The sequence below is a fragment of the Ammospiza caudacuta genome, chromosome 1, assembly GCF_027887145.1.
Source record: "Ammospiza caudacuta isolate bAmmCau1 chromosome 1, bAmmCau1.pri, whole genome shotgun sequence".
Lineage (NCBI taxonomy): Eukaryota > Metazoa > Chordata > Aves > Passeriformes > Passerellidae > Ammospiza > Ammospiza caudacuta.
Genome location: NC_080593.1, coordinates 57640174 through 57701121, shown reverse-complemented (window position 1 = coordinate 57701121; position 60948 = coordinate 57640174). Strand labels below are relative to the sequence as shown.

Here is a 60948-nt window from a genome sequence, read left to right as displayed (position 1 = left end):
CATAGCCTTGAGCTGTGCCAGGGGAGGATTAGATTGGACATAAGAAGAATTTCTTCATGGAAAGGGTTGTTAAGGATTGGAACAGGCTGCACAAGGAGACAGTAGTATTGCCAATCCCTGGAGGTGTTCAAGAAAATATTGGATGTGGTACTTAATGCCATGGCCTAGTTGAGAAGGTGGAGATTGGTAAAAACTTGGACTTGATGATCTTGGAGGTCTTTTCTGACTTAAATGATTCCGTGGAGTCTAAACAACTAGAAAATTTGGACATTTTTAATGTTAAACCAAAATTTTGGTAACATTTTCACTCCAAGCATGAATAGTTACAAGAAACATTGAATTCTTCTGAAAACATCTTATCTACTAATTTCTTTCAGATATAGCATTACTTCTTTCTGCAGAACCCTGTCCTTAAGAAACTCACTTAATATAGTGCCTTGTTACCTGACCTGACTACAGGCCCAAATTCTCAAATCTAAAACAAGTAGTATTCGGCTCCATTCCCTTGGAAGGGCACTTCACATGGGAAACTTAGCCCAGAGGGTAAATTCATTTCAGTGACACTGACACACAAACTCTATTGTAATTCTAAACGGTATTTTATTATACTGTTGTAAGGCTCTCAAAGTAGAAAGAGAAAGCCTGACACACAATGTTTCATCAGAGCACTTATGAAGTTACAAGAGTTACAAGTTTCAATGTCTTCATCAAGGTCCAAGTAACTGTGCAACTCTATACATTACTGTTCATCAGAAGGAAGATTTAACATGGTCTTCAGAACTAGAAATGAATATTGATTCCCCTAAGGAATATGTATAAACTACAAGGAAGACAACAGTGAAAAAGCAACTGGATAAATTGTAAGCCAGAGAAAGTTTCAGGTAGACTAGAAGTGTAAGCAGCAGCATGCAGTGAATAAAGTCCAACACCATCAGCTGAATAGAAAAAATTCACAAACTAATGTCATTATAGAGCACCACTTGGCACAAAGAAGGCTGTATAGATCTATTTATTAAAGCAACATGTTGCCTTTATAGTTTTACAAGATATTTACCTTTGCTTAACAAACACATACACTGCCCATTGGTTATAAAAAGGAAACAAAACTCTCAATAGGTGAAAAGGAGCCACGTCACTCTCTGAGCCAATCAAAGTCCATATCTTTATTTTCTCTCTTTCTTCAAGTTGTCATGGTGATAGCCTTGGTATCTTCCTTAAGAGAGATAGGAGGATTTCCTTATCTTCAGGAAGCCTTCGCTGGCTCACAAGAACAGAAATGTCCTTCTTACAAACTAATTTGGACTTTGTGCAACCATCTGTCCTGTCTGCTAAATACTGAGCGATTTCCATGTACCTTAAACAGTAACACAGGGTGGCACAATACAGTGTGAAAAATACATATTAAATGATTGGCTCTTCACAGATATTAAAAGGAATACTGTATGTGTTGCATTGTATTAATTAGTAGTAGTGTATTTTTTTAAGTAGTGTGGTAAATATAGTTTTAGGTTACAACACAATGTTAAAATAGAAACTATGCGATGTAAGATACTTTAACTACCTCAAGAAAGGGATGAGATAATCAAGAAATTCTTTGCACAGCGATAACAGCAACAAGACACCTAAATCTCCAAGAGAAATATTATTGCCTCCTTATTGGAAAAGACCAACTTTCTTCCACCTCCTTCCTGACTTTGAGAAGCCAATAGGATTAAGGGGGAGAACTTGATAATAACCAGAGAACACCCTTTATTTGAAAACAATTTATGCATCATGTATAAGATATATGAATATGCAACAGGCTATTGCTTTTAAGGATTAATCCTTTGTCAGCATGTGTGCTTTCGGGGCTTAACTGCCCAGGAGGCACCCGGACTGTCCATATGTCTTTGTTTTTATTGTACTTTATTGTCCTAACTCTGATTGTCCAAATTCTTATTACTCTAATTTTTATTACTATTTTTATAACCATTTTATTACTATTAAACTTTTAAAATTTTAAAACAAGTGATTAGTGTTTTTCACAACAGTAAGCAGTTACTACTTAAACTTCTGTGCCTCTAAGTGATTGAAAGCATGGCCTGAAACACATAAGTAATCTGGTCTAGCAGCATGTGTCCCTGCCCATGGCAGGGGCCTTGGAACTACATGATCTTTAAGGTCCCTTTTAAGCCAAACCATTCTGTAATTTATAAAGTCTTTCCCAAGCTTACTCGCTATAGAAAGATGTAGGGTAAGTGGGAAATGCAGGCAGTCATGACAAGCGATGCTAAATATTAGAAGTGTTTACAAATGCTTGGATGAAATAAAAAGCTTGATCTCTTCCCATGAGTATTATGTTCCCACAAGATGCTGAGTGAGCTGAAGTGATCCGCTCCCGTTTGAAAAACTAGGATGTGGATGCGTGTCAGGGAACGCCATCAGCTTAGCATGCCCTTGTCTAGGAGGCAGCTCTAGCTTGGTAGCACGGGAGCAGAGAGCATCACCCTGTAACAAGGGTTATTAGCTTCTGAGAGATAACACAGAGAATATAAATTTTCAGTTCTCCTGAAGTTCCTAGATAGAGTTTAAAAACTAACTAGCAAAAAACCCAACCCAAACCCAAAAGAATGTAAAAGTATGCACAAGATGATAAACGTGGCTGGAACCAGTGGATAAATAGATAGTGAGTAATATAGTGAGATTTTTGGCAAAGTTATGTAACAAGAAGCAACAATGCAGGCCCAAAAAAAAAAAAATGTTCAAGGGAAGGTCATCTGTAATAATGGGACACTCAGTAAGTACGAGCATCAGAGACCCCTTTAGATGACTGCCTAGGACTATAAAAGGACTTCCAACAGGAGGCAGACGCATGCAAATTAGTTCTACGGCAGTAATGTTTACCTATTAGCTAGGAAGTAAGTTGTATGGCTATGTATGATCATGATAGAATCAATGCCCTGATGTAGTTTCATTACACACATCCGATTAGAGGAGCTATCCTCTCAAAGTGTTCAAAGCTGTAATAAAGACTGCCGGCTTTCAAATATTTCAAATTGTATTCGTTTATTTTCCGGCCGATTTCGGTATCACCTCAGGCTGATTACCAATGTTCGGTGATTCCGGCCGCAGGGGAAATCAGCTTCGCCCGGCCTGGCCTCGTGTAATTTATTGCAGAGCGTGGCCGCACTGTCACGGAATAGCCGCCCCCGCGCGTGCAGCCCCACCTTTCCTCCCCACGCGACCCTCCAGCGGCGGCTCCGTCCCTCCTCTCGCGCCACGGGAAAGAAGCTGCCCTATTCCGCACCTGCGTCAGGCCCACAGTAGTTCCCTTACCAAAAGTGCCCGCACCGAGAAGAAGGTGAAATAATAGTAGGGGTAGAAGGGCGTGGCTGAGGCCGTGCCTTTCAGGGGACTAAGTCGCTCTCCACCAGTTGCTTTCAACGCTCAGTCTCTGCAGAGACCACTCTTTGCTGTCTTTTCTGCTGCTAATAGTCAGGCAGCAGTGGACAGCATTATTGAGGAGATGAAGGCGAGCTGGGTCCTTGCTAAAGCGGTGGCGCGGTCTGTGACGCCATTGAGCGGCGCACACGCAGGGCTCTCGGGGCCGCACGGAGGCGTGGGCACGATGATGCCCGGAGAGACGCCACCGCCGCCGGCCGAAACTGCGGCCGCCGGCAGGACCTGCGCCAGCTGCGGTGTTCTCCAGCAGGTAGGCATCGACCGCCGTCCCTGTGGCGCTGGAGTGGGGTTTTTGCTCACAGACGAGGTAGTGGATCAGCGCCGGGCCGCTAGTGGGAAGTGTCGGGTATCCCAGTCACCACTCCCTGTGCCGTCGGGAACGCGGATAGCGTGCGTGGTAAACGGGCTCTAAAAGTAGCAGCAGTGTCGAGTTTTAGCTAGGCGAAGTGTGGAAAAGTAGCTCGTGTCTCTGCGACGTGCTTAGTGGGATCTACCAGGGAATTTCTAGTTGTGTCCTGTTGGCTTTGATTCGATGCAGTATAAGGATTTAGAAATTACTTCCTTGAGGGCTCTTAAGCGAGTGTGTATTTTTATGGTATTACGCTTTGGGTAATTTTTGTTTTTCCTGTAAATGAAGAGAAGGTCCTGTTGAGACTTCATAGGACACACTTAGAATGAGTATGGATGAGAAACTGGAAAATCTCAAGTGAGCTAATGTTTATTGCTGATATTCTGCCGAAAGGTCAGTTGAATTTTGATGGAAAACGTTATAGGGATTTAGTATATTATCTACTGCAGAGGCAAAGTTTGAAGAGCTTTTGTAGCAAAGCCTCACTTAAAGATGCATACTTACTTGTGGAGCCTGCATTCTCTGCGTGAATGAAGACAGTTTATTGAATTTTCTATAAAATTAGCCATTGGATTAGGGGTTATTTACAGTACTGATTTTTGGGGTGTAAGTTCTTTACTGACCTGAGACTCTTCCTTCCAGAATATGAATGAATATGTAGCTGCATTAATTGCATTGAAGCAAAAAATAATTGATGGAGAGTAAGTACAATTGCATGGATTCTTGTTTGTTTGTTTGGGTTTTATTCTTAAGGACTTACACCAATGCAGGAGATATGATTTTTGGAATGTGAATATTCGCTTATGCACTACACTAAATGCTTCTCAAAATGAAAGTTCTTCGCAAGCATGTCCTAAATCTAGACTGTAAGACTAATTTATTCTGTAAAACATCTGTGTATTATGACAGTAAACAGAGCTATTTTGTGTACCTGTAATATTATTAGAAGTACAGGCAGAAGCAACTCTTTGAAGATATTTATTTATTTATTTAAGGCAGAAGCAGATTATATTTATTGATTTTTATTTATATTTATTTTGTTCATTTAATTGTGCTTGCTTATTTCATTTTTCTGTAGTGAAGAATGTGGGAACTAAAAGTTGAGTACAGATGTGAACTTTTTCAGCAGAATTTGGTCTGATTATTAAATTCTGAAATTCTGTTGGGATTAAATATCAGAATGTGAAAAGTGAAGCTGAACATTGTTTAGAATTATATGATTATAAAATCCTTCTTACAGTTTGCTTTCCTTTCTGTGCTTGCTTCCAATTCTTCTCAAAACCCATCAACATATTGTATGGAGTATGGAGTAATATATCAAGATATGTTTACCTCCATACTATGGCCCAATATCCATGCAATGGCTCCTAATTGTAGTGGTTTGTTTCTTGTGTATCCTTTTCTAGATACATGTCAATCTGGCTTTAGTGAATCTAAATGACAGTCCTACATTCTATTTCCAGAGTATTTCAGCTAGTCCACACTGGGTCTCTTAACTAGGATCCTTTTTTCAAAGCTCCTTTACTCTGTTGCAATTTCTTTTCTGACCTCTAAATTTTGTGTCCCTCTTCTTTCTGCCAGCGCATATATTTCTTGCGGAAATTGCCTCTTCTTTAGCTACTTGCAGCTCAGCCTTTCTTTTTTCCTTTACTGGATTGCTCTTAATTATTGCAGTAGAAAGTAATGCAGCCCTCTCTGTATAGGGTAACTCCCATGGTATTACTCTTTCTCCTTCTTTCCTTTCTCTGTTCTTAAAAAGCATAATATTTGAGAAAAGAAAGGAGTAGCTTTCCTTGGTGCTGTCCCATGGCCCTCTTGCATCAGGCTAAGTGTTACCCTTTATGGCTGCTAGGAGAATAATATAAAGATTAAAGCCTTTTAGGGTCTTTCATACTATTTCTCTGAGATGTGTGTTCTTTTTTAGGAAAACATCCTTTCAAGTATGGAAACATGTTTTTTATATATATATATATGTATATTATTTCCTTTGTCTAAGCAATACTTTTTTTTAAAGCTGCAATTAGTTAATGGCTACAACTTCATGTAATCGCCAGTTGGTTTTTTTTCCTACTTAAAGCAGTTTGATTTGAGGTTTGAATGGCTTAATGAAATCAAAGGTTTATATTGGCTACTATCAGAAAATTTAAACCAATCTTACACTTTCTCTATTTATCTATAAAGCAAAAGGAAAGATACCCTAACATATGATTGTCAAAATCAGGTGAGAAAATGAGTAATGTGTGGGTTTTTTCTTTTCTTACAGTCATTTGCTGACAGAGTATCAACAGAAATGCACTGATATCCTTTAGTTTTCTCTTTGTGTTCTTACAGGATTAGTATACCTAAAACATTTACAAAAGGGCTTGAGGCTTTCTGTTTAGGTTATGAGATTATGTCTCTAATAAAGAACAAACTGGGTGGATTTTGTAAAGAAAATAGGCCTTTGGAATTAAAACTATCCACTTAAGATCTGCCTATTTCTGGTATATGATTATGGTAGTCTATTTGAAATCTGAGTTGCTGAGAATTACTCAATCTTTTTCATGTAATAGAAGAAGCTCTAATTCACTTCAAATGTACTGAAATGCATGTATAAACACTTAGTTCTGCAAGTCTTGGGGAGTTTTTTTTCTGGGAGGAAGTCTTTACTGGATGTTTCTTTGCAAGTTGCAGTTGGATTGAAATATACTTAAGGACATTTGTTAAACTGTTTTTAATTTCTGCCTTAACAAGAGATAACAGCTTCAATTTGCTGAACGGTAAGTTGGATTTATATTGTTTACTAAAGATGTATTACTAAAGATGATATATTCTTTGTGTTGCGGTTACTTTTAGGAGTCTGACGGTGTCATAGCAACAGCCATAGGTCTAAGCTGCACTTTTAGTATGGTACTTTTACCATGCTTCCTAGGCCATAGTTAGCAAAGGTATGATGAGGAGAAAAATCTGTCCTTCCTCTACAATACATGTGTGGGATTCTTTCCTGGCCCTGAGCTAGTGAGAGTCCAGATGTAGATGTGAAGCTCATCTTTTGGTGGTAGTTAAATGTATGGCTATTTGGAGCGTCCATATTTGTGTGAAGTGTTTTGACTTAAGAGTTGTGTCTGTGTGCCCTTGCTTACTCTATGATTATAGAGGAAGAGGCAGCGTATAATTTTTATGGACTCCAACCTGCCTGTTGAAAAACACTGCATTTGGACTCTGCTCTTACTTTACAGCACTGTGTATGCAGAGACACTTATTACTGGCACTTTAATGTAGGCAGCATACTTCTGTGGCACATGCCATCTGCTTGCTTCTAGCTTTGGGTTCAGTGTAATGTTTTTAAATCAGATTTTCTTTAAATAGGTGGAAAAATGAGAATACTGAAACTATTAAAGTTTTTAGGTATCTCTCTCAGCATTTTTTCCATAGGATAAAAGCAAAATACTCATGCTTGATTGAAGAATCAGAATGCTGAGTTTCAAAGCATCTGTGGTTTTGGCAACTTTTTAAATTGCACATCTAATTTCAGAGAGATCTCTGCTCTTCGTTGCCAAGTGGAGAAGATGTTACAGAAAATTCTGCCTCTGGAAAAATGTCAGGAAGAGTTGGGTTCTGTGAAGGCAGAGTTGGAAGAAAAAAAGGTGTGCTTGTTTAAATAACTTGAGCTTTTTCTGTTGAAATAAATGCATATTCCTAATGCTCATCTTAATGAAGCTGACTTTTAATGAACTCTGTTCTTATTTCTAGCTCACTGAGACAGGTAGCTCTGGTGAAGTTAGGTGAAATTAATTAAATTACTTCAGGTTTCAGAGAGGCAATAAGTTTAGGTTGTTGTAGTTCTTAAAATTTTTGGTCAGATTATTTGGTTATTTTCTCACGAAGGAAGGAAGAAATGAGAAACATTCAGACTCCTTTGGTTTTCTGCTCTGGTCTTGTCAGATTATTGAATATAACTTGCGCTAGTGAAAAGGTGCCAAGAAAGAGGGTCTGTGCAGAATAGTGTTGTGCTTCTGTTACCTTTTTGAACATATGTTTAATTTTACATCATTATCTTCTGAAGTTTATTCCTAATTTCTCTCCCATCGCTTAGCTGAGGTTTAGTCTACAGGGAAGAAAGTTTAGATTGTTCAAGTTACCTACATGTATATATTTTCTAGACATTATAATAATTTCTGAAGAAAATACTCCAGTTTCTTTCTTGTAGCTTTTTTATAATGAAGATACTAACATTTGTCTTCTTGCTGTATGTAGTTAGTGTTCTGTGTTAGAATGATTTTATAACTGCTCTTCCCTCAGCAAGCATTAGTAGCTGATGTCCTGATGGCACTTTTTCAGAAAAATGCATAGTGTATAATAGTTAAGATCTTGATTTCATCTTCAAGTTCCTATCCAGCTAGGTGTTCAAGGCATGTACTCAAAGATAGACATAAAGAGATTAATGTTTGTTTGTTATAACTTTTGCCTTTAAAGAAAGAAGGTAACCTGACTCTCCAACTTGCTTCTTTTCTTATTGAATATACTTAAACTTTTTTGGCCAGGCACTGTTTTCATTAGAAGAGGTAAGGTGTCTGCCATTTTTTTTTTGCCCTCAGTATGGACATATTTTAACTGTGTTTTCCTTCTTCAGAATTCTCTCAAGATTTATCAGGAGAGCCAACTGGAATATGTTAAAATTAAAGAAGAAATATTAAACAGTGATGCTATGTGAGTGATGCTTCTTTTTTTTCTTAACCTTTCTTTGCCTCTTTTACCTCTTCCAAACTTGATAATGTACCTTATCTAGTTATGCTTTCCATCTCACTCAAATTTTTGTACTTATGGGTTCTTAGAACAAGGAGTTGATGGAAGAATGATCCTAAGTATTGTAGCAAACTCTTTTGAGTGCAGTGTTACTTACTTTATTGTCTTGTCATGAAGTGGCTTTATATGGTTGTTTAATTAAAGTCTTTAAGAACAGGATGAAATTGAAAAAAGCTGTAGTTTCTCCAGTTCTAAGTGGTTCTTAGTCTCAGCTTTTTGTTATTGCCATCCATTTCAGTTTTGCTGTTAAGTCTCTGAGGCCAGTATAAGAATAATATTGCCAAAGTGGTCTGAACTAAAATCAGTCCTTAAAATAATTATTTTAATGTAACAGCTCAGCAGTTCATAGTGAACTGTCTGCCATGTTTGGAAATGAGCAGGAAGGATTTGGCACCAAAAGTGCAAAAGTAATTTTTGCTGCCATAATAGAGAGTATTCTGAAGCTGTGCCTTGTTAATTTCCAAAGATTGTTTTTCCAGTAAGCAGTCAGTCAAAGGTTTCCTTGCCTGGAGCATATGTGTGTGTTAACTCTTACAGCTCTTGATGCATACTCTTAATGGGCTTGTCTAATTGCTTTTTAATCCTCTAATATTTTTAACCTTTAAATCACCTATATCAGGGAACTGTGACTTCTCAGTATTGTGTGGGAAGGTTCTCATGCTCTCAAAAGAGAACCAGCTATATATATAGCAAGATGTTGGTAGTTGTGGTTATTTTTCTTCATGTGCATCACTTTGCATTTACAAAAACCAGTTGCACTCTAGTGACTTGGAATTCTAAGACCCTTTTGATTTTGTAGTCAACTTTTATTTCTAATGTGTTCTAGCACACATCCCAATGGGACTCCCTCTGGTGACTCCTTTCTTCCATGTAAGCTGGCTATCATTTTTAACTTCGGTGTTTCTAAGCTATTTTGGTGCTACCAGCCGGTCAAGGAAAGTGATTGGTTCTCTCTGCTCAGTACTGGTGAGGCCATGCCTTGAAGCCCAATTCTGGGCTTTTTTGTACAGGTTTACAGGTATACTGGAGAGAGTCTAATGAAGGTCCACAGAGATGATCAAGTGACTGAAGCATTTCTCAAAAGAAGTACACTAGTCTCTTCATGTGACTTGTGAAACATACGGTGTTCACAAGCAGAGCAGCAAGCCATTATTACCCAAAAGACTGTATGAGGAGACTAGGATTGTTGTCATTTCTTCCGCCATTCTGCACTTACTTCACATATAGACGTACTCAATGTACTGTGAGCTTAATGAAATAGTCAGTACATTGTCTTATCTAAGAGCAGCAGAGAGCAGCTACCCCATTGCTAACTGCATCTTCAGAGGGAACTGACCACTCTGATGTGCTGGCAATTTATTGTGTCAGTATAGATATAATATTTGTCCCTGTCTGTCACTCCTATCTTCAAGAAGGAGGAGCCAGGGAACTACAGACCAGTCAGCCTCACTTTGATCCCTGGGAAGGTGATGGAGCAGGTCATCCTTGAACTCATTTTCAGGCACATGAAGGACAAGAAGCTCTAGAGTAGACAGCATGTCTTTATGAAGGGGAAGTTGTGCTTCACTGACCTTATAAATTGACATGTTTTCTAGATCAGGGGAGAGCAGTGGCTAGTGTCTGACAGGAAATAAGATCTCTGACACCGTTTCCCATAATAGCCTCGTCATAGCCCATTAGTCTGGTGCTGTAGGGGCTGGATGGGCAGACGGTGGATCAAAAACTGGCTGAATGGCTGGGTCTTGAGTGTGATGGTGAACACTGTGCCAAAGTCTGGTTGGAGACCAGTAGATAATACTACCCTAGGGGGAGACAGAGAGGCCTGCACAGTGGGTCTAGTCCAGTTTAACATCTTGTTAGTGATCTGCATGATGGGGCAGAGCCTACTGTCAGCAAACTTGACAATGGCACACGTGTGGCTGATGGGCCAGAGGGGCATGCTGCTATCCAGCACAAGCTTGACAGGCTGAAGAAATGAGGTAACTTTTCAGCAAAGAGAAGTGTGAAGCCCAGCACCTGATGAGGAAGAATCACCAGTATGTGCTGGTGGACAGCAGCTTGGGATGATTTCATGACGTGAGCCAGCGATACACACTCGTGGCAAAGAGGTACCAGTATCTTGGTTTTCAGTGAGTTTTGCCAGCAGGCTGAGGGAGATGCTATTCTCTTCTGCTCAGCACTTCTGATGCAACCCTTGAAATAATGTTAGTTCTGGACTTCTCAATACAAGAGAGACATGGATATATGGGAGTGTGTTCAGTGAAGGACCATGAAGATGATTAAGGAATAGGAACATTTCTCCCATAATAGAGGGCTGAGAGAACTGGAACCGTTAAGTCTAGAGAAGAACAAACTCAGGGGTGGTATTACCAATGTCTATAAATACCTGAAGGGAGCGTGTAAAGAAAAAAGAACCAGGCTCACTTCCTTGGACCTCAGTGATAGGACAAGAGGCAGTGGGAACAAACTAAGACAAAGAAGGTCATGTTTCCTGTGAACATCAGGAAACACTTTTTGCTGTGAGAAGGATTGAGTACTTCCATGAATTGCCCTGGGAGTTTGTGGCCTTATCATCCTTAGAAATTTGGAAATGGTCCTGGCCAGTGAGCTGTAGGTGGCCCTGCTTGAGCAGTGTGGGTTGAACACCATAACTTCCAGTGGGTTCTTGCCACCTCAGCCTCAATTCTGTGATGCCGTAGCTGTTTTGCATACCTCTGATACTGAGGCCATTTGAAGCAGTAGGTCATATGAGTTCAGTAATTTGAAAGCTGGATTTTTCCAGAAGCAGAATAATAGTGAATTGTGCATAAAATTACTGTTAATTTACAGGTACTATTAAAAAACCTAGGTGAGAAATTATCACTCATGTCCTTTGGTCCAGTCTGCTATTCAGAGCCAGTGTTAAAGTTAGTTTGCTCAGGACTGTCTAGTTGAGATCTGAATATTCTACAGGGATGGCAGTTCCCATGGAGTACAACTTCTCATAGCATTCTGTCAGCTGCAGTTGTGCATGTGTCTTAAGGATCAGATGTTGAGGAACTTGAGTTGGGTAACATAAAAGGAGTTCTGCCCAAATGCATCATCTGCAAACTGCTTTTTGTAAATTGCTAGATTTAACATCTACCTATTTTCTTCATGTAGTTGTGTGTTGATGAAATTAGTATAGTTCTGCATATGTAAATGTAATTACGTAATTTATAAATATTATTGCAATGATTATGTTGGCACTTTGTTTCTCTTTGTTCAGATTCTTGTTATTTGTATCCTAATTTTTTTTATCTCAAGTTGAAAAGTGCCTATGAGGATCATTGAGTCCAACTCCCTTCTCCTCGCAGGACTACTTAAAACTAAGCTGTAAGACTAAGACTATCATTCAGGTGCTTCTGGAGCTTTGACAGGCTTGATGTCAATGATTGCTTCCCTGGGGAGCCTGAAGAACCTTTTCCTAATGTCCCATCTAAACTTCCCTAGTGCAGCTTCATTGTATTTCCTTCTGTCCTATCACTGGTCACCAGAGAGACGAGATAAGCACCTTCCTCTCCACTGCCCCCTGCTGAGGAAGTTGTAAACTGTGATGAGGTCACCCCTCAGCCTTCTCTTTCCTGAGCTAAACAAGCCACTCATGGTCTTCCAACACAGGTTTCTGGTAGTCCCAGGGTCTGTCATTGGTGACAGATGTGAAGAAGGCATTAAATATCTCTGCTTTGCATCCCTATTTGTGATGTGACTAACTACATCAAGCAATGGACTGATGTTATTTCTGATCTTCCATTTGCTGTTAAGATATTTTGAAAAGCCCCTTTTGTTGAATTCTAATTCAGCTTGAATTCTAATTGAGCTTTGGCTGCATGAGTCTTCTCCCTGCAATGGTAAACAGCATCTCTGTGGTCTTCCTGTGTCGACTTATCTTGCTTCCAATGTCCATGCATTGCATATGTAGTACTTCTGTGCATTCACTTGAAGATAATCTACAGAGAAACAGAAGTTCATTACGTCCTGTTTTCTAAAGGACAACTCCCCCCTTCCCCTGCCTCCCTGTATTTTTTTCTATGAAGGTGTTTTATGAGGAATTTTGCTGAAATTCTCACCTATGGCTTGACTGTCAAAGCCATCATATAGAAAAGTAAGTATGAACCTCTTCAGGCTGAGAAGGCACAGAATCCTCGGTCTATTACTTTATACTATAAATACTTTGACTACTAAACATGCAAAAGGTGGTCAATCATACCATTTATGAGAGGATTTTTGAATATATTCTGGTTAAAGTCTGAAGTGGTAATTAAAGCCTGAACATCCAGAAAGACTTAGATGGTAAGTCTCAATCTATTACACAGATTTCAATATGGGGAATAAATTAACTGTGTTCTACTTCATGAAAGTGATCAGTTATCATTGGTAGAATTGTCTACTTACCACAACAGTTTAAAAACAATTTCTGTGATATTAGAATTTAGTAGAAGAAAATAATAGGAATGTGTATTTTTCTATTTTCTATTTATTTATTTTCCAGTTCTGTGTGTTTTACATTTAAGGTAGGATTGGAAATGTTGAAGTCAAAATTGTTCGGGATGCTTCATGTTTTTTCTTTTGGTTTGATTTTAGTCTAAAGTATCTGGATGTTCTGAACAAAAAGGTTTGGGACATAAGTCATTCTGAGGGCCATTCCTGATTATATTATTGCTTAGATATTATTCATTGTAAGCAAAGCTTGATAGTTTTTAAGGAGTAAAGCTAACCTGTCTGCATTACATCTTGGAAATGCAAAAAATAGAAGCCAGTTTTCTGCGGTTGTATTTCTAATACTGGGTTGTTGCTAAAGGTATATTTAGTGGATTGACTCTCTTAAAAGCAAACTTTGCGTCTGTAACAGATACAGCTGTTTGTGTGAGAATGCCAGCAACATGGCACCAATTTGATTTTTCAACTTCAAGGACTCATTGGTCTCACAAGATCCTGGGTATAGGAGGTGTTTTTTCTTTGAATGGCTAGATTTTTTTTCTGACTTTTCATGCAACATAGTTGTATTTTAAAAAATGATCTATTAATGTGTTCTATTTAACAGGAGAAAGAAACTGGAAACTAAAGTGAAGAAACTTGAAGGTAACTTTCTACATTGAGTAGGTCAACAGTACAGTAACATAATCCCTTTTTTTCCTTTTCTGTCCAGAGGAATTGTGACTTTAACTTTGATGCCCAAGGAACAAGGCAGGCCAGTACTATGTGGGGTGCTTAGTCTCTGATTTATATCAGCCGTCCTGCAGAATACTTTCTGCTGAGTGTCTTAGGCACATGACTCAGATATAGTTGGAAGGGAACTTCTAGTCATGAAAACTTCAAAGGATGGAGTGTTACCAGTGTCTGTAGGCAGCTTGGTTCAGTAACATGTTGGAAACTCCCGTGTTTCAGTTTACACCTAATTCTACCATACAGCAGTCTCATTCCATCTTCTTGATACCTCTTTGTACAGGAAAGCTGTTCTTGTATTCTTTCTATGATTTGTTATGTTTTCCCTTCTGGCTGGTTAAGTCTAGTTCAATTAGACTGTTTTCGTAGGGCATGTACTCCAGTGTTCTAATAATCCTGGCAGGATTGTTCATGTTTATGTTCATATTAAAGTATTTGTTCCTGATGCACGTTTTCTGACTTTTAAATGGTCTGGCACTTATATTTTAGTTGGTTAGTTAGTTAGTTTGCTTTTTTTTTTACATGGAGAAAAAGCATTGGCTTCATGGCCCTGTGTTTTTCTTGTTTGCGAGGATGGATGTACGTAAGACTTTTTGAGACTTCACTTGCTGTGTCATCAATTGGTAGGGCAGATATTTGCGTTCCTATCACGCATATTTTAGCTGTGCTTACCATAGTTCAAAATACTGTGAACTGAGTGACATATCTTAGTGATAGAAACCCCCTGAATCTTACTGTAAAGTGCAGGTACAAGGTGTTTATTTTGATGAGAATTTTGGAGTTCCATTGCAGGACAGCCAGGCTTTTTACACACTTGCCTCCAAAATCTCAAATTATGGCAGAACTAGAACAAAATACTGAGAAAGAGCATGTGTTAGGTCCAATTTCAGTGACTATTTTATCTGTTTTGGTTTTTTCTATGTTCATTAATTATCTCAAACATTGTATCTTTTGGCAGTATGAAATTTTGCCATTATTGTTTTTTTGTTAGCTTACCACTCAAGGTTCCTTTTTAAAACATTTTATTTTAATAGGCTCTCTTCTGATTTGATCAGCAGGAAGATTCCTTTTCTTTTCTTTCCTATCCATATATAAGTCATCAGGCTGAACTCTCAGGAGTTCTCTCAGCTGACTGTGTCACCTAAGAATTTTCCTAGGAACTTTGTGTTCAGTTCTCACCTACCCTATACCCTCTATTTCCACCCATCTGCACTCTAGCCAAGTGTCTGTTAGACATTAGGAGATAAGGTCCTCTTCTCTATTAGTTTTGAGTGCTTTATGTATCTTTCTAATGCAGCTGGCTGTGGTGTTTTCATCTCTGAACCAGAGCTCTTATTTAAATAAGAGAATAAAACTGTAAAAACCATTTTGCAGTCAATTTTATCTCCTTTTTCAACAATATACTTGATGTATTTTGTTCTACAGTACAATATCATTACAATATGACCCACTCTTCATTCTTGCATATAATTGAGAAAACTAATAAATGTATTGCTGTGGTTCAAAACAGTAATTATACAGTAGAAGGCAACATACTTGTATGCATGAGATTTTGTCCAAATGAACCAAAATATAACTTCAGTAGATTTGTGTTTCACACTATCTTTTTTTTTCTTGTGACTTTATTTGCAAACTAGGGAACTACTATACCAGCACCACTTAAATTAGTGGCCTCTTTACAGTTTCTAAATTGAATTTTGGTTCTCTTTTTTGAAGAGGCTGCAAGAAAGCATGCACAGGACTTCAGACAACTAAAAACTGAAAAGAAAAGGCTTGAAAAGGAGCTGAAAAAAGCACAAGTAAGGCTTTCCTTGTCTTTGTGTGCAACTCTTTTAGTATTTTTGGGGGAAATAAAGAAGCTATTAGTGTAATAGGTGCTGAAATAGTAAAATTACATTTTTGGGGGAATATTGAGTAACTAAACATTAGCAGTTCATTGTAAGAGAGAAATTTTCCAACTTCAGAAATGTTGATATAGATTTCATGCTCTTTAGGAACTGATGTTCTAAGAAATATATATGGCATAAAAATTCTGTACTTCTTAATTTTAACAGGGAAAGCTTGGTGGTGTAATTAAAGAGAAGTGCAGAAAACGTAAGTGCTTACCTTTGAATGCCTTTGAATTTGTATGTGGTGTTGTTCCATTTGAATATTTTCTTTCCACCTCTCCTCTTTTTAATAGTTAAACATGCAGAAACTCAGAGTTCAAGTGAAGATCTTGCAACGTATATAGACAAAGGTAAGACTTTTTGCAAGTCCATTCTCTGTGTGGAACCAATTGTTACAAATTTATTGCAGCTCTTCTGGAGCTGCAATTTTGGAAAGAGGGGATACTGCTAAAGTGCTATAAGAGCAGATGTGATTGATACAAGTAGGTTACACTGATGAAAGACCAATCTAATAGATTACTATTTTCAGTTTTTCAATAAGGAAAATTCTTGATTCATAAAAATGACTAGTCTACCCTGTGCATATGTGAAGTCAGCTGATGTGCAATTATAGAACAAAATGCAAACACTGAAAAAAATACTAACAATCCTTCTGAAGTTTCCTGAAATCATAAAGCACCAAATAGGAGAGTAATATGGTAAAATTTCTATGTGAGACTTGGAAAATCAAATGGAAATACAGGAGGTATAGTTGTATCTTATCTTATTGACATTTTTTTGGTTTAGTGATCTAAAATATATACTACAAATTACCTGAATCTTACTCTAATGGAGCAAACTCCTTGAAAACTTCCTCCAAAGTACCGAGGCCAAACTTTAGGCAAATTTATTATTTGTATTTTTTGCAGTCTTTTAAAGTGCTGGTACTGCTTTTGAACTGTTTAGATATGCTGAAGGCTGTTTTGAGGCAAAAGAACTTCACTTTTCTATTTCTTGCTTTGAAAATAGGTTTGTTGCAGAAATTAAATGTTTTTGAAAAAGCCACACCTTGTCAATTTGTGTGTGTCTTGGCATATTTTTTACTTTTGGATTGTACTGAATTGGTACCACATTTAATCCTTTGATTTTTAATTAGTGGCAAAATAGGAAAATTAATATCTGAACATTAATTTGAGCTTCAAATAGCAGCAAGGATTTATTAATAATGAGTAAATGGTAGTGTTGTTATTAGCTGTTTAGCAAAATTTGGTAGGTTTGCCTTGTATATGCTGACTGTTTTTTAATATGTCTCTTCATAAAATAACAGCAGTTTGCTATGGCCTTTGACTTACAGAATTTGCACAAAAACAGTCTCAGTTCCTGATTGTTGGATTTATGATACTGTTGGCATAAGTCTATAAGGTGCAGTTCTGAGTTTTTCTTCCCTCTCCACTTCTCTTCTCTGAAACTAGGTTGTTTGACATCACCTAGCAGTGGTGCTGTTACAGCTGTAGACAGTCTCCTAGTGTTGTGGCCTGATAATTAGTTCAGATACATGGTGCTATTACATGATAAAACTAAGATTAATTATTACTGAGTAAGCAGAAATGTGATACACATCTTTGTAGAAGATTTTCTCCCAGGTTCATGTAACTTGATTTGTTTTACAGAGCTGTTTGATTTCAGTAATGCTACATTTGTATCTGTTTTACCTTTTACTTTGGGGGCTGTTATAACTTTTTGCAGTACTCCCTATGAAAAGGAAAAGGTAGAGCATTCTCCAGCTGTTCCTTTAGTCTGCTATGGGGATGTGGCCAGTACAGGCTCTATTCCCTAAATGGCATTTAGCATTTCTCTTTCACTGAAGCTTGTGCCTTGTTTTAATTTTTGTAGGTATTTTGTAGGCATGTCTGTGTTCTAAGTAAAATAATCACAAATTCTTAGTTCAATTCTATCAATTTCTTTAAAATAAATAGATTTTTTTGTTTATTTATTTTAACAGGAAGAGCGATGTTCTTATTAGAACAACTCCGGATGTGCATTGACAGTGCAAAAGGAGAAAGAGAGAATGAGAAAAATTATCCTGTCTTAGGTACAATGGCGTGCAAAGTCTTGAAATTTTCTTGATACTCTCTCCTTTTCTGACCAAAAGGCAATGTTAGTATTTTCTTTCAGCTTCTATTTGGCATAAGGAATGATCGAACAAAAGAAAACTTAACTGTTACAGAGAGTAGGTTCCAGTTGGGTAGTAACTGCATAACACTCTTTTCAAAGACTTAAATACTTTCCTTGATCTTTGTCTGGTCAATTACATGTGTGATTAGAATCTGAATTATCTGAAAATAATACAAATATTAATTTGAATGGGTAAGTAAACTTGAACCATCTTCTGATAAAAAGCTGTTGTAATTTGCTGTTGCAATCAAGAAATCAAATTCTTTTACTGTTTGTAAGTAGTCAAAACTCATCTCATGGTTAAAACATTATTATTATATCATAATCAACTCTGTGGTATATAATGTGAATGATGGTGCATATGGGCTCTTTTTAGTCTGAAACAAATATGTGGTAACATAGTTGAATTATAAGGTTTAAGAAGCTGTTAAACTCCATTTTCTTCTTTGTAATGTGATATTCAGATAATGGTAAAAAATAATCTGAGTAGTTATCCACATGCATATTCACAGCAAACTTTTAACTTTACATAGCAGATATTTTCTTTCTGCACTGAAGACTAATAGATGCCTTGAAACTGCATTAATTTCTGTGTTGCATCTCTGGAATGTTTTTATTAAGCTTTATTAGTTTTTTCAGTTTCTCTACTACTTTGATTTTTCTGTAACTAAAGGTGTAGAGATACTGCCTGGGATTGGTACCCAGCAGCATTAAGAGCTTTGAAGATAAACTTTTCAAAGACCCTGTTAAGTCTGAAAATGTGCTACTAGTGTAGATCATAGTGAATCTGCCTTCAGATGTGTTCCAGTGGAATCCACTTAAGAGGTGCCAAAATATAAGGACCAGCTCATAAACCTGTTAGTCAGCCTTACTTCCTTGAGTTTAATGCAGCAAATGCATGGCTTCAGCTCCAAAACTGAGCTGGACACTTGTGCCCTGCAATTCTGAATTTAATGTCTTGATCAAGGATCAATCAAGTGACAAGAATAAGCGCAAGAAACTGAAGAGTTTAAAATATATGTGATTTTAGGGGTATCAGGTTCCAGAGTAATCCCTTTGTCATCCACCAAAAGAGGAACTTTAGATTTCAGAAACTGTGTTCCATCTTTCCTATTCATATCTTCTCAAGGAGACGACAGTACTTTCATAGAAGGAAGCAATTATCTCTAAGAGTCTCTTCTAGCCAGTCTTTCTTTCTTGCCACTTCAGTATGGAGAAAATTCTAAGCTTAGACCATGCTTTTGTTGGAATGATTAGATTTTGTAGAAATAAGTCTTTTGTCCTGTTACTGGTTCGTTTTTTTTCCCCTCATCAAGTCTAGAGCAGCTATATCGTTATTCAGCCTCTTATGAAACTGGCCTTTACCTTGAATTCATAATAACAAAGTGCTTATGTTTACGGGTGCAATCTTCTAGGAAAAAAAGGATCTTAATGAGTTTGCCCATATTATAATAGTTTCAACCTAGAGAGCACATCAGCTTGATGGTAGTATCTTTTCCAGAGAATGTCAGTTCATCTGCTGCCTGGATCTAGCCTTTCAAAAGTGTACATCTTCTAACATTTCTTAGTATATTCAAATGTGCTGTACAATACCCAAAGCTTTGCATTATGGATCAGTGTCTTCTCTGTTCTGCTAAGGTTGATACAATTTTGAATGGTTTTCTTGAAGAATGTGTTCATATATGAAAATTGGAAGACTCATGAGGCTTTCCAAATGTGCTGTTGTGAAAGCCTCATAGGATAATGGAGGTTTGCCAAACTTATTTTAAAAGCATTTGGTAGTACTGTTACAAATCTACCAGTAATAAAGTTGACAATACGTGCATCTGACCATCAGTCCAGTAACCTTGGACCATACTCTAGGGTTAATAAGACATTGATAGTATTTTAGTCTTTGGAAAATTTTATCTCATATAGTTGGGACATAAAATCACCTACATTGTGAATAAACATTTAATGCAGCATTTGAAGAATCTTGCAGCTGGGTGCTGAATATTTTGGTAAGTTGGGTTCTCTAACATGCTCTGTTCATATGCAGTGGTGAGATGAACTGAAGAAAAGTAAAGACCCTGTCTGGGAGGAGTCAAGCTTCTTCAATAGGTATTCTGTAACTGGGTTCTGAGCTAAAGTTGGCTTACTACAGAGCTATACCCATCTTATCTGTTCATCTTTTTGTTTGGGGATACAGGATAGGGCAGAAGCTGCATGTAGATCGTAAATGCAGAGATGGAAAGGAGTGCACTTGAGTTGTCTGCTTTAATATCAGATTTACTGTCTCAGAAAACAGAATATTGCCTGTAGCTTCAAAGAATATTTAGTGTATGAAGCATCCTGAAATTCACATAATTGGATACAGGTTGAAAAATTCTGCCTCATTGTCAGGGCATTAAAAATTTCAGTGGAGGAATTTTTTTCTCAGAGAAACACCGCTGTTCTTGAGAAGTGTGCAGTTGCTTCTGCCAGGCATCTGCAACCACTGTGCTGATGAGGTTTTGCTGTAAATCAGATGAGATTCTTTGGCTAGATTATTTATTTTTATAAAATACCACATCTTAATCTGGTCCTTCTTGAGACGAAAAAACCACAAGACTTGTTTCAAAAAGTTGCTTTGTTGCTTGGAGTGAGGAGAGGACAACTTGCAACAGTGAATTGCCTTGCAATGTACCCAATCAAGACTAAAGTTTGAGTTGTAAAATATAGTTTGTTTAGTACCAAGGCAATCAATTTTAGCATTAGATCACTTATTTAATCTCTGCTTCTTTCTCCACTTTGCATGAAGAAGATATTTCAAGTAGTACATTATAGCTTTTGATGGTATTTTCAAATCAGAATAATCTTAATCTCTCAGAAGTGAGAGAAGGCAGCAGTGTAAGGGTTCGAAGCTACATGAACTAGATTCCAGGTTATAGATTTCAGAAGAAAACTTTATCATTTCATTGAGTCACATAATGAACAGGAGTGCGATTCCCTGGATAGAGTAAAATTTGTCTGTGAAATATGATCTTTGCGAGGATCCTTCCAATGAGATGGGCTCGGTATTCATAAGGCTTTTGCTGGACCTGAGGTTCAGACCAAGGTGCCAGAGTTAACACTTCAAATGAAGAAACTTACATATGTTGAATCTTTAAAAATTGCTATGGCAACTCTTCCTATGGTTAAATGGGTAACTGTAAGAAAGGTGTCTCATTGCCAAAGAAATGCAGTTATTAGTGACTGGGTTGGAAAGGGATGAGTAGAGAAGTTTGGAGAATTTCTTAGTTATTCAGAAATTATGTCTTCGATCCATTGTTCAGGGGAAACATTTAAATGAATTACACGTGTCAATATTCTTGGACTTGATATAGGTGCATGACTGATTTTGAGAGTATAGATAGGATGTAAAGTTCCTAATAAGTCAGTACTCTTGTGTAGTTCACTGTGAAAAGTTAGCTTCCTAATTTTCTAAATGGAGTCCTTTTAGGGGCAAAATCTTTACTGTGTTGCTGCCTGCTTCAGTGCAGGGTAAATTCTGAGCTTTGAAATGGTTGGCACAAAAAGACATGAAAAAAATGTAAGAGACAACCAAGTTCTGAATTTTCCTTATTTTCTTTGTTTCTATTTGTCAAAGAGCTCCTTTTGCCTTGGATTGGAACTCAAATTGTAAAATGAATGTAGGTTTGTCCTGAGAAAATTTAAAACATCCTAGAAGCTCTATGTGACTGTGGCTTGTAAATGGCTTTATAAAACAATGGATTGTTGTAATACTTATAAAATGTAAAGGGAATGGCAGAGCTTTCTTATCTTCAGTGAAAATGATGTGCTAGGGCCCTTCAGGTTGATCAGTTTCTCCCTCCTCCTGGTGTCCAGTGCAGTAGTTGAGATTTTTTCATGGAGTTGCTACATGAAGTGACTTGAGATAGATCTTTGAAATAGGGTTATTGATCAGTTTTTCTGATTTACTCCTTTAGTGGTGCTGACGTATCAGAATGTGCTTAAAAGTTTTTGATCGCTGAGGAGGCTATTTTGACCTATCAAATTAAATTAATGTTTTTAAATATAATACTACCATTGATGTTGCTTTAGGAATATCTGTGCAAGTTCTAGTAGTGGATTAACACAGATAGCAGTAAGGAAGCACACGATTTTTTTTTCCCCCAACAGAATGCAAGTTTTGCCAGTTAAATTAGTACATCCTGTACTCAAAACCATTTTGTGCACGTGCTGTTATTTCTACTGTGGGATGGTGTTGTGACTTGCCTTTGAGGCAGGGCAATCAGATTTGTTGCTAAAGGATCCCTTGGGGTGGATTAAAGTAGAAAACCAGTAAATAATTGTATAACAACAAATTTTTTTAGAACTGCTTTGAAACTGTACATGGAAAACACTGTAAAGTGGATTGGAAAGGAGTATATAGCTATTCTGAAGTGTGTGATCATCCTTAAGAGGAAAACTAGAAAAAAAAGATAGAGGAGAAAAGACAAAGATAACCACCACCTGTGGCTCCCATGATGTGTGGGTGATTGTGGTCTGTGATTTTGATATGCAGTAGGAGTCCGTCAGAGGTGGAGACCTGCATAAGCATCAAAATTTGGGGTTTTTATAACCCTCATTTTTCCAGTAAACACTCCAATACCTCCTCCAGGAGGAGTTCCAGACATGTACAATCTTCTTTCTCGAAGATCATGGAAGTCCGGCAGTGTCAAGCTGTCCGGTCCGGGTGTTTGTCTCTGCCCAGACACACGTAGGATGGCTCTGGGACAGCCCGCACTTCAAAGGACAAGTCTGGACTCTTCAGATTTTCAGTCTTTGGATTGTTTATTTTTTCTTATTTATAGAATTTTCTTTCTGCCTGACAGAGGTCTGACCAGCAAGGCAGCCAAGGGCACTCTGACCTCCCACTGGGCGGTCGTCTATTTTTATACTAAAAACTACATACATCATATTTACCTTTATTTCCCAATACTTTTCACTCATATTAACAAGTGCACCTGCACCATTGACCAATCCCAAAGTGCCAACATCACCACAGAAAATGGATGACAAGAAGAAGAAAGAAGGACAAGACACACCCTGATCCCTCCATCTTGTCTCCATAACCCTCCTGTACCAAAACCCTAAAATCTATCTTTCATTCTGTAAACACATCATTCTTACACCATTCATTCCCAAATGACTCTCATGTCCTCAAACAGGTGGCACATCCCTCGAAGGGTCAAGGTCAAGCCACCAGGTACTTTTGGCAACATTCCAGGATCTCCGAGCCCCCCCAAGGGTTCTCTCAGTAACTCTGGACATTCAGAGTGATGTGCTGAGTTCCCACATCAAGCAGGGGTGTGAGAGTGTGTGTTCAGGGGCTGGACAAAGTTTCTAAACAAAGATTCTGAGTAAACTTTCAGAGTTTTGCAGCTTATGGTACACGAAACTGTCATAAAAAATCCCTTACCCTGCCTGTGCAGGTAAATTGTTTAACAGCAGTTTCTCTTAAATGTAAACTAGCTTTTTTAAGGAAAAATTCAGTCACAAAATTCAGGTGGTTCACTGCAGATGGTGTACTCATATGTATGCAGAATAGGCTTGATCTCTTGCTTTAATACTGCTGATTTGGTGTCTAGTAGTGTTTGTGAATACTATAACAAGATCACACATACAATGTCATATAAGAATTGCAAATACTACAGAGTAGATTTTAGCTCCATATGACACACTGGGGTTTGGGAATTGTTGATTTCTACTGTCTTGTTGGAGGTAAAATTTTCATTTTATAAAATCATAGAATTTAAATTTCAGGAAACTGGGCTATCCTTTCCCTTTTTGAAGTATTTAGCATAATTATAATAAATTTAAATTATTTGTCTTTAGACTTTCCTGGATGAATATGTTTTGTCTGCATAATAAATGAGTTACTGTGTAATAGTAAAAACTGTGATTTGAAAAGTAACAAAACAAAAGTATTGCAAAGAATCACACAGAGTATTTGGACATGCTTTCTTCTTGTTAGAATAAATGTAAAACTGTATAGTTGACATCTTTAAAGGGTTCTCAACTGCTCTGTATCTTAGTTGTTTCAACAACTTTGTGCATAGGATATGTTGTGGTGCTTTTTTTTAATTAGGGCTTCAGAACTGTCTAAATTATACCATTAAAGCAAAATCTTGTGTGATTAGACTCAATATTTAAATTTAAAGAACAAACAATTCAAAAGCATATGCATATTAAATCATAAACTAGAAATGTAGCTAAGAGCTTCCTTGTTGTATTTATGGAAGGGTATAATTGTAACTTGCTTGGAAGCACAGCTGCTGGCTCAAACGTGCAGGTTGCTTAAAGCTGAGAATTACAGCCTGGGTGGGGAATGTCTGTGCACGGTTGTTTTGTTTTTTATGACTGTGAGTTACTGGGCAAAGAGTGAGATAAAACATATGGACCTTCAATCCTACCAAGAATGACCCTTCCTGATGAGAAAAATTGGGAATGTTTTAATGATCCAAGTCAGGCAGTTTGGGGAAAAGCTCTTTGCACATGCTGTTTTCATTAAAAAATAGGGAAAGCATTTCTGAAAGTGACTAAGATCTACAGAAATGTCACTTGAAAATATGGTATTACATTTTTATTACTATTATATATTATCTCTGTAAACAAAAATGGGAGGGCAAAAATTCTTAATGATATTTTTCTGTCTTAGACACCATACAAATCCACCAAAAGATCAGGAAGAGTGATGGCAAAACACTACCTTGGTGTTCCTCAGGGGAAGGTGCTGTAAAGCAAAATTCTGGAACAGCGATGATAATTCAAACAAGTACTGAGCCTTTTGGAGATGATTGTGCTGTGAACAGGACTACTGAAGAACAACTTCACAGTAGTGAGGATGAAAATGTAGATGTGATAATACAGACAGGCAGGGAGCACAGCGCTTCAGGCTTCTCCAGTCAGGAGTGGAGAGACCCAGATGGAAATGTGATGGATATATTGAATTGGGCCAGACCTCTTCCTGCTCTACTTTCTCCAGTACAGCTTTCACCACTGACTACACAGGTGAGTTTCAGGATGCATCTGACTTGGCACTTAACTTGGTCTTAAAATTACTAAAGGTACTAAAGAAATAATGATTTTTTTTTTTTTTTTTGTATCAGTGTTACTTACTCATGCACTGAAAAGGTCTCTGTGTGCTTAGCTCTATATGGATACTTCTTTAACCTTGTAGCATACTGCCTGTGGAAGGGAGCAAAAACATAATGTTCAGAAGTGTATGTGTTATGATTGAAACCCAGTCAGAAATGAAGTGCCACGCAACTGCTTCTGACTTCTCCACCAGCAGGATGCTGGGGAGAATCAGAAGAGTAAAAGTGAGGAAATGTGTGGGTTGAGATAAAGACAGTTTAATAGGAAAAGCTGCGCATGCAAGCAAAGCAGAACCAGGAATTCATTCACTCTTTCACATGAGCAGGCAGGTCAACAGAGCTCCATCATGCATAGTGGTGACTTGGGAAGATAAATATCATCAGACCAAATGTCCACCCTTCCTTCTTTCCCTCTCTTTATATGCTCAGCATGATGGCATAATGGGATGGGATGTCTCTTTGGTCTGTTGGGGTCAGCTGTCCAAACTGTGTCTCCTCCCAACTTCCGGTGCATCCCCCTAGTGCTCTCACCAGTGTGGCAGTAGGAGAAGCAAAAAAGCCCTTGATGCTGTGCAAGCACCACTCAGCAATAATGAAAATATTTCTATGTTATTAACACCATTTTCAGCACAAATCCAAAACATACCCCCCTTTCTGTGAAGAAAACTAACTATCCTAGCCAAAACCAATATACAGTCACCACCTATGTCTCAACTTGCTGTCATAATTTCCCAGTGGTGAAGACCTTAAGTCCCAATTTGTGTTTAATGTAAGCTTGGCTTTCATAGCAAAATTCCAGAGCTTGAAAGTTAGATCCTGCTCAAATGCTCATTTCCAGTAATTTTAGAATGCAAGTAGGTAGATAAAGAAGTCTCCTATTTTTACAGAGGTACTTTCATTCACTATGAGGAGCAATGGTGGAGAGAGTTGTAATTTTGTTGACCAGCCTTAATCTCTCAAAACCATTGCATGTCAGGGCATTCAGTGTACTTGTTTAAAAAAGTAGGTCCTAAAACTGATTCTAGGGTTCAGATTATTAACTTTGCTTTTTTTTGATTGAAGGATATGTTCTTGGGAGAAGTCACAGGTTCCAGTGATGAAGAAGATGATTGCAGTACTTCTGCACTGGAGGATATTTTACAAGAAGACCAAGTTCAGCCTCTGAGTTGCAATGTAATCAGCCCTGGTGATGAGTGTAACAGACAGTGCAAATCATGTGAGCATGGTTTTGATGCAGAAATCTCACTTAATCTGAGTTGGAATGAAAAGAATATTCATATGAGTCCTAAGACATCAAGGAAGGAAAGAGATGCTGAAAGAGAGCAAGTTGAAGGTGCTACTCTAATGACAAGCATGACAACTAACAAAAATTGTTTGGAGGAGAATTCTGGGGATGTGGAAACTGAGAACAGAAAACTAACTGGAGCAACAGCACACAAATTGGAAGACATGGAAGAACGGAAAGGAGATGGTGAGGACATGAACAGTGAAGAGGGAGATTCTTCAGCAGATTTTATGTTACAAAGTTTCAAGTCTCAGAAACAGGTAGAAAAATGTAGTGTGGTAGAGCAAACAGAGGAGAATGTAACCTTAATTAGAGCTGTTGATAATGAGGGTACACATGAAAAATGTGATGAATTAGTGAATGTAGAGAGAAATAAATTAATAGCACAGAGAGAAGCTTCCAGGGAAGCATCTGTTCTGCAGAGTGTTTCTCATTTCCTATCTAAGCAATGCATTGTGCTTCAAAGAGAAGATGCTGAGGAAAAATCTGATGAGTTGATAGAAAATAAATCAAAAAATGTAGTCAAATTAACTAATGTAACTGGAGCTATTGAGATCTCTGCACACTCTCAGTGCTCTGAAATAAAATATGACAGTGAAGAGATTCTGGAGGAACAACATATGCACACAAAAGACAAAGTGAACAGAGAATGTGAACCAGAGACTGTTGAAGTCTCTAGGGATTATTTACCTGTATCTGCTACTGAAGGAATCAGAATTTTGTCAGTCTTTCCAAATGATGAACACCTCAAAACCGAAGACATGAATATAACCAGAGCTCCAACTCCTGAACTACCTATGAAATTTAACAGAGGAAGTGTTCTAGAAATAGCTGAATTGTCAGAGCTACTCCATAGTGCAGAAAATGTAAAACTAGTAGATATAAAGGAGGTGGTAGGTTTACAAAGCAAACCACATCACGAGGAAGATGGTGGTAATTTATCTCAAAGGAAGTCAAACTTAGAAAATATACTTTCACTATCAAAGACAGCATGCATTATTGGTGCAGAAAGCAATGTAGCTAAGTGTAAATCTTCTGCGTTCGATTTTACAGAAGTGAAAGATGAAATAAAACAATCTGAAAACTTATGTAAGACATTAGAATGTGGGCAGTCCAAATCTCAAAACTTTAGACTGTTTGAATCTCTAGAGACTGAAGTCAGAGTTAATCCAGAAGATTCTGGAGGGGAAATCAGTGAGTTGTTAGCAAGAGGGGATACAATTGAATCTGTCTTAATAGAAAGTAATCCTATTTCTGAGGAACAGTGTGCAAAACCTCTGACTCAGCTCTTGATAACTGAAAATTTTAAATGTGATGAAATAGAAGGGAAATTAAATAAACAAAGCAAGGAATTTGTGACTGAGACTTGCTTCAGTTCACTGAAGCAGGAAAAGAATGTTGTGAAGAAAAATGATATTTCAGAGATCATTTGCCATCCTACTTCAGAAATGGAATATAGAAGTGGCTTGGCTTTTTCTACTCAAAAGGACTTGGAGAAATGCTGTATAAATAATGAAGAAACCAATTCTCCTATGCAAGTGGGAATTGGCTTGGAATCCACAAGATCTCCTGATCTAAATTTCAGTCTTCCGAAAGTTGTTGGTTTCCTTGAAACTAACTTAGCAGGAAAGGCTGCTTTTTCCTGTACCTGGGAAAACAAGGGACATACAAATTCCATTATGAGTAGTACATTTAACTGTTCTTCAGATAATTTAGAAGAGGGTGCTGAGATTCTGTCTACTGAACAAGTCAACATGGGCAAAGAACCAGATTGCCCTGAGAGAGAATATGTACACAAAAATGAAGAGACAACTTCAGATAAGGAGCAGCCAGTAGATAAAGAATCTCAAGCATCTGTTAAATCACAGATCATATATGCAAACCCTTATAAGAATGCTTTTCTCCGAAAGTTTGATTGTCAAGAATCAGGATGCAGGACTTCTACGTGGAAGGTTAGAACAGGTCCTTCTAGAACTTACTCACTAACAGGTGGGAGAGAAAGTAAAGAACTGAACAGTTTTGTGGGTTCTGGGAAAAATGCCATAGTAAATTGTAAAAGTGATTTTGATATGCCAGAGCAGAGCAATGACTCTGAAGAAAAGGACTGTTCTATACAAAAAGTGAAATATGTGAAGTGTTCTGAATGCGTTCCAATGTTTAGAAACAAAATGAGACCTTCCAGCAGAATTGCATTGGGTGCTCTGGAAACTGGTGCAATTGTTGATGCTGATTACCAAGTATGTGAGCTTCATTCAATGATGCACCCAGGAAGTACTTTTGCAGTTAGTCACCTAAAAGCAGACACTGTCGTGGGTATGAATACACACTGTGAACCAAACAACTCTGGAGATACTGCAAATGAGTGGTCAAGTGTGACTGGGGAGAGTTATCCTGAAGACTCAGCCTCTTGGAAAACAGAATGTATATTACTAACCTCTGAAAATACTGAGAGTGCTAATGAACTCATGGAGTCTAACATAGCTGGATGTATCAGTCACAATGAGGAAAGTCTATTAAAATCTGGAACATCAAAAGAAAGCCCCGTGACGCCAAAGGCTTCAAAAAATAGGTTACCACTATGCAAGATGTTAAGCAGATTCTCAGAAAATTGCAGGCTGACTGTAAAAACCAGTAAATTAAATGCAAGAATGTTAGCACTTGGCAATTTCTTAGAAGAAAATGATTTTGCTAAACTTCGGTCAAATGGGAAACAAGGTTTATTACACAGTGTTGATATGGGGGTCTCAGTGTTTGAAGAATATAATAATAATAATCAAACTACTTGCAATACAGGAGAAAGCAGCACTGATGTTATCATAGATAGTGGTACAAAAAAAAATTTACTCAATTATCTTCCAAATCCAACCCTCTCTGATGTAAGGTGCAGTTGTCAAACAGTTGGTCAGCTTTCTGAACCACAAAAGACAGTATTTGAGAAGTTACATATGGTGGAATCAGAGTCTTGTGCTCTCAAGAAGAGCAATAAGTGGAAGTGTAAAGAGCAAGAACTATCTGAAATCTTGACTGTTTCTACCAAAACAACTGCCCAAGTAATGCATACCAAGCTATCAAAGAAACTGGTTCGAGGTAAAAGAAAAACAAAGACTCTTAAAGTTACTCAGCCAGTTCTTGCAAATGCTAATACTTCTGTGGCAAAAAAATGCTCATCTGAGATGATAAATAAAATCAGGGAAGAGATAGGTCCTCCTCTCCCCCCCTTGCTACTGCCTCTGATTGCTACTCCTCCAAAAATTGCCTGTACTGTGTCCTCGGTAATGTCTTCTACAGGTCAATTCTCTCTGCTTTCCCCTCTTGATGACCTGATGTCCCCACTATGCAGAACTCCTGTTCTTCCTCTCATGTCCCCATTAACAGGTACTCCAGCAGTAAAATCTGCTATTTTATTTTCTCCTCCCTCACCCTCAGAAATGGCAGTAGGTGGAAGGATTCGCTCCTCACCTTTGAAATTTTGTACTTCCATTCCAAAGCATGCACTTCTTGTTCCAGGAAGATTTCCTCTCTTTGCAGCAGTTAGTGCTGGTCCAGGTGCCCCTCAGGAGAACTCTGTGAAAATATTGGACACTATGTATCCAGAGCTGTCTGCAAGGGCAAGGACACTAAACATTCTGAAAGGCAATATTCAGCTTAACCGATGTACTTTTTCAGACAGCCAAAGTTTGCCAGGACCTGCGTCTCAAGTAGGTGGATTCAAAGCATTTGCATCTACATCAACTGCTTTTGTTAAAGCTGGGAGCAATTTGAAATCTGATAGTGGCAAATACGAAGACAAAGATGTGCAAAATCAGCAATTCTTTTCAAATCATCTTGGAAAAAGGACACTACTGCAGGTATCTATGCCAAGAAGTGCCAAAAGACTGAGACTGGAGAGTGAACCGCCAAGGATGGAGCCCAGTGATGTTATTGCTGTCAGAAATACTAAAAAAACCATCTCTGAAATGCAGGAGGCTTTCCATGGTATAACCTATGAAATCAGTGATTCATCACAGTGTTCCAATTTAGAAGAATCACTACCAGTAAAGAAGGATTCTGACTGCCAGAAAGTTTCTTTGGCATTAAAGAAAGTTGCTGAATCCTGTTTTGACTTGTTACCAGTTATCAAAGGTCATGTGTATGTTGGTAATATCTCAAAGATTCCAGTAATGAGAGATGAAGAGAGAGAAGTTGTCTATGAATTTGGTATAAAAAACAAGGTAAGTAGCATAATTTTAAATTTTGTTGTTTAATAATCACTTCTGTGCAGATGGAAAGAGTCTAAGTTTGTAGTATTTGAATTCTCAATTGTTGTGGCAATGTCCTGTGCCAAAGTGTAGTCTTGAAAGGTTATTAGAAACCTAAATTTTTATAACATAAGAAAATACAGAACTGCACAAGAAATTACTTTTCAGTGGTGTCCAAGATGCAAAACTGCAGTTATAAATACATATGCTTTTCTGATGTATGCATAAACCACTTTATCTTTGCAGCATTTTTTGAAGTGGACAGTATTAAGAGTTGTAGTAGTTTCTCCAAAGTTACTCTATTTTTTTTTTAATTCAAAAAAATAAACTTTAATGTATATACTGGTATATAATTTAGTTCTATGTTTACCTTTACTATTCTACATCAGGTTATCAAATTTAATTTTATTGGAAAATTCTTCCCTTATTTTGTTTCTCAGAACTTCCTTAGCATCAGTGCTGAAAAATTTTGCTTCAGTTGCCATCTTTCTCATAGATAATTTGTAGTTTACAGCAGAGCAATTCACCGACTAGTACATGGCAGCATTTTGTCCTGTTACAGTCCTGGTACATAATTAAGTTCTCCTCAGAAGTTGCTACCAAGATCTCAGGCCTCTTTGTTAGGAGTTGTCAAGTCTGTTAACTTCATAGAAGCAAGGCTTGTAGCTTTAGGCTTTCAGGTCCAGCCAGTAGCAAGACAGAGTACATACTCCTAGTAGAGAGACATGCACACAGTACACACCTACTCTTATTCCCTTGTCTGGTTAGTCAGGTTGAAATCCTGGTAGAGGAAAATACATTCATATATATACAGATACTATGGATTCCCCCAGCAGCTAACATTAGGCACTCAGTATATTCAGTAGGTGACTGATATTCTTCTCACTTCTCATACACTGACAAACTTAGAGACACAGACGTATATACATATTCCTCCAGCAGCTGGTCTGGACTTGTGTCTGGGCCTCAGACTTGTGGTCTTTCAGGTGGCTGGCTTAGATCTTCTGGTTCCTCCCAAAGTTAACACTCAGAATCCCTGTTGTTCACAGATGCCCAGTCTGAACTGTGTGCTCTCCAGCACCTGGCTCCTAAACCTCTCATTCTACTCCCCACTTTGAGGTCTCCCTCTAAGCATCCCATAATAAGTCATGCACACTCTGCACAAACCCAATGCTCTTTTTCCAGCATCTCATATTAAGTTCCATGTTACTATAGGCAGCAACATCTCCTCCCCATCTCCTGAAGTGTGTACAGTGATCTGGAGAAAGACTGCTGTTAGCTTACCTAGTAACTCACACCTGAACAATGGGCTGTTTGTCCTTCTGTGGCATCTTTGGAAGTAGCTAAGTCAGGGTGCTTACCTTTGCTCTGATTAGGTTATTTGGGTTAGTCTACCTGTCATTATTCCTCTCCTCATTCTGTCATTATTCTCCTTGTTCTTTGAGGAAGACTGTTGTTAATCACATAACCAAACAATTTATATTAAAACAGTAGTAGCCCTGTTCTTCATTTGTTTATCGCGTGTTTATTCTGAGAAGTTGCCTGCTCCTCCCTCTTTTTTTCTTTCATTGGTTGCCTCTGATTTACTTTCCTGCATTTTATATATATGCAAACAGTATTCTTGCAAATAAGATAATAGTTCTTTTTACTTGTTATACGACTACAATGTTGTCAAGTATTCTTCAGTATGTACCAGTATAACAATATATTTTGTGTCTTATAGCATTTAGCAGAGTCCTTGCTGTGTGTTATTCTCAATAAGCTGAAGGCTCAGAAGAATGCCCCAAATTATAATTTCAGTCAGGCTTTGTGTCGACTCTATGCAGGAATTTGTCGACAGTTGGGAGATTTGGAAAGAGCCCGCCTTTTCTGCTATAGTCTACTTAAAGAAGGTATAGTGTGGTTTAGTGGCCTTATATCGTAAATGTGCTGTGTGTCTTTGCTGCAGTGTGTCAGAATTATTATGTTTGTAAAAACAAACAGAAATCCTGTTCAAGGGTTGTTTTCCTCTTCAAGGCTTGTTTTCCAGAATTTTTTTCTGAAATGCAGAAATATAGACTGTTCTAGAAGAAATTCTCCTTCTCATAGTTCCACCACATCTGTACTGTAGTTTTATGGTGGCCTGGGCTCTTAGTAGTCTACTTATTTTTCCAAGGAAATATTTAATTTAGGACACTTCGTGCTTTCATTTCCCCACCATCTCCAAAATGATAATGTGATTTCTGTGAATTTTGTCCTTTTAGCCTATTAGTATTTTCTTATTTTAATTGAGTAGGTATTGATTCATAAAGTAAGTGTGATTTAAAACCAGGTATTTAACACAGTGTCAGGAGCTGGACAATACCTTGATCAAAACCAGGATATTTTTATAATATGTCCTCCTTAAAATATTTTTAGTTTCTGTTATCCAAATCCTTGCTTTGTTGAGAAGTTATTTCAGTTTTCGTTCCCTTCCTTTACTCCCCTGCCTTTTGGTCACAGGAACAAAGTTAACACATATGTACTATTGCAAAGTTAAGAATCTAAGTTTTGGAAGATTAAAACTCACTAAGTTTGAAAATAGTATACTGGTATCTGTGTTTAACATTAAAATAAAATTCAAGAGCACTGACAAGCAGAGTGCTAAAGCTTGAGATTGTTTCAATTACTTGCTATGTTTCATATAACATTCCTGTCTTTTTTTTTGTTTTAATCTTAAAAAGGTTTGTGATTTCATTTTGTTCGTAATTCCCATTTTTTGAGGGGGTGTAATATTTTTGTTTGAGTTCTTTTTCAAATTCCTGGTTTCCCCTCTGTTTTTCTATCCTTCCGTCTGTTATAATTCTACTTTTACTTCTTTTATGTTAATAGTTTTAATACTGCACCATGTTAGAAACTATTACTTGTCAGATATATCTGCATCTAAAATAATAATTAAGCTTTTTGTTTTGCAGTATCTGACTGTGTTTTCTTTTTGTGGGCTCTTGCAAATATTAAACATTTCCCCTTTTTTCCTTTCTTTTTCCTTTCTAAGATCCAAACTTTAATAGCTTAATGCAGGCTTTTATTGGATGATTTTATCTTCTATACATTGAATTGCATAAGTTTCTATTGTCATTGTTCTGTGGTTTTATAGTAATTTTTTGAGTGAGAACAGCTGTAAACACATCTTAAGTTCGGTTTAGGCATTTTAAAATTTGTTTGGTTTTATTTGATTACTTTGCATTTATTTTTGTGTTTTCTCTTACATGTAATTTCACATATTCCCATCAGAATTATCACAACCCAAGCTACACAATTACCAAATTCACTATTAACAGTCAGTATTGCTTCTTTAGACCAACATCATTTGTTGTCGTGATGACTTGTCCATCGTTTTTGTTCTGTTCTCCTTTCTAGTATTCTGCCTTAAGTGACTATAAATAAAATGTTACCTTTCTGGTTAATTTTCCTTTCACCTCTCCTCTGTTTCCTCCCTTTTTTCTTTTTTTAAATTTTTTTTTATTCTCCTTGAACTCTTTACTCATCATTGAGTGAATTTTATAAGTGTTTCAAATTCCCGGGCAGGCAATTCTAGTTGCCAGTAATTCTAGTTCACCAGCAGTCCTGATAGAAAAAACTGAATTCTTCACATGATGAGCAGCTTCAGAGTAGAAGTTCCATCCAAAACACCTCATTGAAGTGTATATCTTTTATGTTCATTAAAGCTTCTTAATTTGATATATTTTGATATGTTTTCTAGTACTTAAGATCTTTCAAAAAATGTAGATGTTATGCTGAAGTGAAAAGTGAATTCAGCTTGTTTTTTGTATAGTGTTTCAGGCATATGCATTCCAGTATAGCATTTCATGCATGGAAGTAGTATCTGCTTTTTTACTTATTCCAATGTATTTGTTATTGCTTACAATCTACACATTCGTGTTTTATCTTGGTATTCTGCCTTGGAGCTCTTAGCTTTGGTATTCAGAAGGGTCTTTTGGCTTCCTGTTAATGGTCTGGAACTGTCCTGTCAACTGATAGTTGTCTGATACTTGCTCTGAATTACTTTATTGAATGAGGATTCTTCAATTATATGGAGTAGCACAAATTTTTACATCTATGGAAGTATAAATAGTAGCATGCAACATTCATATATGCTCACATACAACTTGCATAATATGCAACTTCTCTCACAAAGTCTGGGAAAACTGCTGAGGAATATCAGATTTCAATTATGTGAAAGTTCTTTGCAAGCTTTATATATATATATATATATATATATATATCCATATATATAATTACATATAATTTCACAGGTGTATGGGTGCAAGGTATTAGCAAGCACTGTAGATTTTTTTTTTGTTTGTTTTTTTTTTTGACTAATTCTAGTTTGGCCCAGTGATCAGAGTGCTTATTTGTGACGGGAATGTATTAGGTAGGTTGTTGGAGTTCATCTTCCAGTCTAATTGAATCCTAAAAGAATCCAAATTCAATGCTCTAAGACCACTCTCCTTAGTGAAGTAAGAAAGATGAAGGGAGAGGGAGTGAAATTACAATGGGGGAGGTGGCTTAAGGTTTGTTGGGGTTCTGCTGGTGTTTCTTGTTTGGTCTTTTTATTGGATCTTTTCTTCTTATTTACTCTCAGGACTGAGATGGGCCAGTATTCCTTAGGCTTCAGTTCTGATGTGACTTCTGTGCCTTTTTTCCCAGTTACCTTGCTGAATGTACTAGCTTTTAATGCCAGAATATATTCATTTTTGTGTTTTAAAATGTTAAAAATTTACTAAATTATTTCTTTTTTTCCTTAGACTATCCAGACTCAGAAAAATTGATTTTATTTATCACAAATGTATGGTCTGACATATTTGTCTTCCAAGGTGCAATTAACAAAGCTATGCAATTAGTTGTCAGGAAGAGTGCAAGCAATGAGATGCTGGCCTGTTTAAGTGCTTATCTCAACTGGGAACAGGTAATGTCTGATTTCATTGTCAATATTAGCTTTTGTCTGCATTGGTCACTTTGCTGGCTGAATCAAATCAAGCAACTTTCTTTTCTAATGAAGAGTGTGAACGTTTCAGGCATTTTCCCCCTAGTTGTCTAGACCCTACTAGAACACTAGAATACAATACTTTATTGTACTTGTTTTCCCATCTATGGAACATTAAAAGTAAAGGTTGTTTTTAAACTTTTAACTAGAGCATTTTTTGACTAGGGAATTCTTTGCATCTTTGGAACTGTTCTTTGAGATGTTTCTTTCTTTTGCTTTGTATTGTTGCTTTTTAAAACATGTATTTGTTTTGTCTTTTGTAGTTCTCTGTGTAACAGGTAATATGTTACTACAGTTATTTTCAAGATAAGCCAGTTTCTTTTTACTCATGATATTTATGCAAGGTAGACTGTAAATACTTGTTTATCACAACAAAACTCAATTACATAAGCAGTTGGTGTGATTAATACAAAACCAGTGATACCAGGAGAAGGATGATCAGTGAGAGCTGACTTCAAGCCTTTGAGCATTCGCCAAATCATTTAATTTCTATCAGTTTTCAGCAGGCACATATTAACATCCTGAAAAGAATGTTGCAAGAAAGGAAAATTGAAATAATTGGGAGCAATTTTATATCTTGCAAATGGAAAGCCAGAGGTGCTTTGCTTCTAAAGGAGTTTGTGTAACAGGCTTGTGTGTCTGTTTAAAGGCTAGGACCCCATATATTTGAAAATTCCATATTAATGCCAGGCTTGCTTCCTGGAAATAAAATAATTTTGTATATATCAAGTGAACAAAATCATATTGATTCATAGCTGTCCTAGTTCTGGCCAGAACAGGGTTAATTTTTGCAGTTGCCAAAAGGGAGCATGGCTGGGACTTGGAGATTAATTCTGTACCACCTCACATCATTACCAGGGATGTGGGGAAGGGAGTATTTTCCAGGGAGAATGAGTCGCTTCCAGGCCAGCATAGTGTGGTGGAGGGAGAGGTTGTGTACTGTTGTTTCCATGTGAATTGTTGGTCTCTCTTTTGTACCCTCCATCATTAGTATTTATTGTTATTACTGTTTGTATTCTTATCTCATTGCTGTTTCCAGTAAATTGTTCTTCTCTCAACCTGTGATCTTTATATTTTGTGCCTCCAACTCTCCTCTCCATCCTGCCACAGAGAAGAGGAAGGGAGGGGAGGGAGGAAGCTAGCCGTGCAAGCACTTCTTACCTGCATTGAGAGAAATAAAAATCCCCAAATTGTGGGAGATGAGAGAGTGGGTGTGAGATCTGTGTTTTTTCCTGTTTGGGTATTTTTTCCCAAACTCTCCTTTTAGTAAAAGTGTCAGGAAAAATATCTAGTATTTGAAGGTTTTGGTTTATGTACTGTATTTGTTTGTGCTAATTCAACCCAAAAGTTGATATATGGTGTAAGATGCTGTACAGAGTCAGTATCAAATATTTGTAAAGAGTTTGGTTCTGGGCTGGTAATTTTTTATGCATTAAGATAATTACCTTCTAAAATTCCAGAGTTCATCTTTAGATGCTGGTATTATGGTCTCAAACCTGCTTTTAGAAATGCAGTCATGTACAAAAGTAGAATTTCACCTACATGAGCAGTATGGAGAAGATCTCAGTGAAGATGCTTGGCAGTATATATTTGCTGTTGATTTACTCTGCTCTCATATGAAGTGGGATTGGACACATGATAATGTTATAAGGTATTGTGGTATTGTGTGATCATGACTTTCAAATGTTTTCCTTTGTGTTTTTTTCTGAGGTTTGTTTTGGTGGTGTTTTTTTGTTTCCCAAATTCATTATGACTTAGCTTTTAACATAATAAAATGTTGCATAGGTATTTAGAAAATGATGATGTTTCAGCTTGATGAGACCTAGATTACTGTGTATGTGTGCATTATTTTAAGATAGGAGAAATGATCAATGAGGAAATGTAGTATGTTATGGTATTGTCCCAAGAACCCTGTTAGAGCCCTTCTAGTAAAGAATTGCTTTCAAAATAGCTGTACAAGATTTTGAGATTGTCTGTCAGTGAAGCAAAGTGATTGTCTTCTTCTAAACTTACTTGTTGAATTCCCCTTCCCCCACAGTAGAAAATGAAGGTGGAATTTCTGATATGAAAATAACACTCCTTCCGTGCTGGAAGTGAAATATATCCATACTCATTAATTATCTTGATTTCAGTCTGATTTTAATTCTAAAATAATTATAATACTTAGAGTCAGTGTCTTAAATTTTCTTTGAACCTAAAATCCAGGATATGGACTGCTACCATACTTAACCTTGTTTGAAAGACTCCATTTTGACTGCTACACTGATCTGACAGCCTTGATTTTCTATATAGAGGTTACATGACTTAGGAGACATTTGTTTTTCTGTGACATAACATAATAAGTGATACTTATAATCATCATCTTGTATATAAATTCCATACCTTCAGATAGTAAAGAAGATTTTTTTGTTGAATACTTTCAAAATTAATACAAATTAGCTTCAGTGAAACATATGTAGTCTTAATTAAAGCCATATCAAGGTGATTGTCTCTTGAGTTGTGCTGGTAATACGTAACTAGGTCTATCAGCATAATTTTAAGAATTAAAAAAGTCTTACTTTGGGTCATGTTAGGTTTAAAAACAAGCATCATATCCTACTTGTAACATACAAACTGAATTTTCAGTCATATAAGATACTTACAGAACATATCAGCATGACATTTGAAAGTAACATGATTTCATATACATTTGTTAAGTCAGTCTGTGTGAAGTTAGTAATAGAAGAGTCATTTGTGTATGAATACTATAACTACCCCTTCATGCAGTATGAGATTTTCAAATTAATTTTTCTTTCACAGCAAAGTGCTTTGGCCTTCTATGGATAACTGGATAAAGAAGAGAAAGGGGCATGAAACTGCTCAATCAATTCGTGATAGTGTTATAGCATTGACACTCAGGCTAATTGGTAAGTAATCTAAATTCTTGGTTGAACTTCTGTTTTGTACAAGTATGTCTTTATGAAAGTGTCAGGCCTGTCTGGAAAGGGGGTTGAAGTATTATTGAATTTTATTGGATCTTTATGCAGGTATTTTCTGTTTATCAGCCTGTGGAAAGAAGGTATTTAAGTTTTCAGAGATGTCATATTGATTCATGATAACAAATACCAACATGTTTTATGTATTTAAAATAAAATTATCTGTAGCCACATATAGAATCATAGAAATCCTTAGTTGGAAGGGACCCACTGGGATCATTGAAGTCCAACTCCTACCCTGCACAGGCCAGCCCCCGGAATCACACCACATGCCTAATGCATCTTGAAATCAGACAGGATTGGTGCTGTGACCAGTTCTCTGAGGAGCCTGTTCCAGTGCCTAACCAACCTCTGGGTGAAGAACATTTTTCTAACAGCTAACCTAAACCTCCCATGACACAGCTTCATGCCATATAGTTTCCAGCAAAATGTATAAAATGCGGGGTTTTTTTATGCAATGTAATACCATAATAAATTTAAGTTGGATTAATTTATTTGGGATCTAGGTGGCATTTGATGTAAATATATATAATTTGAGTTTCAATAAATATTTTCAGTATGTAGGCTATATGACAGGGTTTATTTAAAAAATTGCATTCTTTCTGAGTTTTACACTTAAAAATTTTAAACCTATAGGAGGTTGAATCAATCTGATGAAAAATGCCTTGGGGTCTTTAGTTACATAAGGAATAAGACAACTGTTGTTCCCAAGACAACATGGTAACAGGAATTTTTTGTAGTTAAAATTTGCATTTTCTGTTGATATTCAACAGATAGACAGTTGGGAAGTATAAAAGCTGGGAAGTTGACTGTCTAAATAGTCAGATATGTAGTAACACTTTTTTCCTTTCAGGTCGATTAGGACAAATAGGTTTGAAGGAAGGCTATCTTGCTGCAGTGAAGAATATTAGTTCAGTAATTGGACTGTTTGTACAGCATGCAAAAGAAGAAGGTAATGTTCTTTTAGAGGAACTTGAGTGTAACATCCACAATGTGAAGTTTTGCAATGCCAGAATATAAATTAAGGCACACATGGCAAAACAGGCTGCTCTTGCAGTTTTCATTAGTGTATAACAGGTCAAACAGTTTTCAGTTTGAGTCCCTTTCTGTTACAAAGTTAATGAGCTATTAACAGTATTACCTTCTGTTTGAGACAGAGAAAAAATGTGAGATGGTTTCAGACACCTTGGAATTGGACTGTTTCATGTAAGAGCCTGTCAGCTGCATTAGAGATCACTTAAAGGGTGATCAAGTTAAGATCACTTGAAGGGTGATTCTGACTTGAGCAGCAATAACTAATATTTTACCTGAGCAATTTATGCTGACGCTTACTAATAAAATTGTTGTACTGGGAGAAGGACAGTTCAGGGTACTGATGAGATGAAACAAGGCAGTTACAGCAGCAGAAATCCACATTGTTAAGTTACTCTGGATGTTAAGTACATTTTGCAGTGAAGCATTTGTTATTGTTTGGGAGCTGTTTTGAACCACCTGTATAACTTCTCTTCCTTGCAATCTCAAGTTCTAACTTGGTAGTGTATGGTGTGCAGTGTATGTCTGTTTTTCAGACTCTGTAAACCTGACTGCTTTCTTAAGTCTGATTACTCTTAACTAAAGTCACTAGATTCTCAATTCCTGTATGCCCTTTGAGTACTAAAATGTTGCTGAATTGAGAAAACTGGAAAGCGTTAGTATAAAATGAGATGTTACAGAATTTGTGTGCACGTTGTCATCTTTCTACGTTATGGTGTTAGACATCACAACTGTTGATGTGTTTTATTTTCAGTTCTTGAATAATAGTTTCTATAGATTCAAGATTCCCTAAAACATTTTTGCTTATCAAAAAGTTTCTATAAGCTGATTTTTGTTAACTTTTTGCAGCTATTCCTTGGGGTGTGCAGCTGGCAGCCATATATTCACTATGTGACTTGGGTTCAAGCAATCCAGAAGGTATTGTTGAGGCCATCCATACCTGGAGAGCAAAAGTTCATTACAACATCCCTTCTGCTATCACAGATGGCATAGCTGAAATCACCTCTCTGTGTGAAATGGAGCTATACTAAAATGTAGGGAAGTGGACTGATCTAAAGGAAAAAGTGCCTTACCAATTAAGCAGTAGTTGGTTCCAGTTAAAAACCATACCAAGTGGTGTGTCTTCTTGTATGTCATGCTTTTAATAAGAATGTCTGATCATACAAAGCAAGGTCAAGAATTTTATTTGGCTTTTCTGTTTGAAGGAAGAGTTTTTATAAAATAAAAATACTTGCTTTTCCTAGTAGCTGATTAGTGATCTGAAAATGAGTGCATCTTGAACTCCTGATATAATTCTGGTTTGATGACAATAAAAATCAGTAACAGTTTTCATTTTTCTACCTACATCAGTTTGGAGTATGGACTATTTGATAGAATATTCAGTGTGACTTGAAAACTTGGCTCTGTTATTTTTTACCATTTTTATAAAGTAACCATTCAGATAGCAGAGCATTCCCCAGATTCTGCTTCATTTTGCTTGGGTTATCTTATAAACTTAATTTAAAATACTTGTGGAAAACAGGTAGGAATTGACTTTTTTTGTAGCCATCATGTATGGAGTAACATACTAAATATCTAAACTTGTATATATGGTGTATTCTGATGTGTCTCACATTTGATATTTTTTCCACTTGGAGAATTTTGTGTATGTAAATAGAGAGTTGGTTAAAAAAAGTTCATGTTCCTAATGATAGCTTCACTACACTCTGTTTTTGTATCTTTCATAATAAAAGAGATGAATACTATTGTGTTCTTGTTGACCTTTTAAATAACCCAGAGTTAACTGTGTTTCTAGCTTATATAAATACTGGTTTGGGGGGCAGCAGCAAATTGCCTGTTGAGGTAATTTCACTGAATGAATTGTCCATAACATTGCAGTTCTGGACATCCCTCCAAAAGTTTCTGGTATGCTGTAGAGGCTTTGGAAGTAGATTCAAAAAACTATGGAAAATTTTATTTTCACTCTGTGGTTGTGCCCATGTGAAGGGGGTGAGCTTTGCTAATGCAGGTTCTTACTGTAATGGGACCTAGCTTCTGACAGTTTTGTGGTGCTGATACGCATTGTGATTTTTGTGCCTCTTCTAAGTATGACTGCCAGTGGAGTCTCCTAGCCCTCTGTGAGTTTCTCTCCTCTGAGGTGAAACTGTGTAGAGCAAAGTGGCCATTGATTTCAGTTGCAGCTATAGCTGCTTGCACTCTGGACCTCAGTGAGCTTACCACAGACAATTCAGTCAATGAAAAATAATCTAATAGAATTGGTGATACCTGTGCACAATAGGCATTGCTACAGATGTCTGTCATGAAGGCTTCCAATTTGCCTCAGGTTGAAACTGTATGATGTCTGGGACTCTGCACATTTTGGTGATTGTGAAGCCTTTGAAGATTTTATGTGTAGCCTTCATTTACCCTTCTTGCACTAAAATGAGTACAAAATATCTGAAGTGGAAGAAGTCAAAAGAAAACACAGGTTGACAATAAAAGAAAGTATGGATCACAAATCTGAAAACTAAAGGAAATGGGAAACAGAACGAATAAAAAAGACAAAGTAGGAAACAAAGTGAGTAGAGGATCATAGATGCTTCAGTGCAAAAATACTGCAACCCAAAAATCTTCACAGCAAATAGGAACACCCATTTCCTTTAGACTTTGTATAAAACACTGGCATTTGAAGTATGTGAGATTCACAGGGGAAATATCAGAATTTTCCAAGCAAAAAAATATAAAACTATACTAATTTAAAACCAAATGAAAAAAAAAAAAAAGAATTCAACCTACCCTCAAACCATTTTCATGAGAAATATTCTGCTTATGTAAGAAAAATTTTTGTGTGTACTGGAAACATATAACTGATTTTAATTCTCTGTCCCTCTCTACTGCCTGCCTAATCAAACTGCATTGGAATAAGTAAACTTAGAATAATTAATACTCTGAAGGTGTTTGCTTCTGTTAAGTACTAATCACTCATCATTCATCAAAAAATACTTGTAACTCCCACACACAGTGTCAAATTTACCATATTTAAAAAGCTATAAAATGTTGATATCCATAAAGGATAGTGATTTTCAGTATATGGAATGCTTTATCCATCTCAATATTTGTTCAAAATACTAAAGTCCCATTTTGTTCAAAATAGCCATTAAAACAGGGATTTACAGGTTTCTATCATCATTTGCAGATTTTTGCTTTTTTTTTGTTCTCACACAAATATTGAGTGTGTGGCTTGTCCAAAACTATGTGTATCAGGAAATGTTCAAGATTTCACTTCCTCCATGCCTTCTCATATTCCTAAACTAAAACATGAAAAACTGTCTTAACTGCTGAGACATTACTGTCAACAATACAAGGCTAGACAAAATGCTAACAGTCAAAATTCATGTTAGATTAAAATACTCAGCTCTAGCAGTTCTCCTGACTCAAATACAGAAGACAGTAAAAATCTATAATAGTTTATTTATAAGGGTAATTCTGACTATAGGCTTCTGAGTTCATAACAGTATCATTTGATACTTGAAAAAGCCCTGATATGTATTGACTCCAGGAAAAGAAACTTGTCATAAATATTGGAGAGCAATGTAACTTTGTCTATGTGTAGATGAACAGGATACTGGAATAAGTTGTTAAAGAAAAAAATTTATTTATCTATTTTTCTTGTTTAGTTGCTTTCATACTAGAAGTTATTTTTAGAGTGTCTGAATCCTAACATGTTGTACTGGCAGAATTATTTGATTGTTTACTCAGTCCCTTGCTGGAATACAAATTTTGGACATACATACCTTTTATTTAACTTTGTTTCTACAAAAAGTAGCATCTTTGGGCTAGGCTATGTGGTACGCCACTAGGGTATTTTCCAGGATGATTTTGCCTCTCGACATATAGTAGGAAATATTTTTCAGTGTGAATTATTTCTTCATAAAATAAAAAAATGTTGGACTCTAGACTGCTTAAAGTTAATCTCTAGTTATTTTATCAAACCCTCTGATACTGATGTATGGTCTGTCCTAGCTTCTGCTTTCACCTGCCTGTTTTGAACAAAAAGGATTTCTTATCTGGACACTAGAATAAGACCAAAGCAGTTGCGAGTTTTCCAGTTTGAAATGACTAATGAAATTACATGCTGTACTCTGTTTTAATTAATGAAACTGCATGTATGAGTGGAAACCAGTCCAGAATACCTGAAGATTTGTTATAAAGAAGCTGAAATTACATGGTTAAAACACTTTGGAGTATCACCATTTAGCTTACATTCTTCCCACTATACCTAATTTTTCACTTCAAGAAAAGTCAGAGACTACTCTCAAAAGATGGACAAATTAGCAGGAAGGATTTCTTCAGAGACAGGGTTTGCGATTACACTGTTACTGGCCTGAATAGGCTGAAGTCTTGTTTTGCAAAATTCTGAAACTCGTTTAACTGTTCAGGAAATCCATGAAATGCTGATGATTTTGGGTGCTCTGAGCCCATCTATTGCATTCAATTTAATGTAACTCACATTATGAAATTACTTTTTGGACTATTTAAGTTGAAATTTTGAAAAAAACATTCTGAAGCGTAATAAAACAAATAGGTAGGTAATGGGAGTTAGGAAGAAAATAAGATAGATATTTATGCAAATGGCCTGGAGTTAGATTATTTTGAATTTTAGTCTCAAATTGCTCAAATTCCTTCAGCTGCCACATCTTCCTAGAGATGTCTAAATGTTTGCTACTGAGAATTGCCTCTGTCTTCTGAATAAAACCTGCATCTTGTTGCCATACTTTGACTAGAATAGAACGAATTCTGACATGGTTTAAGCATCAAGTAGGAGAAAGCCAAGTACTTGGCACAACTTGTCTCCTGGGGCTTCACATACAGTTACAAGCCTGTCTCCAAAAAGCTTTTGATGGTCACAGAATAACAGTATGAACTAGGTTGGAAAAGACTTTTAAGATCATCTAGTTAACCTATGACCTTACACCTCCTCATCAACCACTAAGTGCCATCTCCAGTCTTTTTTAAACATGTCCAGGGGTGGTGACTCCACCATCTCCCTGGGCAGATGACTCCAGCACGCAATCACTCTTTCAGTAAGGAATTTCTAACATCTAACCTAAACTTGGCACAGCTTATGACTGTCCACACTTTCTGTCAGTTGTTGCCTGGGAGAAGAGATTGACCCTCACCTGACTACAATCATCTTTCAGGAAGTTGTAGAGAGTGATGAGGTGTCCTGGGTTGGCAATATAATGCTTATATCTCCAACTGTCTGTTCTATTATGCTGAATAATAAGCTTTGCACCTTTAAAACTTGTTCTGAGAGCGAGGGAGGGGAGAGAAGAAGCGTGCAGTTGGTTTTCAGACACTGTACTCCTCCATATGCCCGTGACTGGACTATGTTGTCTGCAGATGGACAGACTGCAGGACAGAGTTCTCCTTTGCTTTTAGTTAGTTTTAACTAGCTGAGGCAGTGAAGTTCCCTGGACTGTGGTTTGTCCTTTCTTTGGACCTGTTTAAACCTGCTCTGGACTGAACACCCAGAGGAGCACCGGCAGCTCACACCTGTGGCCCACCAGGCCGGGCCTGGGCAGCGGCATTTCCAGTGCTGGAGGGACTGGTAAGAGACTGAGTGAGCCAAGCTACAGCCCACAAAGGGGACTTTTTGGAGTTTGTAATTTCTTTTGAAGTGGCAAGAAGTTTTATTGTTTAATATTGTTCATTTTTTGTACTAGTGAATGCTTTGCCTGTTAAATAAACAGCTTTTTCCACTTTTCTCCAAAGAAATTTTTTTCCTGAACCAGGTGGGGGAGGGTTCGCTTGAATTTGCTTTCTAGACGAAACACCTTTAGGGGTTTTTCTCCCAAAATTGCCCAATTGCCTTACCCTAAACCAAGACAAATACAGTTATTAACACTCTGTGTGGGGCTCCAGAAAGTGGAAGAATCCTGTACTATTACATTTTAGTTGTACTTACTCTATATTGTGATAAAGCAGTCAGTAACCATGTTGCTGAAATTCATAATGTCTCTCAGGGTGGAGGCCTTCATGTATTTCTGATCCCTTAGTTTTCTTGAGGTTATTTTCTTATCCAAAAATAACGCCAATATTCTCCCTAACGCATAGTTTTTACAGTACAGGAACACAGAATAGCTATTTTGCTAACCTCTGTAATAATGATTTATAGAGAGTTTACAAAAGTGTAGGAGAGACATTCTGTGCTGTTTTTGTGAGCCAGCAAAGGCCTCCTGAAGATAAAGGAAAGCCCCATATCTCTCCTGAGGAAGACACCAAGGTTGTCACCATGGAGACATGATGAAGGAGAGAAAGTTAAGAGATACAGACTCTAGCTGGCTCAAAGAATGACGTGGCTCCTTGGTCACCCACTGAGAACTTTGTTTCTTTCCTATAACCAATGAGCAGTAAATGTGTATGTTGGATGAATGTAAATATCTTGAAAAAGTATAAAAGCAACATGTTGCTGTAATTAATCTCTCTTGCACCCTTCTGATGCAGTTGTGGTACTTTGTACTATGTCGTGCTCTATAACAACACAAAGGTACCAGATTCTGGTCAAGATAAGTATGGTTTATGGTTTATTCATCCTACACTGCATCCTAGTTCCAATAACATGTTTTAGGGGTTTATTAGTAATTGTACCCAGTTTGTTAGAGGAGGAGCAGGGGATGAGGCTTTTCAGCCTTTCCTTTCCTTTTTATTCCTTTGAATCTCTTAAAGTCACTTTTTAAGAATATTCAATTTCCCTAAATGTTAAAGAAACCACCTTCTTAATATTTAATCTAATAAAGTTCCTCTATATAGTTTACAGCTTGTCTAGATTGAGGGCTGAGATGTCCAGAAGAACTGATGAGACCCCTGACCCAGAAATAGACGCAGGTGCAGAAAATCCTGAGTGTTGTAGACAAGGAGAGAGAATGGGTCCAGCCCTGAAGGAATTTTCTGATCCTCCAGCCTGGGAATTTTCACATGAACAAATTCAGAACCCAGATGAAGTATGGAAATATCTAAAAGAAAACTGTCATTATGACTCTAAAGAGAAAAAGATCATTGCAATAAACTGAGCCCTAGCCTAAGCCACACACTGCTAGATACTGTAAGGCAACAGATAGAGGCAGAAGAGCAAAGAGATAAATCAACAACTACCCCAGTCACTCAGACTACAGGCAACACCCCAGCTACTCAGGTTGTAGCTAAACCAGACAGTGAGCCTAAGCTCACATCTAAACCAAACAATAAGCCTCAACCAATACCTGTTGCTCCTGCCATGACAGGCGGAAAACACACATTTAAAACCAATCAGCCAATAGAAAATGATGATCCAAAGAAAAGACCCTCAAAACCAAAAACAAAGTCAGAGAGGTCACTCTTGAGTCCTTTTCCCTATAAGACCTTCATAACCTAAGAAATAATTACATTCAATGACCTGATAAATCTATAATTAGTTAGTTAGTCCATCTTTGAGATGCTGCAGGCAAGGCTACAATTCTGGATGGTACTGAAGTGAGGCCTTTGGGATCCCTGTCACATAATCCAGTTATCAACCAAAGAATAATGAAGGGAGCTGACTTTCACAGTCTCAGGCACAGATCCTGAGAAGTGTGTGACAAAGACATCTGTGTGCTGACAATCTCTATATACAACAAACCTAATAGAAGACCATAAAACAAGAGATTCCACGCTTGAGAGAAATGGCAGTAGCAGATACTCTCTTCTCAAATAACCTAGGTACTGTAAATCCAGACTTAGTACCTATACATCTGTGATGTTGCGAAAACTTATATGACTTAGACCACAAAGATACACTTCTGCTTTAGCAATAATGAAGTGGGATGACAGGGAGGAGACCATACTTAATATGGTGAAGAAGCTCCAAACATGCAAATACCGTACATAATCCAACACATACAAGAATCGCCGCTTTAAAAAGACATATGTAGAAATCAAAAGATAAAATAAAATCACAAAAAACTCAGAAAGGAGATTAAAAAAGACCTTCTCCAAATCTCGACAATACAGATCAGAGGTTCTAGTACCACAAGTAAACATCCCGTAGATGGGGAGAGAAGGTACACCTCATGAGCTGAGCTGTAGTTCTTCCTGTGTAATAGTAAAGAAAACATAAAGAGATAAGATAGAAAATCTACTGCTACTTTAACACAATGGGTGTGTGAATTAAAAAACAGCAAAACTCAGAGAAAAATTCCACCAAAAAAAAAAGCAGCTCCAATAACCCATAACCAAACTGCCATGTATTATGATTATGACAACGTCTGATCTCCTCAAAGGACCTCCAAAACATATGTCTGGGGGAAAAAAACCAAGCTTAGAGAAGCCCTGCCTCTGGCCAGGGAGAGGTAAGGAAAAACTGTGGGTTTTAGACTGTGTATATTCATTAGCCTAACATATCAAAACCACAAAAATATGAAGCCTTAGTAAACAGTAGTGCACCATGCACATTAATCCCATCAAAACCTGTGGGGGCAGAATCTGTTTCTATTGCTAATGTGACAGGAGGATCACAAAATTTAACTTTAATAGAAGCTAAAGTGAACCTAACTAGAAATAAATAAAAGAAACACCCTATTGTAACCAGCCCAAAAGCGCCATGCATTTTGGGTAGAGACTTCCTCTGAAATAAGTATTTCAAAGACCCAAAGAGACTCAAGTGAGCATTTAAGATAACAGCTATAAATACAAAAGATATCAAGCAATTAAACTCCTTACCTAGACTATCAGAACCATCTTCAATAAGACTTCTGAAAGCAGAAGAGCAACGAATACCAATTGCCACTTCAACAATACACCACCAACAGTACAGAACAACTCAAAATACTGTAATCCCCATCCACAAAATAATCTGTAAACTAAAAATCCAAAGAGTAGTCAAGAAAAACCACTCACCCTTGCACAGCCACATTTAGTCTATACACAAATCTGAAAGAAAATAGATTGACTGTAAACTATCGTGCCTTAAATGAAATAACTCCACCATTAAGAGCTACTGTACCAAACATATTAAAACTCCAATACAAACTAAAGTCCAAGGCAGCAAAGTGGTGCATCACTATTAACATTACCAATGTATTTTTCTCCATTCCTTTAGCAACAAAATACAAGCCTCAGTTTACTTTCGCCCAGAAAGACATACAATATGCCTAAACTGACTGCCCCAGGGGTGGAAACACAACCCCATCATCCACCATAGAATAATCCAAGCTACACTAAAAAAAAGTAAAGCTCCAAAACATCTACAATACATTGATAACATCATTTTGTGAGAAAATACAACAACAAAAGTGTTTAAAAAAGGAGAGAAAATAATCCAAATTCTCCTAAAAGCCAATTTCACCATCCAAAAAATAAAAGTTGAAACCTACTCAAAAGATAGTTCCTAAAAATAAAATAACAAGACAAACAACGTCAGATTCCCACCAATATCATCAACAAAATCACATCTCCACCAACCAACAAGCAAAAACCACAAACTTTCTTAAGCACCATAAACTTTTAAAGAATACATATTCCTGAATACAACCAAATTGTAAACCCTCTCTACCTAATCACCCACAAAAAACCCCCACTTTCCAATAGAGCCCTAAATGACAACAAACCTTTACCCAAAACAAACAAAAAATCACTCATATAATAACCTTAACCCAATCAAAACAAAACCAAATGTAAAAAACATACTCTACAACCAAAACAATAATCTATCCTAATGCCCTTAACAAAAAATACCTAATAAAACTCAAAACCAACCATATGATTTTAAAATCAAAACTACAGAAAATCTAAAACAAACTACACTCCAAAAAAAAAAAAAAAAAAAAACCAAAAAGGGAACCTATAAAAAAATCCAAACCACCTTAAAAGTAATGAACACTGAAGTACAACTCCTCCTGACACCCCAACTACCAATGCTAAAGTAAATATTCAAAACAAAAATTCCCTCTACCCAGCATACCACCAATACGACATAAAACAAGTAGATTACCCTCATCACACAACACACCCATATTAAAAACCTAAATCACCCTGAAATTTTAGAAATCGTTACAAATTTACCTAAAAATAAAAACTTTAGTCTCACTGGCAAAAAACCCCAAGAAACAATACACACTAAAAAACTCTACCATTCAATCAACTACCAACAAAACCCCCACATTATGCTCTTTTTACTGATAGTTCTTACCACATTATAGAAATAAAACTAAAATAGAAAACAACCTCACATAACAAATCAAAAAGCTCCTAAAGAAAAAAGTAAATCAAGCCAACTCACTAAACTCAAAACCATTCACCTAACCCTAAGCATTACTAAAAAAGTAACCAAAACTGTATCTCTACACATACTGTATCTCTAAATTCATAAATAACAGCCAGTACTCTATAAAGAGTACTGTACTGTACTAATTAACAGCATAGAAAAAAAGCTAATGAAAGACATCACTACTAAGGTAGAGAAACTACCTATAGAAGTTCACCATATAAATACCCATGTCCCCAAAACTAAAACCAATAAAAAACACCAAAACAATCAACAAATAAATCAAGCTACAAAAATAGAAGTATCAAAAATAAACCTAAATAAACTTAAATTGACAACACAAAAAACATTATTCCTAGTTAGATGGGCTCATAATACCTCAAGTTATCAAAATAAAAATGCTCCCTGTAAATGGGCATGAAACCAAAGAGTAAATCTAACCATAAACAATACTTCTCAAGTTATCCATTTCTATAAGACATATACCACTGTCACAGACATCTTTTGTGAAAAATCCCTTCTTTAGGATTTTTCCCCTTTCTGAGAAGCTGTGGCCTCAGCAACAAAATGTAAACAATGGTTATCTGCTGCTGTGGAATGCAACAGGTGCGTCCGTTTGGATTTACTGGCCACTCAGGGCAGAGCTGTTTTTGCTTTCTGCCTGGACACAGAACTTTGTTATTCATTCCTTTTCTATTCTTAGCATAGCTAGCATTCTGAGAACTTTCTCTCTATTCCTATTAGTATAGTTATAATGTAGTGTATATATCACAAAATAATAAATCCAGCCTTCTGAACAAGAGGTCAAGATTCTCGTCTGTCTCTTCACCCCTGAGGAACCCTTGCAAGCCCAGCAACAACTGGTGACCCCTCGTTGGAAGAGCAAAATAATTTGATGAGACCCCAGAGGAGCAAATTGCTGCACTGCGTAAACCCCGAATGTGTGGCATTGATGGTTGCTTCACAAGTAACCACAGAAGTGGATTCTAGCCAGGAGCTGAAGAACCGAAGATCCTGATTTGGACAGAGTTCACAGCAAGGCTGACCACAAAGAGAACCTTCTGAAAAGCCTCCAGGAAGACGTTCAGAAAGAGCAGCAGCACCTTGGAGCTGGCCAGAGCATGCTGGACTCTTTCAAAAGGTACTGTTGGCTTTTCCCTTCCTGAAGATGCAGCCCTTCATAGTTTGTGGCTGCTGATGTGGAGAATTTCTACCACAGAGGATGAGGTTCCTTTTTCTCCTTCAGAGGAGAAGCTTACTGCCCTCTGGCAAAAATGGGATGAAGAGGATGGAATTCTCCTGTTGGAGACAGATCTCTATGAGTTTTTTCGATGGGCAAAGCTTTTTGGGTTCTTTACTAATGTGCTGTATGCTCTGGATGTTTTCGTATGGGAGTGCATGGACTCCATCTTCCAATTCGTTTTGGACCTTGGGTATAGTTACCCCGGTATCTATCCAGCATTTAGAATGCTCTTTCCAGTTTTGAAGCGGAGAGCAGCTGTTTTTTCCCTGAATTGCTAACTGCACAGGATAGGCTCCATTTCCCCCGAATTCAGCAGGAGAAGACCCTTTGGGGGACGATCTGCTCCTTCCCAGCCCCCCTGAATCGCACCGGGGGGGTGAAATTTTACCGCGAGCTGAAAAAGTTTTTTTTACTGCGTCTTCGGAGCCTGCTCAGATGGGGCCATCCCTTCCCCCCCTTCTCTCTCTCCGGGGGGATGGGAGTGGGCAGCACCGCCCCAGCCAGCGCCGCGGGTGCCGCCCCTGGAAGCCCTGCAGGCCCCGCCCTGGCCCGCGCCGCAAGCGCCTCCCGGACCCGCCCCGCGGCCGCCTCCCCGGGCAGTCCCGCCCGCGGCTTCACCGGCTTCCCCGCCTGCATCTGAGAGCTCAGAAACACCGCTCCCTGCGCCGATGTTGCTAAGCGACAGCAATCCTCCGCCACCGCCTCTCCCGGCTGTTTCGCCGCTGCCCGTGCTGGCTCTGCCGCCTCCCGTGCGCGCTCCGCCGGAGACTGCGACTGCGCCTCCGCAGCTGACTCCAGAGCCAGCGGCGCCGACCCCGCGCCGTGCCTGCTGCCGCTCCCGGAGCCAGGCGAGACGGCAGCGGCGTGTTCCTGTGCATCCCTGCCGCCTCAAGCCGAGCCAGTCCCTGTTCAGGACGATGCTGAAAACGCTGCCGACGCCGCGCCGTGCCCGGCAGGCTCTCCCGCAGAGGCAGAGAAGCCTGCGGTTCCGCCGCTCCCGGCAGCAGCTGTCGCGGCAGTTCCTGCAACCAGCGCGATTTCCCCCCCGAGTTTTTCGGGTTGTCCCGGGGCTGCCCCTGCGGGGGGAGCTGAGACAGGGGAAGAAGGCGTCAGTCGCTCCTTCCGTGGAGCAGGCACGGCCCGACAGCTGGGGGCGGGGGCAGCCCGTCTGCCGGCTTTCAAAATCAGCATTCTCGGCGGGTTGGGGGTTGCCCCCTTGGAGGTTGCCATCTCTGCCGCCCCTCTTGCGCCCCAGCGGCGAGGGGCAGGTGGGTTCCGAGAGTTCTGCCTTTGGTCCCCAGCCCAGAGGGGGTGGTGCCGTGAGGCAGATGGGAGACGCACCTGATGCATTTGCATTGCAGAGGCAGAGGGCACAGCTGGAAGAGATCGTGGCTTGCTTGCTCTGGGGAACAAACATCTCCAGACCCGAGATGAGGATTTTTGGGGCTGCTTCTATTTCCCTGCTGCTGGCATGCCTCAGTGGTTTTGGGGAAAGGAAGCGTCTCACCAACCGTGCTGCCATTGTACTGGCAGCAGGGTGCAGGCCTGTGGGAATGCAGAGCCTGCCTCGTGGGTTTGGCCTGGGCTGTTGGGCCCAAGTTCCTGGGCCAGGGCCACTGCCCGGCTTTCTGATGGCTTTGGGGCTTTTGGTTTCCCCTACCGGTCCTGGCCCGCCTTTTGTGGGCCAGCTTTGGGGTTCCTGGTCCGTCCATGGGCCAGGGCCCCCCAGGGCCCTTTCTCTGGCTCTGCTCTGCTGCTGCTCTTTACGATCACAAAAAAAAAAAAAAAAAAAAAAAAAAAAAAAAAAAAAAAAAAAAAAAAAAAAAAAAAAAAATTGAAATAGCTGGCAGCAGTTCTGAAGCATTGAAGGGCCAGAAAAGGACATTCCAGAAGTTGTTTCAAATTGTTTGAAATTGTTTTATGACTGTCAATGGTTTTTGATAACTATTGATGGACTTTTCTGCAGCAAGCCTGTTTCAGGACCAAAAAGGACTTCCAGATATGTCAAGAGGAACATCTTCAGTCCATGGACCTTTTTCCTGAAACTCAGCTGCTTGGACTTGAATTTTCTTTGTGTTGTTTTTTGCATTTTCTTGTATTGTAAGATTGTTCTAGTGATTTGATAGAATTGCATGTTTTACAGGTGAAGAAATTCCCTGTTCATTCCACACCAGAATATTTCTTTTTAATGTATTAGAATTTAAAAAGGTGAAATGTCACAGACATCTTTTGTGAAAAATCCCTTCTTTAGGATTTTTCCCCTTTCTGAGAAGCTGTGGCCTCAGCAACAAAATGTAAACAATGGTTATCTGCTGCTGTGGAATGCAACAGGTGCGTCCGTGATTGGTCTTGGGTGAATGTTTGGATTTATTGACCACTCACGGCACAGCTGTTCTTGCTTTCTGCCTGGACACAGAACTTTGTTATTCATTCCTTTTCTATTCTTAGTGTAGCTAGCATTCTGAGAACTTTCTCTCTATTCCTATTAGTATAGTTATAATGTAGTATATATATCACAAAATAATAAATCAAGCCTTCTGAACATGAGGTCAAGATTCTCGCCTCTCTCTTCACCCTGCAACCCTTGCAAGCCCTGTAACATACCACCATCAAACAAACCGAGTAAAACCCCTATAATATAATAAGCAGTAGTCCAAATATATAGAGAAACCTAACACATTAATTGTGGGGGCTGAAGAATCAGCCAGCAAAGGGGTTGGTGTCATCCCCTGGAGAGCCAACCCTTGAGCAAGACACCTTGTAGTCAGGGTGAGAAAATCTCCCTGCCAAAATCCTTTGCAAGTTATATGTTGATTCCTTGTAACCCATTGGTCCTCTCCCTGTCACCCCACCAAGCTACTTGTATCCTATTTGTTGCCAGTTTCTCCCCGCCCCTCTCTTTTCCTATATAAACTCCCCTTTTTGCCCTGACAGAGAGAGGTGCTATCCCTGGCTCTCTTCACAGAGGTCCCTGCTTCTAATAAAGGTCTCCACTCTGTGGAATTGCCGCACAGTGCTCTAGTCCCTTTTCTGTGCGTTGCCTTGAGAGGTGACCGGCTGGGATTGTGCTTGTGCCCCTGAGATGTTATCAAGATGCTTCTTTGGAAAGGTCAGGGCACTCCCACCATCTACACCACTATGGCAGTTAATTACATTACACTACCCCACACACACCAAAGTAAGCCCTATGTGCTCACAATTATAAAAACCACTGCAAAATATTTAGAAACCTACCCTGTACCTCACACTATTCAAAACACCTTCCTAAACCTTAAAAAACCAAATCCTATAGAAACATCGTACCCTTAAAAAGATTAAATCAAACAATAAAACTCATTTCAAAAACCTTATCAACACCTAGACTAGAGAACATAACATTAAGTAACTCCTACCATACACCAGCTACAAGCAAAATAAAAAAATACAATAAACTGTTAAAAACTACCTTAAAAACATTAAGTGAGAAATCTTTCAAAAAGAGCAACATCTAACAAAAACCACCTAATTAGTTAACACCCAAAATTCCACCAGCCAAACAAACACTACCCAATCTGAGCCTTTGCATACAGTAGAGAAAAAGTCCCAGTAGTACATATCAAAAATTTGTTTAAAAAGACAATTTAAATAAATTCTACCTCAATTACAAGCAAACCATTTGTAAAGTTATCTTTGCAAGTTGCTAAAGCAACTTGCTTTACCGAGTTGCACATAGTAAATCATACTGAAAGATGTACACAACACAACACAATGTATACCTCAAAGAGATCTAATTGTTAAGTGAAAACTATGAATAAATGTCACTATTAACTAAATATTGCTACTATTGTCTATATATAGCTATATATTATATATATAATATATGTATTTGTGGAGTTAGAATATATAATAATTTTAGTAACAAACTAACAATATAGAGATAAAGAGTAGAATGTCCTGACTCAGCTATAGAATACTTATATCCCCAATCATCTATTCTATTTATACTAGATAATAAGTTTTAGACCTTTAAAACTAGTTCCAAAAGCAAAGAAGAGAGAAGAAACAAAAAAATTATTTTCAAACACTGCACTCACTCCTCCACATTCCTACTGCTAAACTGTGTTGTCTGCAGATAAACAAACAAGACAGATCTCTACTTTTAGTTAGTTTTAGCTAACTAAGGCAAAAAATACCCTAAACTGTAGTTTTTCTTTTCTTTAAACCTATTTAAACCTACTCTAGACTAATATACCCAGAAGAGCACCGGCAACTCACACCTCTAGCCCACCAGGCAAGGCCTAAGCCACAGCACTTTCAATGCTAGAAAACCTAATTAGAGACTAAGTAAACTGAGCTACAGCCCACAAAGGGGACTGTCTGAATTTATGATCTCTTTTAATGCAGCAAGAAGTTTTATTGTATAATATTATTCATTTTTTATACTAGTAAATACTTTACCTGTTAAATAAACAACTTTTTCCTCTTTTCCCAAACCATTTAGAAGAGAAGCCCCTTAAATTTACTTTCTAATAGAAACCCCTTTATAAGATTTTCTCCAAAAATTGCCCTCAACCAAAACAAATACATGAGGTTACCCCTGAGTCTCCTTTGTTCCAGGCTAAACAACACCAGCTCCCTCAGCCATTCTTCACAGGGCTTGTGTTCCAAGCCCTGCACCAGCCTTATTGCACTCCTCTGGACACATTCAAGGATCTCAACATCCTTCCTAAACTGAGGGGCCCAGAACAGGACACAGCATTCAAGGTGCAGCCTTACCAGAACAAGAATCACTTCCCTGGTCCTGCTGGCCACACTATTCCTGATACAGGCCAGGATGCCATTGGCCTTTTTTTGTCATGTGGGCACACTGCTGGCTCATGTGCAGTCAGTTGTCGACCAGTTCCCACAGGTCCCTTTCCACCTGGCACTGTTCAGCCACTCTGTTCCCAACTTGTAGTGCTGCAGAGGATTGTTGTGGCTAAAGGGTAGGACTCGGCACTTGGACTCCTTAAATTTCATGTTATTGGACTCAGCCCATCTGTTCAGTCTGTCCAGGTCCCTTTGCAGAGTCCTTCTTTCCTCCAACAGATCGACACATGCACCCAGCTTGGTGTTATCTGCAAATTTACTGACAGTGGACTCAATCCTCTCATCCAGATCATCAGTGAAGATATTAGACAGGACTGGGCCCAGCACTGACCCCACTGGTGACTGGCTGCCAACTGGATGCAGCACCATTCACCACCATCTTCTCTGGGCCTGGCCATCCAGCCAGTTCTTAACCTGGTGAAGGGTGCACCTGCCCAAGCCATGGTGGCCAGCTTTTCCAGTAATATGCTGTGGGAGACAGTGTCAAAAGCTTTGCTGAAATTCAGGTAGACTACACCTACAGCCTTTCCTGCATCCACCAGGCTGGTCAGCTGGTCATAAAAGGGCAGCAGGTTGGTCAAGCACTCCTAAACCCATGCTGGCTGGGTCTGATTCCCTGGCCATCCTGTAGATGCCATGTGATGGCACTCAATATGATCTGCTCCATAACCCTGCCAGGTACTGGGGTCAGGTTGACTGGCCTGTAGTTTCCCAGATCCTCCTTCTGGCCCTTCTTGTGGATGGGCATCACATTAGCCAGTGAGCCAGGACTGCTGGTAAATGATGGAGAGTAGCTTTGCAAGCTCATCTGCCAGCTCCCTCATCACCCTGGGATGGATTCCATCTGGTCCCATACATTTGTGAGCATCCAAGTGGCTCAGCAGGTTCTGACTGCCTCCTCCTGGATAACAGGGGGGCTCTTCTGCTCCCTGACACCATCTAGCAGCTCAGGAGGACAGTTTCCTGAGGACAATCTGTCTCTTTCTTAAAAACTGAGGCAGAGAAGGTGTTCAGAACCTCTGCCTTTTCCTCATTTTCAATTACTAAATTCCCTCCCACATCTTATAGAGAATGGAGGTTGTCCTTGCCCTTCCTTTTGCCATTCATGTATTTATAAAAATATTTTTACTGTCCTTCACAGAAGTTGCCAGTTTGAGTTCTAACTGGGCTTTCCCCTCTCTAATTTGCTGAATGATGATGGATTCATTATTGAATGCACAGGCAGTAACCTGGTTGGGTTTTGTTTGGGGATGTTTTTTAAATCACAGTATTTTAGGGACAAATTGCTCACTGCTTCTATGCTTCAATATTAGTACTCAGCTTCATAACTGTTGGAATATTTGCCCAAAAGCAAGTCTTGGCTGAATATAAGATCCCTACATATGTTAAAAAAATTATGAGTCCTTTTGGCCCTCCTTATACCCCTTTTTTACAATAAATATGAGCAAAAATAGAGATGGGTTCTTCTCACACAATCAGCCTGTCTGTAGATCTGGCATATTATTTTTTCATGTGGTACATTTTTCTCTGCAAGCTGGCAGGATTTCCCACTAGACGTTTTATGTGATTTGCTGACTTTAACATTAAACCCAAAAAGCAAAACAACATGTAGGTAGCATATAAACAAGGTCCATTGACTGAAAATGAATGTGAATTACTTTGCCATGAAGGTACAAAGAGGGACAAGCACTTCCTCCCTAAGAATTCCAAAGGAAATTTTATTTTAATAAAAGACAAACAACTTGTTTTAGGTAAAATTATTTCATTTCACTCAAAATAGTTTCTCATGATCGTATCTATAATCAAAAAAACTTCAATTCCAGTTTTGTGTAGATGATGACAGAAAATAATCTTGAAATTCTCACTGCAGCTGGTTTTTTATTCCTAATTTAATTTTCACTTTTCATGTTTTTTCATATCTGAATTAATATCTTTTTAATTTGTGATCACCACAATGGATCCATTAACCATATCATAAAAAATGAATTGAATACTATATTTTGAAGCTGATCATTGTTTTGTGGCTTGTGTAGGCTTGTTGTACTATACTTTTCTTGCTCAAAGCACCATTTAACATAGGGTTTCTCATGAACAACTTTAAACAGTGTGAGAAAGGTGTGTTTCATTAAGTGTACAATTTCAAATGGAAAATACTGATTAACCTTAACATCTAGATATACATTATGGTAGTTTCAATTCATTTCTGTAAAAATACTGAAATTTTCCATAATACCTAAAAAAACTCCTTAGAGCTATTTTACTACCTCTTAAAGTCCAGTGACATAGACCTATTCAGAGCTGAGCTTCAGCAGACTGGGATTAAATCACACACACTTTTCAAGCCAAATTCAGTTACAATAATACTCACTCATAGATCGAATTAATGTGGAAATGACTTAATAGTACAGTTAAAACTGTTTTACAGAGAAAAGTCCTTTCTAGTATCTTCATTTTCTGTGGTGATATGTTCAGTGTCCCTCTGGTTCTCAGAGTTGACATTATCAGATTTTTACTTCATTTTGTCTTTCCATCAAGCAACCTAAGCAGTGTGAACGCCTTATTCCCTAAATAATTATACTTTGAAGTTATTTAGACAGGCTTGAAAACATAGAACTTGTGTTTTCAAATGCATGTATAATCCATTTATTATGTAAATAACTAATAGAAAAATTGGAAAAAATACATCAACCAAGCAAACACTGTAGAAGAAATTGGTTGTGATCACAAGAAATTGTGTGGCAGCAGGATTCTCTAGGCCTAAAAGTTGACAACGCACAAGCAAGAGGATGACAGGTTGTCCTAGGGTGATGTTATGATGCTTGTATCCCCAATCAGGTGTTCTATTTATGCTGGATATTATATTCTATGCCTTCAAGACTGGCTGAGAGCAAAAGTGGGGAGAAGAAGAAGCACGGAGTTTTTTATCAGGGACTGGACTTACTCCTCCACAGTCTGCTGGAACAGAGAGCACACTGTTGTTGTCTGGGCACAGACAGGGCAGAACACCGTGTTTTTTTAGTTAGTTAGTTTAGCTAGCTGAGGGAGTCCAAGCTTTCCCTGGACTTTTTTCTTTCCATTTTCTTGGAACCATTTAAACCTGCTCCAGACCAGGACCCAGGGAAATACCGAGAGCTTGCACTTTGTAGCCTGCTGGCGTCTACTCTGAGCCACAGCCTTTCCCAGCACTGGAGGAACTGATAACAGAGTGACCACCCACCAAAGAGGCTTTCTGAATTTGTCATCTCTTCAGAACAGCGAATGAGAGTTTTGCCATCCGGTATTGTTCATTTTGTGTACTGGGGAGTGCTTGGCCTGCTAAATAAACAGGTTTTTTTCCACTTCTCTCTGAGGAAATCCTTCCCAAACTGGTTGGGGGGAGGGGTCATGTGGGTTTGCTTTCTCAGGGGGGCCCCCTTTTGTAGGTTTTCTCCCAAATTTGCCCTAAACCAGGACACAGGCTGAGAAGATCCACAGACAGCACAGAGGTTGTGAGTTATTAGGAGAAGAGAGGTACAACTGCTGTGACAGTTTCCTACTCTGCCAGTGCTGCATTGCCATTTCAAGGTTCCTTCACAAATCTGTCTGTATCTGCTGTCAATGTGATATACCCTACCACTTCCATATTTAGCCAGTATGAATAGAGAACTGAACCTCTGTTAATGTGCCTTCTCTCCTACAGCCTACATTTATTACAGTAGTAATAAATTGGCTCCTGCCTGGCCTGAATCCCTGAAGTAGAGCCTGTCAGTTAACTGTGATTGCAGTCAACTGCAAGAGCAATTTATTTCTGACGCCCATCTTGGTTATTAATTCCCATGTTCTTTATTATTTAAAGCAAGCAATGGAAATTTTTTGTATACATAAAATCTGTCTTCTCATTGTGGCCTAATCTTCAGATGTTATAAAGCATTGTTAACAACAGACCATATCTAGAAAACAAGCTAGAGAACAAACTTCTGTCCAGCTGGGTTGGTTTTGCATGGCCTGGGTTTTGGTAGCGGGGAGGTCACAGCTTCTGTGAAAAGCTGCTAGAAGCTTCCGCCATGTCCAGCAGAGCCAATATCTGATGGTTCTGAAGACAGATATGCCACTGACCAAGGCTGGGCCAATCAGAAATGACGGTAATGCCTCTGTGATAATATATTTAAGAAGAAAATCAAAACAAAGTGGTGGCACAGTTTGAATTCCAGCTAGAGAAGAAGAGGAGGTGAGAACATGTTAAGGAAACAACATGGAGACACCAAAGTCAGTGAAGAAGAAGGAGGAGGAGGTGCTCCAGGAACTGAAGCTGAGATTCCTCTGCAGGCCACGCAGATCCACAGGGGTTGCAGAGATCCATTTGCAGCCTGTGGGGGAGGTGCCCATGCCAGGGCAGGTGGATGCCTGGAGAATGCTGTGATCCAGTGGAAGAGCCAATGGGGAGAGGGGACCCCTGCTTTCAGGCTGGAGCAGCCTATCCTTGGAGGACTGCACCCTATGGAAGTGTGACCCATGCCGCAGGAGTTTTGGGAGGACTGCTGCTCAATGAGAGTGGACCCATGCTGGAGAAGTTCATGAAGAACTGTCTCCCATGGGAGGAACTCCACAGTCTCACAGGGGAAGGACCCCCCTCCCTGAGCAGCAGATTTCACTACCTCTAGCATCAAGAAGAAAAGAAGGGTAATTGTAGTAGGTGATTACCTCCTGAAGGGAACTGAGGGCCCCATATGTTGACCAGACCCATCCCACAGGGAAGTCTGTTGCCTCCCTAGGGCCCGGGTACAAAATATCACTGAGAGACTTCCCGGGCTGATTCAGCCCTCTGATTATTACCCACTGCTGATACTCCAGGCTGGCAGTGATGCAATTGAGAAGAGGAGTGCCAAGGCAATGAGAAAGGACTTCAGGGTACTGGGTCAGGTAGTTGATAGGGCAGGAGCACAGGTAGTGTTCTGCTCAGTCCCTTTGGTGGCGGAGGAAAATGATGAAAGAAACAGAAGAATCCGCATCATCAACAAGTGGCTTAAGGGTTGGTGTCATCGGCAAAATTTTGGTTTCTTTGATCATGGGGAAACTTTTACAGCATCTTCTCTGCTGGAACCAGATGGGGTACACCTCTCTGTTAAGGGCAAAAGGTTTTTAACTCATGAACTGGCAAACCTCATTGAGAGAGCTTTAAACTA

The 60948-nt window shown here is 38.4% G+C and overlaps 1 protein-coding gene across 1 annotated transcript; it reads left to right on the top strand.

The window, feature by feature from the left end:
* Positions 1-3607: 3607 nt before the first annotated feature.
* Positions 3608-41345, top strand: ICE1 (interactor of little elongation complex ELL subunit 1). The gene is made up of 19 exons (XM_058814169.1): positions 3608-3691; positions 4433-4491; positions 6054-6088; positions 6531-6549; positions 7305-7416; positions 8403-8479; positions 13638-13675; positions 15476-15558; positions 15814-15853; positions 15942-15998; positions 17630-17719; positions 24464-24816; positions 25965-30398; positions 32149-32317; positions 35192-35352; positions 36891-37081; positions 38230-38336; positions 39259-39357; positions 40287-41345. The coding sequence occupies exons 1-19, from the start codon at positions 3608-3610 to the stop codon at positions 40466-40468; spliced, it is 6390 nt and encodes a 2129-aa protein (XP_058670152.1). The 3' UTR covers positions 40469-41345.
* Positions 41346-60948: the final 19603 nt, after the last annotated feature.

What these genes read in the sequence shown, in the direction of transcription:
- ICE1 (XM_058814169.1), top strand. Translation starts at nt 3,608, where the DNA reads ATGATGCCCGGAGAGACGCCACCGCCGCCGGCCGAAACTGCGGCCGCC. An exon ending in CTTATCTCAACTGGGAACAG is followed by an intron (nt 35,353 to 36,890) that starts GTAATGTCTGAT and finishes CTAAAATTCCAG; the next exon opens with AGTTCATCTTTAGATGCTGG. An exon ending in ACACATGATAATGTTATAAG is followed by an intron (nt 37,082 to 38,229) that starts GTATTGTGGTAT and finishes TTTCTTTCACAG; the next exon opens with CAAAGTGCTTTGGCCTTCTA.